The sequence below is a fragment of the Aquarana catesbeiana genome, linkage group LG09, assembly GCF_042186555.1.
Source record: "Aquarana catesbeiana isolate 2022-GZ linkage group LG09, ASM4218655v1, whole genome shotgun sequence".
In the NCBI taxonomy this organism is placed as follows: Eukaryota; Metazoa; Chordata; class Amphibia; order Anura; family Ranidae; genus Aquarana; species Aquarana catesbeiana.
This window is the reverse complement of record NC_133332.1, coordinates 64,453,076-64,525,164: the sequence shown is the minus strand read 5'-3', so window position 1 is coordinate 64,525,164 and position 72,089 is coordinate 64,453,076. Positions and strand designations below refer to the sequence as shown.

General features: G+C 43.4%; 2 protein-coding genes across 4 annotated transcripts in view; both read right to left on the bottom strand.

Moving 5' to 3' along the window:
* CCDC97 (coiled-coil domain containing 97) overlaps positions 1-6,354 on the bottom strand; it is a 15,324-nt gene extending 8,970 nt beyond the window's left edge. The window contains exons 1-2 of the mRNA XM_073598668.1: positions 6,204-6,354; positions 366-863 (exon numbers count right to left, since the gene is read on the bottom strand). Coding sequence (XP_073454769.1) covers positions 366-863; positions 6,204-6,291 — 586 coding nt within the window. The 5' untranslated portion in view covers positions 6,292-6,354. The remainder of the gene's footprint in view (positions 1-365; positions 864-6,203) is intronic.
* A 25,945-nt stretch (positions 6,355-32,299) lies between these two features.
* HNRNPUL1 (heterogeneous nuclear ribonucleoprotein U like 1) lies at positions 32,300-60,600 on the bottom strand. Of its 3 annotated transcripts, none has more exons than XM_073598666.1 (15): positions 60,396-60,600; positions 50,084-50,218; positions 45,961-46,105; positions 44,610-44,689; positions 43,170-43,309; positions 42,954-43,053; positions 41,163-41,275; positions 38,831-39,097; positions 38,616-38,738; positions 38,192-38,320; positions 37,923-38,091; positions 35,900-36,217; positions 34,782-34,969; positions 34,150-34,695; positions 32,300-33,138 (listed from the first exon to the last, which is right to left on the bottom strand). In XM_073598666.1, exons 1-15 carry the CDS (start codon positions 60,463-60,465, stop codon positions 32,977-32,979), a joined length of 2,685 nt encoding a protein of 894 aa, XP_073454767.1. In that variant the 5' UTR covers positions 60,466-60,600; the 3' UTR covers positions 32,300-32,976. The 3 variants fall into 3 exon arrangements, with proteins under 3 accessions (XP_073454767.1, XP_073454768.1, XP_073454766.1); XM_073598667.1 differs by having other exon boundaries at positions 34,150-34,698; positions 44,610-44,686; XM_073598665.1 differs by having other exon boundaries at positions 34,150-34,698; positions 60,396-60,599.
* Between the last annotated feature and the right edge of the window lie 11,489 nt (positions 60,601-72,089).

The window sequence follows — 72,089 nt, the reverse complement described above, 5'->3', positions numbered from 1 at the left end:
AAGGGAGGACAGCTTAAAAAAAAAAAAAAAAAAGAAGTAGTCAGGTGCTTGCACCAGAATTATTATTACAATAATGGACAATATCATAGATACAGGGTTTCAGACACTACTACTACTCTGCACACCTAAACACTACTGTTGTCAGAGTGTCCCCCCTGCTATCTATGCCCACATACACTGCTGCCATCCCTGTCTCTATATCCCCATAATGTGTTCCAACTGAAGCCATAATAAATTTTCACCCCATATCACCACATCAACCAACCTCCTGCCACCCTGTGCAGCCACATCACACTCACTTACAGCAGTACTAATGAATGCTGGCCCCATAATGAGATGGGCCCAAAGCTGTACATAAGCTTTACCTGAAATAAGCTGTTGCAGAGCAGCGTATCTTTTGTTGCGGACTCTCGTGTGATTGACTTTTTTCTGAGAAGCTTTGCAGATCTCCTTGAAGTAAAAATCGGCAGTGTAGTCCCCGGACAGGTGGCTGAAGCACAGCAGATGTTCCTCTTTAAGAACTTTTCGGAACCGCTCCAGAAAGATGAGAGGCTTGGAATTGTACAAGTCAAGCAGTATGGACATCTTCTGGTCATGGCTGAACTCTGGCTCCCCTATTTGCTGACTTCGGATGGGTACGTGGCTCTTGATGATTGCAACGAACATATCCAGGAGAGGTTTGCTCACATCTGATGGATCTTGGATTTCTGGGTCTTCACGACTTCCCAATCGCTGTGCCTCTTTTAGGGCTTTTTCAAGCAAATTATTGCTTTCACCATTGGCCTCGGTTTCCTCCCCACAACAAGGCTTAGCAGTTCCATTGTTTTCATCTGAAACCTCCTGCATGTATTCCTGGCTGTTATCTAAACAGAAAAAAAAATGGAGGGTGGGGGAAAAGCCTATAAACAATGATACCTGTATATTAAAAGTGGTTGTAAACCTCAGACATGAAATATGAGCAAAGTATATCCCTCTATAGTGTGTACTTGTCTCAGTCCTGAGCACTAAGTGTCTTTTCTGTCTTCTGCTGTGTCCCTCTGCTATCAGCATAAATCACTTCTGACAAGTTTTCCTGACACCAAGAGATAAAAGGTGACTGGGGAGGAGCTTCAGTAGATTGACAGCCTCAGCTCTGTTCCTGTGTTCTATGTGAAGGAAGATATGGTCATTCCCTTAGGCCTCTTTCACACGGACGATCCGTATGTCCGTTTTTCATCCTTCCATTTTCGGATGAAAAACGGACATACATTCATCCCTATGGAGCGTCGGATGTCAGCGGTGACATGTCCGCTGACATCCGACCCCGCTCCGATCCGAAAAGTGTAGCGGAGGAAAAACCTACTTTTCCATCCGTTTTCGGATCGGATCGGGTGACGACGGACACTACGGTCCGTCATCATCCGATCCCCCCATAGGGGAGAGCGGCGCTCTGACAGGTCCGTCGCTGCACAGCGTGCAGCGATGCACCTGTCATCTTCCTGCTCAGCGGGGATCGGCGGAGCGATCCCCGCTGAGCCAGCGGATGTTCACGGGGCGGATCATCACTGATCCGCCCCGTGAGAAAGAGGCCTTACTGATGTAACTGCCGATCCCCGCCCCCTGCTTTATTAGAGCTGAGAGATCCTGTGTAAATTATGCACTTTGAATGGATGTAGGGAAAAGACTGCTATAGATAAACAGGCACATGACTATGAAAAAGGATTTGTTTCATCTCTGTGTATCACCTGAGGCCAGTCACTTCACTGGTATGTGTGAGGGTTTACAACCACTTCATTAAGGATCGTTCATACTACAATCTATGACATGCAGGGTGAAGTTTTGATGGCACCAGCATGCAGAGGTGCTGTGTGCATTCACATTGTTGTCTATTGGGACGCCGTAGCCGCACTGACACAGCCACTGCTCCCAATCTTACATCTGTGTGTGTGGGGGTGCATGTCCCTGAATGTACCCTGGGTGAGTTTGGGGACATGTACCTGCACCGACATAGAGGTCATATTAAGAGCAGCAGCTGTATCCATGCAGCTGTGGTCTCCCAATAGACAACAATGGGACTGCCTGCACAGGGATGCACGCAACATTGCACAATGTAAGCAGGCACTCAGATAACTATGACTGACATCTGAGGACATGTTCAGCCACTGGCTTTAACCTGCGATTTCCCCATGTATCTGACCAAGTTGTAACGTGTTTTTGTGGATTTTACGTTTTTTTTTTTTTTATACGGAGGACAAGGCGCCCTGTCCTTTTTATCTTTGATATCCAACAAAAGACTGAGCTTACTATGCTTTGTAAGTCTGATGGCCTGCTGTGGTCAATGTTATGAGCTCTCTACTAGTTGTTAGTGCTGAGACACTGGCATTGTTTACATTTTGGCCCTGGCAATGGCGGCGGTGCATATGGTTCATCTACGCCAGCAGTCTTCAAACTGTGGCCCTTTGCTTGCCTTTATCTGGCCCTTGGGGTACTATTCCACCAGCTGACATCAATGATGGGGCACCATTTTCCCTGCCGATACTATCAATGGGGCACTATTCTCCCCTACCATCGATGTATGAGCACTGATGCGGGAGGCATTTTCTACTCCCATTGGCCACAGTCCGGCCCCCCCCTAAAGCTGGAAGGACAGTAAACTGGCCCTTTGGTCAGAAAGTTTGGAGACCCCTGATCTACACTGTACACATGTAAACGCTTGCAGCATACATTACAGTCCAAATCACACCATGCACTGAACACAGCAGCTTGTACGTCCATGTGCATGAGCCCTTACTTGCTCATTTTTTCTGACTGACAGTTGGTATGAGAACTAGGAACAAGGAACACACACAGTTGCACATTTCAAGTGGAAAAGAGCTTTGGCATCCTCCCAACTTATCTCTAGCCAAGCATAAGCTTTTTTTTTTTTTTTTTTTAAACTCCAATTAGCTGCAGGCCAGGTCATTGTTGCCCCACCACACGAGAATGCCCAAGCTCATTTCCAATTCCTAGATTTCTGATTTAAGGTTGGAGTGGTACTAAGGCCTAAGCATTTTTTACCTTAAAGTTGATTAAAACAAAACTATTTAAAAGCGGAGTTCCTCCCACATCATTTTTTTTTTTTTTCAGCATCCCCTCTCCGCTTGGCTACATAATGTACATTAAATCATGTCTGTAATTCAATCCGGTTTCGAGTACATCTTTTTAGAATTTACCTACCTTAAACTTTGTCTTCCTGAGCGCTTCCATCTTCATTGTGGGCATGTGAAGCCCACTAGGACTCTCTCCCGGGATAAGGTGCTGCTGGCTACCCAGCATGCACCTCCTGATCATGCGCATTGTACGCAGGGCGTAGCGCAGACAGTGTGCCTGGTTGCCATCACAACAGGGGGCGAGGTTTGTATTGCTCCGTTGTTATGCCAACGAATCCTGCAGCGATGCCCACTGACTCCTGGGGACAATGACACACCTCTCCCAGGAGCACAGGCACCGCAGGATATGACATACAGCGCTACGACCCGGAAATGGCAGATTACAAGGGACTCAAGTGGTTCTAAAGTATAAACATTTTTTACTTTAAAAAAGGAGAAGTCCAGCCAAAGCTTGTTTGGCTGTACTTCAACAATGGATCACAGGAGTGCAATTAGTTTTGGACTCCTGTGACCCGTTTTTAGCAGAGAGCAGGCTGAAGCCACCCTCATCCCGAGCACAGAGTCTGGATCTGCCAGGTGCCTGGACTGACACCCGGCTCAGCCTCTCAGCGAGCCACTGATAGCCTAAGATGTCCGGTCCAACCCCCTCCACAGCTCAGTGCTCCAGTGAGCGAAGAGGGAGAGGAGCAGAGAGCTGTGACTAACAGTCTACAGCTCTCTGCTCATGGAGCTCTGAAAACTGAGTGATCAGCAGGGTTTGATCGCTTGGTTCTCAGTGTAGAGGCCCGGGGAACCGATGTTGCATCTACCTAGGCAACTACGATTAGGGGGGAAAAAAATAATTAAAATCCTTTACTTCTCTTTGAATGCATTCCTTGCATTAAGGTAAAAAACGTTTAGGCATTGATTTTGGCCCCTCACTCACCTGAGCCCTCATTCGATCCATTGCTGTGCAAGTCTGCAGCTCTTCTCTCCTTGGCTTTGCTGGGGAACCAGAAGCCATCGGCTACTAGTGCTGTCAATCAAAGCCAGTGATGAGGGAGTAGGGGCAGGGCTGAGTCCCGCTGTTTGCGTCAATGGACAGGGCTTGGGAGCAAGCACGCCTCGGGTACCTTTATGGGGGCACTGGACAGAGAGGAGGAGCCAGGAGTGTCGGCGGGGGACCCAAGAAGAGGAGGTTCGTGGCCGCTCTGTGTAATTTCATTGTACAAAGCAGGTAAGCAGCGATGCACCAAAAATTGTCGGGCAAACAGGGTTTTCAGCGTTGTGCCGAAGGAAAAATAAAATGCCGATAATGGCTGGTGAAAACGCCTGTGATTTTACCTTGCTTATGCTGTGTTTTTTCATAGGTATGTGACTCAAAAAATGCAACTTGGGTGCATTTTTAATGTGTTCTTGCTGTGTTTTCAATGCATTTCAATGGGGGGGGGGGGGGTTTAGCCGACCAAATATGCACCAAAAATGCAGCAAGTAGGATTTTTAACACTGCTTCAAAAAGGTGCCGATAATGGCCAACAATTAAATTCATAGTATTAAAAAATTGAATAGAATACATTCATTTATAAAAAAATATACATCATTTTTTAAAAACCGTCAGTTTCGGTTTCGGCCAAGTGCATCATGAATTTTCAGTACCGAAATGTTCACTACAGGGAAGTATAGAGATGTTTGTATTACCTTTAAAAATAAAAAAATACTTTACAATCACTTTAACTTCAAAGTGTGAGAGAAACTGAAAGCTGAAAATTGGTCTGGGCAGGAAGGGTGTATAAGTGGCCGGTATTGAAATGGTTAAACTGCACTAAAAGGTGAAGATCAGCTTTAAAGTAGATGTATTAGCAAATTTAAATAAATACACTAAGAAATTGAAGCCAAACTCCATCTCACACTTTATAATCTGTTACAGCAAACAGCCCCCCCCCCCTTTTTTGGGATAAAGGTTTTATGTAAATAAAAGCTGATCATTGCAAGCACCCCTGCTAGTGGTAAATGGTTGGTCTCATCCCTGTAATTGCAGGAGAGCTTTTCTGGCCTGATCACCAGGTGAAAATAGAAGAAAGCAAGCCTAAAAAAAAAGAAAACCAATGCAGCCGTCACATCTAAGAATTGGTAAGCTGAAATATAATGAATGTTTGCTTTTAAGTTGAATAAAATAAAAAAATGTCCCAATGTGTCCCCGCACACTTACCTGCTGTCCTTGTCACCTACGCCACTCTCTGAACTTTCTAATTGGAGAAGAGCTGTCTAGGTGGAGGGAGCGGGGGAGGAGGGAGCGGGGGGGGGGGGAGGAGGGAGCGGGGGGGGGCGTGGCTTGCAGGGTGCTGTGCATTTATTGGACACATGCGCCCCTGGTTGGGATGTCTCCTTGGTAGATGCCTGGCTAAAAGGAAACACCCACAAAACAGGAGGGGGAGCAGTTTGGGGACCGGTGTTCTGCTGAGAAAGTTCCCCCCGGCGGATAAGGACTCCCCTGTACTGTGCAGGCGCAGCACGAACTACTAGGAGCCGCCGAAGATAGCCGAATCTGAACACCTGTGAGTCAGCTGTACACGGCGCCTGTAACAGGGCCCCTCGCGGTCTCGCTTTGCTCGCCACGCTACGGGCACGGCATACTTTTATTCGAACTCTATGTCCACTTGGATGGTGGGGCTTGAACCTGGACGCAGGCGCCGTGTAGAGCTGATGATCAGCTGTTCAACATTGGAGACGATGTTCGTATTGCGCATGCGCAGTACAGGGGGGTCCTCATCCGCCGGGGGAACTTTCTTGGCAAGACACCGGCCCAGAGAGAAAAAAAGACATTTTAAAGGAAGCGGACTTTACATATTATGTATATCTGGGCTTCCGAAATGTAAAAAAACAATTACTTTCACTTGATATAATGTTCACATGAGAAGCTCACGAAGTTAATAATCAGTAATAATGGATGTTTTCACCACTCATTGTCTGTGGGTATCACATGTCTCTGTACAGGAGGACAGGCTGCCATGTAAACAATTATAAATAAAGCTGCTCCTATCAGAAGACACGTGTGCCCCCCTCTCCTCTATTACCAGATAGGTGGTGGCAGCTCACCTTGGTCATCTTTGTTGCCCTCCTGCTCTTCCACATCTCCCTCCGAGCTCCCAGTCATTACCTGGGAATCGCCACAGGCCACCGCCATCTTACTCCTCCAACTCTATTTCCTTTCTGACGCCGGAAGTCTGCAGGCCGCCATCTTGCTACACCTCCTAGTGATACACCGGAAGGAACTGGACGCCACCTTGTTACACCCGTGCAGCATCAGCGGTGCGGCCGCCATATTGGTACTCCCTGGAGTACCAGACGCTGCGTGTGATGTGCTGTTCTCAGCGTGTGGGAATGATGTTAGTAAAGCCCACAGCTTAGTAGGGTCAGAATGAAATAATTTTACTGTCGGTTCTATGTGAAAGTGTGGCTTGTGTTTCCAGTGTTGTGTTTTTACACAACTCTGCTCATTAACCACTTCAGCCCCGGAAGGTTTTACTTCATGACCAGGCCATCGTTTTTTGTGATACAGCACTGCGTCGCTTTAACTTACAATTGCGCGGTCGTGCAACGTTGTACCCAAATAGAATTGATGTCATTTTTTTCCCACAAATAGAGCTTTCTTTTAGTGGTATTTGATCACCTCTGCGGTTTTTATTTTTTGCGCTATAAACAAAAAAAGGCTGGCAATTTTGAGAAAAAAAAAAAATTCTACTTCCTGCTATAAAACATTCCCAATAAAAAATGTAAAAATTCAAATTTCTTCATCAGTTTAGACCAATATGTATTCTGCTACATATTTTTGGTAAAAAAAAAAATCCCAATAAACGTATATTGATTGGTTTGCGCAAAAGTAATCTACAAACTATGGGATATTTTTATGGCATTTTTATTTTAACCTCCCTGGCGGTATTCTCGAGTGTGGCTCGGGGTTAAAAATCAGGACCATTAGCGGTAACCCCGAGCCACACTCGGGATTACATCTCAGGATCCTGGTGTGGCATTACTTACCTTGTCCCCGGGATCCTGCGATGTCCCCCGCAGTGTCCGCGGGCTGTGTCCTCTGCCCGAAGCCTCTCCGTTCCAGGCTCCGTTCCCTGCGAGCGGCGCGACGCACGGGGGCAGAGCCTGGCGGCAAATTCAAAAAAATGTCAAAATCATAACACATACAGTACTGGAATCTTACAGATTACAGTACTGTATGAAATGATTTCACATCCCTTTTGTCCCCAGTGCTCTGGCCCATGCCCTGCATGCAGTTTTACATGATATACACTGTTCTTTCTGCCTGTAAACTGGAGATTGTCCATAGCAACCAAAAAGTGTCCCTTTACGTCAAAAGTGGCTTTAGACCAGCTAGAAAACAGCGATAGTAAATTAGAACACTTGCAGAATTGAGCGATAGTGAATCGTGGGGAAATTTATTTTTTTACTATTTATTTTTATTTTTTTTAATTATTTATTTTTATTTATTATATTATAATTTATGTTTTTGTGTTTCAAACTTTATCATACCCGGGATATCTACTAGACTCTTGTTTGGACAGATATAAGTGTGTTATTGTTAAGAATTACAGACCTACAATATAAAACGCCAAATTTCCATGCAAAATAATTGTACCGCTTTCAGCACCTAAAATCCGAAATAATCATACCGCCAGGGAGGTTAACTACTAATGGTGGCGATCAGCGGGACTGCAACATTGCGGTGGACAAATTGGACACTAAGTGACACTTTTTGGGGACCAGTGACATCAATATAGTGATCAGTGCTATAAAAATGCATGGTCACTGTACTAATGACACTGGCAGGGAAGGGGTTAACAGGGGCGATCAACGGGTTAAGTGCGCTCCTAGGGAGTGATTTCTAACTGTGTGGGGGATGGACTGACTGGATTAGCAGAAACACAAGATCTCTCTCTTCTTCTCTGACAGAATGGCATCTACCTTGTTTACATAGGCAGACCGCCGTCCTGCGTCTCCTGTGAACGATCCGCGGGCCCCCCGGCGGCACGCAGGCGCGCCCCAGACCCCGAGGAGGAAACATTGTACAGGTACGTTGTTTCGCTCAGCCAGGTCGCCCTGCCGCAGTAAGTGAGCTGTCCGGGGGCGGTTAACCACTTCAGCTCGGAAGGTTTTACCCCCTTCATGACCAGGCCATTTTCTGCTATTATATAGCACTGCGCTACTTTAACTGGTAATTGCGCGGTCACACAAATAGAGCTTTGTCTTAGTGGTATCTTATCACCACTGGGTTTTTATTTTTTTATTATATAAACTGAATAAGACTGAATTTTATTTTTAAAAAAAGTTATTTTCTACTTTCTGCTATTAAACATATCCAATAAAATCAAATATCTTCATAAATTTAGGTCAAAATGTATTCTACTACATGTCTTTGGTAAAAAAAAAATCCCAATAAGTGTATAATAATTGGATTGTGTGTAAATTCTAGTGTCTGCAAACTATGGTGTATACAGTGGGTATAGAAAAGATTCACCCCCCTTTAACCACTTGCCTAGCGGGTACTTTTACCCCCTTCCTGCCCAGGCCAATTTTCAGGGCTGTCACACTTTGAATGACAATTGCGTGGTCATGCAACACTGTACCCAAACTCAATTTTTATCATTTTTTTCACACAAAATAGTTTTCTTTTGGTGGTATTTAACCACTTAAGGACCAGAAAGATTTCCCCCCTTAAAGACCAGGCCGATTTTTGCGATACGGCACTGCGTCGCTTTAACTGACAATTGCGCGGTCGTGCGAAGGTGCACTCAAATAAAATTGACGTCCTTTTTTTCCCACAAATAGAGCTTTCTTTTGGTGGTATTTGATCACCTCTACGGTTTTTATTTTTTTGCGTTATAAACAAAAAATAAAAAGCGACAATTTTGAAAAAAACACAATATCTTTTACTTTTGCTATAAACATCCCAAATTAAAAAAAATATATTTTCTCAGTTTAGGCCAAAATGTATTCTTCTACATATTTTTGGTTTAAAAAAAAAAAATCGCAATAAGCGTATATAGATTGGTTTGCGCAAAAGTCCTTTGGACTCGGCGATCACAGAGCACACCACCTGCCCCAGGGGGCGCGCAAGAAGCACGATCACAGGAGAACGTCAAAAGATGGCCTCCTGGTAAAGTAAGCCCACACTGTAACAGTCGTTTGGCTATAGCATACCTCCCAACCTTTTGAGATGGAAATGAGAGACACCTATTAGCAAAAGTAGGTAGACACAGGACACACCCCCTGCCACGCCCCTTAAAGAGAATTCTACAAGTAAAAAAAAAAAAATGATTAGTTAAACCCACAAGTGTTTTTTTTTACCCATACTATTCCTTTAGATTGACTTTTGGAATTTCCAAATGCAACAATAAAAAATTGGATGAAAGGTTTAGCACCGACAAACACTTTTTCATAAGTAGTTTATATACATAGCATTTTATATACAACTATACAGATTAGACCAAAATGAGGGACAAATGAGGAGGAAAGAGGGACAGAGGGACTTTGTTCCAAATCCGGGACAGTCCCTCAAAATCAGGGCCAGTTGGGAGGTATGTAGCGCGGGTGGCAACAGGGTATTTGGATTGTGTGAAAGTTATAGCGTCTACAAACTATGGTATATATTTGAAAATTGACTTGTATGGCGCATGTGATATAGGTGATCTGGGATGGCCTATTATTGTCCAATAACAAGCCTCCTCAGATCACGTATGGCACATGCATCAGGTTATATACATAGTTACATAGTAGGCGAGGTTGAAAAAGACACAAGTCCATCAAGTCCAACCTATGTGTGAATATATGACAGTATTACATTGTATATCCCTGTATGTTGCGTTCATTTAGGTGCTTATCTAATAGTTTCTTAAAGCTATCAATGCTCCCTGCTGAGACCACCGCCTGTGGAAGGGAATTCCACATCCTTGCCGCTCTTACAGTAAAGAACCCTCTACGTAGTTTAAGGTTAAACCTCTTTTCTTCTAATTTTAATGAGTGGCCATGAGTCCTGTTAAACTCTCTTCTGTGAAAAAGTTTTATTTCTATTGTGGGGTCACCAGTATGGTATTTGTATATTGAAATCATATCCCCTCTCAAGCGTCTCTTCTCCAGAGAGAATAAGTTCAGTGCTCGCAACCTTTCCTCATAACTAAGATCCTCCAGACCCTTTATTAGCTTTGTTGCCCTTCTTTGTACTCGCTCCATTTCCAGTACATCCTTCCTGAGGACTGGTGCCCAGAACTGGACAGCATAATCTAGGTGCGGCCGGACCAGAGTCTTGTAGAGTGGGAGAATTATCATTTTATCTCTGGAGTTGATCCCCTGTTTAATGCATGCCAATATTGTGTTTGCTTTGTTAGCAGCAGCTTGGCATTGCATGCCATTGCTGAGCCTATCATCTACTAGGACCCCCAGGTCCTTTTCCATCCTAGATTCCCCCAGAGGTTCTCCCCCCCAGTGTATAGATTGCATTCATATTTTTGCCACCCAAATGCATTATTTTACATTTTTCTACATTGAACCTCATTTGCCATGTAGTTGCCCACCCCATTAATTTGTTCAGATCTTTTTGCAAGGTTTCCACATCCTGCGGAGAAGTTATTGCCCTGCTTAGCTTAGTATCGTCTGCAAATACAGAGATTGAACTGTTTATCCCATCCTCCAGGTCGTTTATGAACAAATTAAATAGGATTGGTCCCAGCACAGAACCCTGGGGAACCCCACTACCCACCCCTGACCATTCTGAGTACTCCCCATTTATCACCACCCTCTGAACTCACCCTTGTAGCCAGTTTTCAATCCATGTACTCACCCTATGGTCCATGCCAATGGACCTTATTTTGTACAGTAAACGTTTATGGGGAACTGTGTCAAATGCTTTAGCAAAATCCAGATACACCACGTCTACGGGCCTTCCTTTATCTAGATGGCAACTCACCTCCTCATAGAAGGTTAGTAGGTTTGGCAAGAACGATTCTTCATGAATCCATGCTGATTACTGCTAATGATACCGTTCTCATTACTAAAATCTCGTATATAGTCCCTTATCATCCCCTCCAAGAGTTTACATACTACTGATGTTAGGCTAACTGGTCTGTAATTCCCAGGGGTGTATTTTGGGCCCTTTTTAAATATTGGTGCTACATTGGCTTTTTTCCAATCAGCTGGTACCATTCCAGTCAGTAGACTATCTGTAATTAGGAACAACGGTCTGGCAATCACTTGACTGAGTTCCCTAAGTACCCTCGGATGCAAGCCATCTGGTCCCGGTGATTTATAAATGTTAAGTTTCTCAAGTCTAATTTTAATTCTGTCCTCTGTTAACCATGGAGGTGCTTCCTGTGATGTATCATGAGGATAAACACTGCAGTTTTGGTTACTGAAGCCCCCCGATTCACTCGTGAAGACAGAGGAGAAGAATAAATTCAATACCTTCGCCATCTCCCCATCCTTTGTAACCAGATGTCCTTCCTTATTCTTTATGGGGCCAATATGGTCAGTCCTCCCTTTTTTACTGTTTACATACTTAAAGAATTTCTTGGGATTTTTTTTGCTCTCCTCCGCTATGTGTCTTTTATGTTCTATCTTAGCCGTCCTAATTGCACCCTTACATTTCTTGTTGCATTCTTTATAAAGTCTGAATTCTGAGGATGATCCCTCAACCTTGTATTTTTTGAAGGCCTTCTCCTTTACTTTTATATGCATTTTTACATTGGAATTAAGCCATCCAGGACTTTTGTTCGCCCTTTTAAATGTATTACCCAATGGGATACATTGGCTAATGCCCTTATTTAATATACTCTTAAAACCCATCTCTCCTCCGTGTTCTTTGTTCCTAATATTTTATCCCAATTTATGCCTTTTAGCAAGGTTTGTAGTTTAGGGAAGTTGGCTCTTTTGAAATTCAGTGTCTTTGTATTCCCTTTATGTTTCCTATTTGTTTTGATTTATACTGAAACTAATTGACCTGTGATCGCTGTTACCTAAATTGCCCCGTATTTCCACATCCGTGATCAGGTCTGTATTGTTGGTAATCAGTAGATCCAGTAATGTTTTATTTCTAGTTGGTGCGTCTACCATCTGACCCATAACATTGTCCTGCAAGACATTAAGGAACTGGCGAGCCTTAAATGAATGCGCGGTTCCCTCTGCCCAGTCTATGTCTGGATAATTAAAATCCCCCATTATGATAACGCTTCCCATCCTTGCTGCTAATCCAAATTGTGATAGGAGATCTGTCTCCACTTCCTCCCTCAGGTTAGGGGACCTATAGCATACTCCCAGTATTATTTTCCCCTTAGCTTCATCCCTTTGGAGCTCTACCCATAAGGATTCCACCTCCTCCCTAGCTCCCTCAGTGATGTCATCTCTCACATTCACTTGTACATTATTCTTGATATATAGGCATACCCCTCCCCCTTTTTTACCCTCTCTATCCTTGTGGTAAAGGGTATACCCTTGAATGTTTGCCAGCCAATCATGAGAGCTGTTGAACCAGGTCTCTGAAATTCCCACAAAATCCAAATCCTCCTCGTACAACAGTATCTCTAGTTCACCCATCTTGTCCGCCATGCTCCTGGCATTGGTGAACATGTCACATAGTTTAGACCGGTCGCATATTGTCCTCGTATTGGGTGTTTCAAGATTGCAACTAGGACTTGCTACTATACTTACCGCTTCATTCCCAGCAGATCTGCACCCTCCTCATTTAGGTGCAGTCCATACCTTCTATAGTACCGGTTATTGACTGAGAAATCGGCCCAGTCCTCCAGGAACCCAAACCCCTCCTTACTACACCAGCTTTTCAGCCACTTGTTTACTACCCTAATCTCCCTCTGCCTTTCTGGTGTGGCTCGAAGTACCGGTAGTATTCCTGAGAATACTACCTTGGAGGTCCTTTTCCTCAATTTAGCTCCCAAGTCCCTAAAATCGTTCTTTAGGACACTCCATCTGCCTCTGTCATTGGTGCCAACGTGCACTATGACAGCTGGGTCTTCCCCAGCCCCTCCCAGTAATCTGTCCACAAGATCCGTGATGTGTGCCGAACCCGAGCGCCCGGTGGACAACATACTGTTCGGCGCTTCAGGTCTTGGTTACAGATTGCCTTCTCTGTCCTTCTAAGAATTGAGTCCCCTGCCACCAGAATCTGTCTTTCCTTTCCCTTCGCTGCCCCCCCACTCTCACTGGAGGAGTTCTTCCCCCGGCACCAATGTCACTCAATGGAGCATACTTACTGGGATGCTCCAGTCCTGGATCGGCCTCCCTGGCACTTCCCCCTCTACCCTTCCTGACTGTCACCCATCTACTCTTTGCTAGTGCCTGCACCTCTTTGTCTCCACCCGCATTTGTGCTGGCCCCTGCTGTGTACGTTCCTGGCTCTCCTTTATTATGGAGGGACTTCTCAGTACTGACAGTTGCTTCCCCAGATTCAGAACCTGGGCTTCTAGGGAAACAATGTGCTTACATTTTGCAGAGCAGTATTCGCCCTCGATCGGATGATCAAGGAACGCATACATGCAGCAAGATGTACAAAGAGTCGCCTCTCCACACCCGCTGGGCATCGTACCTATTAAATTTAGTGAGGATTGGGGATTATACCCTGTCCAAATATTACCTAACAGCTAGCTTCCCGGCACTAATACTTAAGACAATACACAGGTACACAACAAGACAATACACAGGTACTCGCAGACCTACGTGCACTCGCAGACCAGTTGCAGACCTACGTGCACTCGCAGACCAGTTGCAGACCTACGTGCACTCGCAGACCTACATGCACTCGCAGGCCTCTCGCAGACCTACGTGCACTCGCAGGCCTACGTGCACTCGCAGGCCACTCACAGACCTACGTGCACTCGCAGACCTACGTGCACTCGCAGGCCACTCGCAGACCTACGTGCACTCGCAGGCCACTCGCAGACCTACGTGCACTCGCAGGCCACTCGCAGACCTACGTGCACTCGCAGGCCACTCGCAGACCTACGTGCGCTCGCAGACCTACGTGCACTTGCAATACACAAGTATACAGTATACAATACACAAGTACTAACGATCCACACACACTACTCAGACAACACTCAGGTACTCACACTACACGGGTACTATGACCCCTGTTATAACCTCCTGTTTTAAACTCTGGTTTTAACTCACCACTTAGACTGGTTCCACTAACTCTGGTTTTAACTCACCACTTAGACTGGTTCCACTAACTCTGGTTTTAACTCATCACTTAGACTGGTTCCACTTACACAGAGTTCCAACAGCCTCACGAATGAGCAGGCTCAGTATGTGTCCTACACCAGGTTATATAGGCCTCAAGCACCTGTGAGCAATTAACCACTCCCCTTAATTGGTAGTCTGAAGGAACCAAAGAAAAAAAAAAACTATTTAAAAAGTGACAGAAAAAGGTGATAGAAAAGCTAAAAGGAAAAGCCCCAAAAATGCAACCCAGCAATCAAAAAGCAAGACTTTTTCCCTCTCCACTCAAGGTCCCCCCTCTGGTTTTAACTCACCACGTAGACTGGTTCCACTTACACAGAGTTCCAACAGCCTCACGAATGAGCATGCGCTGTACAAGATCTGGCTTGTTTTGCTATTTTTTAATAACAGGCCTCCTAGATATCATACCACACATGCGCAAGATCAGGAGCAACATTATCGGTGGGCTAACTCCCAGCCAATGAGAATCTTCCTCTGCCTCTGATGTCATCTCTCCTCGAGCCGGTCTTTTTCGTTCCGGCGCCGAGGAGAGAAGACATCAAGTAAGTGCACCAACACTACACTTCCAGTAGAACACGCCAGGCACACTTTTCACCCCCCAGTCACCCCCCGATCACCTCCCTGTACCCCCTGTCACACTGACACCAATAGCAGTTTTTTTTTTTTTTGCATTGGTGTCAGTTTGTGACAGTTATAAGTGTTAGGGCAGTTAGGGTTAGCCCCCTTTAGGTCTGGCGTACCCCCCTTTAGGTCTAGGGTACCCCCCTAACCCCCCCTAATAAAGGTTAACCCCTTGATCACCCCCCGTCGCCAGTGTCACTAAGCGATCGTTTTTCTGATCGCTGTATTAGTGTCACTGGTGATGCTAGTTAGGGAGGTGAGTATATAGGTTTGCCGTCAGTGTTTTATAGCGACAGGGACCCCCATATACTACCTACTAAAGGTTTTAACCCCCTGATTGCCCCCTAGTTAACCCTTTCACCAGCGATCACCGTATAAGTGTTATGGGTGACGCTGGTTAGTTTGTTTTTTATAGTTTATTATAGTTTTAGGGCACCCGCCGTTTATTACCTTATAAAGGTTTAACCCCCTAATTGCCCGGCGGTGATATAAGTTACGTTTTTAGGGTCAGATAAGGTCTGCGTCGCCCAAGGCAGCGTAGGGTTAGCGCCAGTACCACTAACACCCACGCACGCAGCATACACCTCCCTTAGTGTTATAGTATCTGAACGGATCAATATCTGATCCGATCAGATCTATACTAGCATCCCCAGCAGTTTAGGATTCCCATAAACACAGTGTTTATCGGGATCAGCCCAGATACCTGCTAGCACCTTCGGCCCAGCCCTGCCCAGCCCACCCAAGTGCAGTATCGATCGATCACTGACACTTACAAAACACTAAGCACACATAACTGCAGCGTTCGCAGAGTCAGGCCTGATCCCTGCGATCGCTAACAGTTTTTTGGTAGCGTTTTGAATCAGTCGCTAACAGTCAGGAGCTTTTTTGCCTGTGAGTCTCACTAGTGTACCCCTAAATTTAGAGCCCAAAATGGCAAATCGAAGGTACACTAGTGAAGAGGCCTACACGTTCCTGAGCATGACAGATAGTGAAGAGGAAGTCACTCATCTGTCAGATTCAGGCTCAGAATACGATCCTGTAGAGGACAGCAGCTCCATGACAGATAGGTCTGACGACGGAGTTGTGGTCCCTCCTAAGGTCAGGCGTACCAGTCCCCAATCTTCTTCTTCTGTCCTTGAAGTGCAAGAACCACAGGTCCCTCGTATGGAGCAGAGCAGTACTAGCGCCACTATTCCTTCTGGTGAACTGGCAAGGACCAGCGGCCTAGTACACCCTGGTCGTACATCCAGCACTGCAGTATCACATGGTGACGTGGCGAGTCCCATAAGTGCAGTTCAAGCTGGCGAGGTGGCAAGCACTAGTAGTGTCCCGCTGCCACCAAGAAGACGAACACAGGCCCGTCGTGCCCATAGTGCCCTTCCTGCTGCATTCGCCAATCCCAATTGGGAACCCACCACTTCTGCAGCACCCGTACTTCCCCCATTCACTGGCCAACCTGGAATTCAGGTGGAAACATTTGATTTTACGCCACTGGATTTTTATTCGCTGTTTTTCACCGAAGATCCCTATAGATCTATTGTGGACCAAAGCAATTTATACGCTGGTCAACACACTGCCACTATTCCCCAGTCCTCCCTTGCCAGAATTTAAGATCTTTCTGGGCCTTTCCCTCAATATGGGCATAACTAAAAAGAGTGAGTTGCGGTCATATTGGTCCACTGACCCAATTCACCATATGCCCTTGTTCTCTGCCTCCATGACCAGGGCACGATACGAGCAGATTTTGCGGTTAATGCACTTCAATGACAATGAACTCTGTCGTCCTCGTGGAGACCCTGGATACGATCGGCTCTACAAAATTCTGCCCCTCGTAAACCACTTCAACCAGCGTTTTGCAGACTTGTTTACTCCCCATCAAGTTGTCTACGTTGATGAGTCCCTGATTTTCTGGCCGCTTGTCATTCAAACAGTACCTTCCCAGCAAGCGTGCCAGATACGGGGTCAAGATGTATAAGCTCTGTGACAGGGCCACAGGCTATACATATAGTTTTATGGTTTACGAGGGCAAAGATAGTCACGTAGAGCCGACAAACTGCCCTGACTACATAGGAAGCGCTGGCAAGATAGTGTGGGACTTGGTGTCACCCTTATTCGGAAAGGGGTACCACTTGTACGTGGACAATTATTACACGAGCGTGCCACTTTTTAGCCACCTTTTTGATCAACAGATTGGAGCATGTGGCACCATGCGACCTAATCGCTGGGGCTTTCCCCAGCGGCTTGTAGATTCCCGTCTTAGGCTGGGGGAGAGAGCCTGCTTGCAGTATAATAACTTGCTCGCTATGAAGTGGAGGGACAATAAGAATGTTTTCGTTCGACGGTCCAAATTACTACGGCGACTAGTGTTGTGGAGAAACCCCTCTGTGTCCACGAATATAACCAAAATATGGGAGGGGTGGACCTCAACGACCAGTTGTTGGCGCCGTACCTAGCTGCCCGTAAGACCAGACGCTGGTACAAAAAAGTGTCTGTTTATTTATTTCAATTGGCTTTGCTGAACGCTCATGTGCTATACAGAGCTTCAGGACGGACTGGATCCTTCCTTAAATTCCAGGAAGAGATTGTCAGAGCCCTTCTGTTTCCAGACGGTGCTCCACCTCACCTTCCCCAACCAAATGCAGTAAGCCGGCTGCATGAGAGGCATTTTCCTTATGTCCTCTCAAGTACCCCTACCCAACGAGCCCCCCAAAGAAGATGTCGTGTCTGTAGCAAGCGGGGATTTAGGCGTGACACCCGGTATTATTGTCCCTCCTGTCCTGACAATCCTGGTCTATGCATTGGTGAATGTTTTGAACGCTACCATACACTAGTTGAGTTTTAGCGTAGGGTACAGCATTGCACAGACTAGGACACACTTTCACAGGGTCTCCCAAGATGCCATCTCATTTTGAGAGACGCAAACCTGGTACCAGTTACAAAAGTTAAAGTTACTAAAAAAAATAAAAACACAAAAAAAATATAAAATAAAAAAAACAAAAATAGTTGTCGTTTTATTGTTTTCTCTCTCTCTCTATTCTCTCTCTATTGTTCTGCTCTTTTTTACTGTATTCTATTCTGCAATGTTTTATTGTTATTATGTTTTACCATGTTTGCTTTTCAGATATGCAATTTTTTTATACTTTACTGTTTACTGTGTTTTGTTGGTAACCATTTTTTTGTTTTCAGGTACGCCATTCAGCTGCAGAGCGGATTTATTTATCTTGACAGCAACAGCGTTTGCTCCCACGATACATAAAGCCGTGACTCCAACGCTGTCGGAGGTGATTTCACCACCACAGTTACATACTTCAGCATATATGCCGAAGCATGGGGGCAGCAGTGGGTGGAGGAGCGATTTGCTCCTGCCTTTTGTGGGAGGATGCCCCCATGTTTCGGCATATATATATTTTAGGCACAGGTTGCGTTAAATGTTTTATTTTTTACTATGTTTTTTTTTGTATTTGCTTTGCTTTGCAGGTATGGTAAGTCTTACTGTTATACTGTAATGTTACCATCATTTGCTTAGCAGGTACGCCATTCAGTTGCAGCGTGGATTTATTTATCTTGACAGCAACAGCGTTTGCTCCCACGATACATAAAGCCGTGACTCCAGAGCTGTCGGAGGTGATTTCACTACCACAGTTACATACTTCAGCATATATGCCGAAGCGTGGGGGCAGCAGAGGGCGGAGGAGCGATTTGCTCCTAACTTTTGCGGGAGGATGTCCCCATGCTTCGGCATATATATACGGTGCATGTATGCCCATCATTAGAAGTGGGTGGATGAAGGGAGGTATTCTAATGGTGGGCATACCCACCGATCAATCTCTTTTTTTCGTTCAGCCCACAGGCTGCATGAAAAAAAAGTTTACAATATATGCCCAACAAGGACCAGCAACGTACTGGTATGTTGCTGGACTTTTAGTGGTTATACTAGAATGATGCCTGCAGGTTTAGGTATCATCTTGGTATAATTCTTTTCAGCCAGCAGTCAGCTTTCATGTAAAAGCAATCCTAGTGGCTAATTAGCCTCTAGACTGCTTTTACAAGCAGTGGGAGGGAATCCCCCCCCCCCACTGTCTTCCATGTTTTTCTCTGGCTCTCCTGTCCCAACAGGGAACCTGAGAATGCAGCCGGTGATTCAGCCAGCTGACCATAGAGGTGATCAGAGACCAGAGTGGCTCCAAACATCTCTATGGCCTAAGAAACCGGAAGCTACGAGCATTTCATGACTTAGATTTCGCCGGATGTAAACAGCGCCATTGGGAAATTGGGAAAGGATTTTATCACACCGATCTTGGTGTGGTCAGATGCTTTGAGGGCAGAGGAGAGATCTAGGGTCTAATAGACCCCAGTTTTCTCAAAAAAGAGTACCTGTTACTACCTATTGCTATCATAGGGGATATTTACATTCCCTGAGATAACACTAAAAATGATTAAAAAAAAAATAAAAATGAAAGGAACAATTTAAAAATAAGATAAAAAAGCAAAAAAATAATAAAGAAAAAAAAAAAAAAGCACCCCTGTCCCCCCCTGCTCTCGGTCAAAGGCGACCGCAAGCGTCGGTCTGGCGTCAAATGTAAACAGCAATTGCACCATGCATGTGAGGTATCACCATGAAGGTCAGATTGAGGGCAGTAATTTTAGCAGTAGACCTCCTCTGTAAATCTAAAGTGGTAACCTGTAAAGGCTTTTAAAAATGTATTTAGTTTGTCGTCACTGCACGTTTGTGCGCAATTTTAAAGCATGTCATGTTTGGTATCCATGTACTCGGCCTAAGATCATCTTTTTTATTTCATCAAACATTTGGGCAATATAGTGTGCTTTAGTGCATTAAAATTTTAAAAAGTGTGTTTTTTCCCAAAAAAATGCGTTTAAAAAATCGCTGAGCAAATACTGTGTGAAAAAAAAAATTAAATACCCACCATTTTAATCTGTAGGGCATTTGCTTTAAAAAAAATATAATGTTTGGGTGTTCAAAGTAATTTTCTTGCAAAAAAAAAATATTTTTTCATGTAAACAAAAAGTGTCAGAAAGGGCTTTGTCTTCAAGTGGTTAGAAGAGTGGGTGATGTGTGACATAAGCTTCTAAATGTTGTGCATAAAATGCCAGGACAGTTCAAACCCCCCCCAAAATGACCCCATTTTGGAAAGTAGAAACCCCAAGCTATTTGCTGAGAGGCATGTAGAGTCCATGGAATATTTTATATTGTGACACAAGTTGCGGGGAAAAAGACAATTTTTTTGCACAAAGGTGTCACTAAATTATATATTGCTCAAACATGCCATGGGAATATGTGAAATTACACCCCAAAATACATTCTGTTGCTTCTCCTGAGTACAGGGATACCACATGTGTGAGACTTTTTGGGAGCCTAGCCACGTATGGGACCCTGAAACCAAGCACCGCCTTCAGGCTTTCTAAGGGTGTAAGTTTTTGATTTCACTCTTCACTGCCTATCACAGTTTCGGAGGCCATGGAATGCCCAGGTGGCACAACCCCCCCCCCAAATGACCCTATTTTGGAAAGTAGACACCCCAAGCTATTTGCTGAGAGGTATAGTGAGTATTTTGCAGACCTCGCTTTTTGTCACAAAGTTTTGAACATATTTTCTTGTCTTTCTTCATTTTCAAAAATAAATGAGAGCTGCAAAATACTCACCATGCCTCTCAGCAAATAGTTTGGGGTGTCTACTTTCCAAAATGGGGTCATTTGGGGGGGGTTTTGTGCTATCTTGGCATTTTATGGCCTTTGAAACTGTGATAGGTAGTGAGGAGTGAATCAAAAATTTACGCCCTTAGAAATCCTGAAGGCGGTGATTGGTTTTTGGGGCCCCGTACGCGGTTAGGCTCCCAAAAAGTCCCACACATGTGGTATCCCCGTACTCAGGAGAAGCAGCAGAATGTATTTTGGGGTGTAATTCCACATATGCCCATGACATGTTTGAGCAATATATCATTTAGTGACAACTTTGTGCAAAAAAAAAAAAAATTGTCACTTTCCCGCAACTTGTGTCAAAATATAAAATATTCCATGGACTCAACATGCCTCTCAGCAAATAGCTTGGGGTGTCTACTTTCCAAAATGGAGTCATTTGGGGGGGTTTTGTGCCATCTTGGCATTTTATGGCCTTCAAAACTGTGATAGGTAGTGAGGAATGAAATCAAAAATTTACGCCCTTAGAAATCCTGAAGGCGGTGCTTGGTTTTCGGGGCCCCGTACGCGGCTAGGCTCCCAAAAAGTCCCACACATGTGGTATCCCCATACTCAGGAGAAGCAGCTAAATGTATTTTGGGGTGCAAGTCCACATATGCCCATGGCCTGTGTGAGCAATATATCATTTAGTGACAACTTTGTGCAATAAAAAAAAAAAAAAATAGGTCACTTTCCCGCAACTTGTGTCAAAATATAAAATATTCCATGGACTCAACATGCCTCTCAGCAAATAGCTTGGGGTGTCTACTTTCCAAAAAGGGGTCATTTGGGGGGGGGGGGGTTGTGCCATCTTGGCATTTTATGGCCTTCAAAACTGTGATAGGTAGTGAGGAGTGAAATCAAAAATGTACACCCTTAGAAATCCTGAAGGCCGTGCTTGGTTTTCATTAAGTGCCTCTCATTAGTGTCCACTTGTGTCATGGGTGGATACCTCAAAGTTCTCCCATATAGAAGAGTGTTTGCTCCCAATCCATGGATAGTGTAGGACCCAGTAATCATGAGGTACTTTGTCGCAGTAAGTGGGCTTAGCACCATATAGCGATATGGTTTGACCAAATCCCCATATTTTTTGCTAATATTTTTTAGATTGTCTAGGTGTTTTAAACTAGCCCTGCTGGAGGTAAATGTCTTTTTTGCATGTGTGCGCTGTAATATTTTGCTCTGCTAGGCTCCCAAAAAGTCCCACACATGTGGTATCCCCATACTCAGGAGAAGCAGCTAAATGTATTTTGGGGTGCAATTCCACATATGCCCATGGCCTGTGTGAGCAATATATAATTTAGTAACAACTTTTTGTAAATTTTTTTTTTTGTCATTATTCAATCACTTGGGACAAAAAAAATTAATGTTCAATGGGCTCAACATGCCTCTCAGCAATTTCCTTGGGGTGTCTACTTTCCAAAATGGGGTCATTTGGGGGGTTTTGTACTGCCCTGCCATTTTAGCACCTTAAGAAATAACATAGGCAGTCATAAACTAACAGCTGTGTAAATTCCAGAAAATGTACCCTAGTTTGTAGACACAATAACTTTTGCGCAAACCAATAAATATACGCTTATTGACATTTTTTTTTACCAAAGACATGTGGCCGAATACATTTTGGCCTAAATGTATGACTAAAATTGAGTTTATTGGATTTTTTTATAACAAAAAGTAGAAAATATAATTTTTTTTCAAAATTTTCTGTCTTTTTCCATTTATAGCGCAAAAAATAAAAACGGCAGAGGTGATCAAATACCATCAAAAGAAAGCTCTATTTGTGGGAAGAAAAGGACGCAAATTTAGTTTGGGTACAGCATTGCATGACCGCGCAATTAGCAGTTAAAGCGACGCAGTGCCAAATTGTAAAAAGTGCTCTGGTCAGGAAGGGAGTAAATCCTTCCGGGGCTGAAGTGGTTAAAAACCAGACCAATTTTCAGCTTTCGGTGCTCTCACACTTTGAATGACAATTACTCAGTCATGCAACACTGTACCCAAATTACATTTTTGTCCTTTTTTTCACATAAATAGAGCTTTCTTTTGGTGGTATTTAATCACCGCTGGGTTCTTTATTTTTTGCGCTATAAAAGAAAAAAGACCGAAAATTCTGTAAAAAAATGCATTTTAATTTGTTTGTGTTATAAAATGTTGCAAATTAGTAATTTTTCTTCATATATTTTGGCCAAAATTTATACAGCTACATATCTTTGGTAAAAAATAACCCAAATCGGTGTATATTATTTGGTCTTTGTGAAAGTTATAGAGTCCACAAGCTATGGTGCCAATCTCTGAAAATTGATCACACCTGAAGTACTAATGGCTCTCATTTCTTAAGAAGCCAGAAAAGTACAAATACCCCCCAAATGACCCCTTTTTGGAAAGAAGACATTCCAAGGTATTTAGAAAGATGCATGATGAGTTTTTTGAAGTTGTCATTTTTTCCCACAATTCTTTGCAAAATCAAGATTTTTTTTTTCTTTTTTTTTTTTTTTTCACAAAATTGTCATATTAGCAGGTTATTTCTCACACACAGCATATGTATACCACAAATTACACCCCAAAACACATTCTGCTATTACTCCCGAGTACGGTGATACCACGTGTGAGACTTTTACACAGCGTGGCCACATACAGAGGCCCAACATGCATGGAGCACCATCAGGCATTCTGGGAGCACGCAGGCCAATTCTGACATTTCTCTCCTACATGTAAAAATCATAATTTATTTGCTAGAAAATTACATAGAACCCCAAAATATTATATATGTTTTTTTAGCAAAGACCCTAGAGAATACAATGGCGGTTGTTGCAACTTTTTATCTCGCACGGTATTTGCGCAGCAATTTTTCGAACGCGTTTTAAAAAAAAAACAAAAACGTTTTGTGCTTTAAAAAAAAAAAAAAAAACAGTAAAGTTAGCCCAATGTTTTTGCATAATGTGAAAGATGAAGTTATGCCGAGTAAATAGATACCTAACATGTCACCCTTAAAAATTGCACACGCTCGTGGAATGGCGCCAAACTTCGCTACCTAAAAATCCCCATAGGAGACGCTTTAACATTTTTTACTGGCTACATGTTTTGAGTTATAGAGGAGGCCTAGGGCCAAAATTATTGCTCTTGCTCTACTGATCGCAGCGATACCTCACATGTGTGGTTTGAACACCATTTTCATATGTGGGCGGGACTTAAGTATGCGCTCGCTTCTGCATGCGAGCACACGGGGAAATTTTTTTTTTTTTTTTTTTTATTGTTCATTTTATTTTATTTATTTTAGTTTGACGCTTTTTTCCAAAAAATAAATTTTTTGATCACTTTTATTCCTATTAAAAGGAATGTAAACATCCCTTGTAATAGGAATATGGCATGACAGGTCCTCTTTACAGTGAGATATGGGGTCAATAAGACCCCACATCTCACCTCTAGGCTGGGAAGCCTGAAATAATAAAAAAAAAAAAACGATCCTGGCTTTGATCGTAGCAGTGAGTCCGTAGAGGCACCTGAGGGCAGCGGTAGGGGGGGACGTCCCCTCTCGCCTCCCGTAAGAACGATCAAGCAGCGGAACAGCCGCTATGATCGTTCTCATGGTGTAGGGAATCGCCGGCTGAAAAAAGCTGATATCTGAATGATGCCTGTAGCTGCACCCATCATTCAGATATCCCCGCTCAAAGTCAAGGACATCGTATGACGGGCGGCGGGTGGGAAGTAGTTAAAACATTTTTTTTTTTTTAATACAAAGTTGTCCATTTATACAATATTTCTAACACATAGCATGTACATACCAAAAATGACACCCCAAAATAGATTCTCCTACTCCTCCTGAGTACAGCGATACCACATGTGTGAGACTTCCACAGCCTGGCAGAGGCCGAGTACAGCCGAGTATGGCCGAGCATGGCTGGGTATGGCTGAGCATGGCAAAGTATAGCTGGGTATCACCGAGTATTGCAGAGTATGGCTGGGTATGGCAGAGTATGGCTGGGTATGGCGGGGTATTGCAGGGCATTGCAGAGTTTTGCAGAGTATTGCGGGGTATTGCAGAGTACTGCGGGGTATTGCAGAGTATTGCGGGGCATTGCGGGGTATTGCGGGGCATTGCAGTGTATTGCAGGGCAGTGCGACTGGCCAGAATCGCGTGACGTCACTTCTGTGCATGCGCGCAGGAGCCGTCAGTCACCACCTGACCCACTTTAGAAACGGCACAGTCTGCCCTTTCTAAAGTGTGCATGTCCCCTAGACATCGGCGCATGGCTTTATTGTAAATATCTCCGAAACTGTGGAGGTTTAGGAGATATTTCCAGCACCTACAGGTAAGCCTTAATATAGGTGTACACGGTGGACAACCACATTAACACTGACCAGCTGCATATATAGTCAGGTCCATAAATATTGGGACATCAACACAATTCTAATCTTTTTGGCTCTATACACCACCACAATGGATTTGAAATGAAACTAACAAGATGTGCTTTAACTGCAGACTTTCATCTTTCATGTGAGGGTATTTACCAAATCAGGTTAACGATGTAGGAATTACAAAAGTTTGTATATGTGCCTCCCACTTTTTAAAGGGACCTAAAGTAATGGGACAGATTAACAATCATCCATCAAACTTTCACTTTTTAATACTTGGTTGCAAATCCTTTGCAGTCAATTGCAGCCTGAAGTCTGGAACGCATAGACATCACCAGACGCTGGGTTTCATCCCTGGTGTTGGTCTGCTAAGGCCTCTACTGCAACTGTCTTCAGTTCCTGCTTGTTCTTGGGGCATTTTCCCTTCAGTTTTGTCTTCAGCAAGTGAAATGCATGCTCAATCAGATTCAGGTCAGGTGATTGACTTGGCCATTGCATAACATTCCACTTCTTTCCCTTAAAAAACTCATTGGTTGCTTTCACAGTATGCTTCGGGTCATTGTCGATCTGCACTGTGAAGCGTCGTCCAATGAGTTCTGAAGTATTTTGCTGAATATGCGCAGATAATATTGCCCGAAACACTTCAGAATTCATCCTGCTGCTTTTGTCAGCAGTCACATCATCAATAAATACAAGAGAACCAGTTCCATTGGCAGCCGTACATGCCATACGCCATGACACTACCACCACCATGCTTCACTGATGAGGTGGTATGCTTTGGATCATGATCAGTTCCTTTCCTTCTCCATACTCTTCTCTTCCCATCACTCTGGTACAAGTTGATCTTGGTCTCATCTGTCCATAGGATGTTGTTCCAGAACTGCGAAGGCTTTTTTAGATGTTGTTTGGCAAACTCAAATCTGGCCTTCCTGTTTTTGAGGCTCACCAATGGTTTACATCTTGTGGTGAACCCTCTGTATTCACTCTGGTGAAGTCTTCTCTTGATTGTTGACTTTGACACACATACACCTACCTCCTGGAGAGTGTCCTTGTTCTGGCCAACTGTTGTGAAGGGTGTTTTCTTCACCAGGGAAAGAATTCTTCAGTCATCTACCACAGTTGTTTTCCGTGGTCTTCTGGGTCTTTTGGTGTTGCTGAACTCACCGATGCGTTCCTTCTTTTTAAGGATGTTCCAAACAGTTGATTTGGCCACACCTAATGTTTTTGCTATCTCTGTGATGGGTTTGTTTTGTTTTTTCAGCCTAATGATGGCTTGCTTCACTGATAGTGACAGCTCTTTGGATCTCATATTGAGAGTTGACAGCAACAGATTCCAAATGCAAATAACACACTTGAAATGAACTATGGACCTTTTATCTGCTCCTTGTAAATGGGATAATGAGGGAATAACACACACCTGGCCATGGAACAGCTGAGCAGCCAATTGTCCCATTACTTTTGGTCCCTTAAAAAGTGGGAGGCACATATACAAACTGTTGTAATTCCTACACTGTTCACCTGAGTTAGATGTAAATACCCTCAAACCCTCAAATTAAAATTGAAAGTCTGCAGTTAAAGCACATCTTGTTCGTTTCATTTCAAATCCATTGTGGTGGTGTATAGAACCAAAAAGATTAGAATTGTGTCGATGTTCCAATATTTATGGACCTGACTGTATATTTGGCCCTGTTTAAACAACTTTCCGTGCTGAGAGTGCGCTCCCTGTAGGGTAGCCGGCAGGGATCGGTAAGCTCCCGATGCATACTTTTGATTGGGTGCTTTCTGATCCTGGGGCCGCTGTGACCGCAAATTACAGCGATCACATGCAGTCTGCAAATCTGACTGTAAGCAGATGTTAGCTGTTTTGAGAGAATAAAAGAGTGAGGGGGGAAAGTTTGAAGCTATTGCGTATACCCTTTTGGGACCACCGATAGAACTCAGGTTTGGGATGTCTGTCTTAGAGGGATGTAATCTGCAACAGACGTGCCCCCCCTCCCCCTCCCACCATATGGGTTAAGGAGCCCTCTCATCATGCAGAGGTCTTTGGGGTAGACTTGGTGGACTGAGTTCCCAGTCCTGCCTAATCCGAAAGTAAGGGCTATATTTTGGCTTTGAAACTGAAATCTAAAAAAAAAAAAAAAAAAACGATGAGTTGCCCTTCATTTACTGGAGATAGAAGCCTCAGAGGGTTTTGAAATCTTCAGTTGTGAAAGGACATTTCTTCCTATGACCGCTTGTCAAATACATCACCAAAAAGACGTCCTCCCTCAAAAGGCATACGACGATTCATCTTTTACAGGCAGCTTCAGCTGCCCATGTTTTTAGGCATAAGATACTGCGCACATGGACAGAAATGAGAGCCATTCTGGAAATTTGTGTCACTAGGTTCTGGGGCATCAACACAGAAAAGTAGGGCAGAAGGCAAGGTTTGTAAGTCTTCCACCAGAACTAGGTCCTGAAATACAGGATCCAATTAGCTGCAGTTTGACAAACAGAAATTGCAGCAATAGCCGGTTACAGGGCTGGACTTGTGGAGGTAAAGAGTATAAAAGAGCACCTAACATTTTCTGTTTTCAGAATCTTTAAATGAAGGAACATTTTGATATAGGGACAGTAAGATGTTTATTTAAGACTGATTTGGCAGGGTCTTCTACTGGAACAATCCACTTTGTGAATACGTTTTTCACTGGATAGAGCTTGAAAATGATTTTTGGAAAAAAAATTGCCTGTTCCATTTGCTCATGAATGGGAACCATCTTAGATTTTGCAGATCTCTTAGTACCTAGCAGAGCATGGCATGATGAAGGAGAATCAAAGTGAAACTATGCAGAGATCTTTGCATATAGCAGAAATGAGCAAGTCTACATTGGCAAGTATTTTGTTTGAAGCCATAGTAGAAAGAAGCCCAATAACCTTTTTTGTATTCAAGTGCTAATATGCCCATTGCAAAAAGTGCAGCATATGTGACGTTTAATACACTGACCTTTTCTTCCTCTTCCAGCTTCCGCTGGCATTGCTCTCCAAGCAGCTAGAAAGGTACCAGGCAAAGTGCACTTGGTAGCACTCAGTATATAACAGGAGCCAGCACTACAGAGGAAGTATCGGCTTATGCGGCTTCTGCTCAGTACCCAGCTGCCTGCTTCCTCTGCTGCCAGCTCCATGCACTCTGATGCTCCAGGATGGTGGGTTTGGGAACCCATGAATCACTATCTAGGATTGCTATCCCAGGGCATGGCCTACCTTGGTTTGAAGTCCCAAGCCACGGGTTGAGCACCCCTGGTGTAAGGCATGCCCCCCCAGAAATGTAATTTCATGCTTGTATGATTGGCTTGATTTTCACAGAAGTCTGCAATAAGATACAAGACAAGTTTTGGGCATCCCCTGCAACAAAAATGTCATGGTGTCTAGAAGTATCCAGACCCCGCAACTTTCCTCAGACTCCTGCAAGTGCAGCAGCTCATTGAGAATTATAAAATTACTCCCATTCATTTTGCACATGGGTGCAAACAACTTTCTTCAGATAAATAAAAGGTAGGAATTTGCAACAAATGTGTTTAATAAAATCGGTTCAATGTACATAAATCACCCAGAGAGGAATGTTTTTTTCCTCAACAAAAGTGGATTGAAAAGATTATGGGAGCTATGACAGGCACTCATCAAGCGTGCCTTTCTATGCCCATCCAGCTTCTGCATTCATAGAAGCTGAATTAGAACTTCTATAAATTAAAACAGGATTTATGAGTGGAGGGGTGGACCCCTTTCAATAATCTGCCCATCCCATACTCATAGAAATTGTTGTATGGCTTCTATGAATAGAGATGCTGGGTGGAAATTGGAGTACAGTCAGGCACTCTTGATGAGTGCCTGTCACAGCTCACTCACTTCAATAAACTCCTGAGACATGGTTAGATTACAGCAGTAGGGGGCAAAGAAGGAAGATTTCACCTAAACCACGAGACCGCAGCACAAGGGATGCATCACACTGATGGCAAGTAATGTCCCCTATGTGGGTTTTTTTTTATATACTATGTTTAGGTTTTAAAAAGGTGGTGATGGTAAATAGTAGGCTGGGCTTAACAGTCTGCAGGTGCTTTATCCTACACAGTAATAGAGCACAGCAAAGGTTGGTGAACTATATGCAATGTTTTACCTTTTCTGGCACATAAAACAGTCTCTAGTTACATTCAACTAGATCACATCTTTAGACACATGATTTGAATGGCAGAGGGGTTGTTGTAGCACCCATCAGCCCGGCACAAGTGAAGATGAAGTTGATGGCCATGATTAACATACTTTCATGGTTTATGGCGTTTGGCTAATGTCGTCTGCATTTGGTAACACAGAAAGCTCTGCACATCTCATAGCCTCCATCATCCCGCTGCTAACAGTTCAAAGAAGCAGAATAGAAATGTGGTTACATCAATGAATATGCATGTGCCAAGTAACCAGACTGGTGAGAAATCTGAAAGCCCACAACCAGGATTACTGAGCAGCCTGATCTAACCACGGGACTATTGGCATAAACAGATTCAGAATTAGAGAAAAGGAAGAGGAGAGTCACCAAGCCACCGACAGTGTAGCACAGTTTATTAAAAAAGAACATCAATACACAATAAAAATGTATTGATGTTCTTTTTATTAAACTGTGCTTCCCCCTTCGGCGGCTTGGCGCCTCTCTTTCCCTTCTTCTGTTACAGTGCTCGGGGTTCATAACACTCCTGAAAAGGCAGCCTTGGCTCGTCTGTGTTGTTAGCCAGTGACTGATAAAACTAATGGGTTATAACTACCGGGATTATACTCTCATGTACACTGGCATAATAGTTTAGACATTTCCAGTTACAGTATATCCATTTTTTCCTATATACATGCAAATGGTTTCTGTCTAACCAGCTCCCCCACACACAATCCAGTTTGGTTGCATGCAATTATTCTCCGGTTATAGAAACGGTAACTCCGAGTGTTTGCGGTTTGTTTTTTGGAATTCTAGTTTGTCTGCATACTGTCATACTTGCTGGTCTGTAAAAAAAAAAAAAGGCCAATTGGCTTGCTCATCTCTGTATTAACATGTTTATAAACAGAGTACATTTTTACTTCTTGCACATGTTCGGGGGTGCTCTGAACATCTAGTCTTACAGATACAACTAGCCCATTGAGAGCAACCATAAGGCTGCATTCACACCTGAGCGTATTGTTTTCAAGCAGAAAGTCACGTGATTTTTGCCATGATTTATGTAAAAAGCAGAAAACTCTAATCTGCCAAAAAAGAAGCTCCTGTACTTTTTTGAGCGATGGGCATTTTGCTTCAGGCAACAGAACGCTCAGATGTGAACAGGGGCTTTTGAAATTAATGGGATTTGTTGGGCGTTTTTAGAGCTGAGGCTTACAGCAGAAAAACGCCCAAAAATGCCTAGGTGTGGACAGAGCCTAATGCTTATGCAGCCCGCAATGAAATGGAGTTTGACAACCCTGCCTTACGATATCCAAAAACATTTGGCTATAGATACACTTAAACTTGTCAAGTCAGGTTCATGGTACCATGTACTAAAATAAAAACCATGCAGTGGCTGCCATTATTGAGCTCTTCTGAAAATGCTGGTGGCCCTACTGATCCTCTTACATCAACAGCTAGAGACCCATGGGGGCCCAACCTGCAGCTTTTTGGTACTTGTGTACCCCTGCAGTCTATTAGTGGGAGCACTGATTTGTAAAGGGGTAATAGAATCATGATATCTACTAAACCTCCTGTAACATCGCCGCAGTCTCTCGATGTCTTCTGCAACATGTCCATCATTTTCTTCAGTAAGTCTTCAGTAATCTCTAGCATTATATACAGTACTGTATACTGAACTGCAGCTCTTGGAAATTTCAAAGACCACGGTTGACGCCCTTCAGACCTCGCAAGTTCATAACCACTGTTTTGTGTCACAGACCGGAAAAGAGTGCTCAAATCAAGACTTTGAATCCACATATCTGCTCTGGGTCAGTGATTTAGGGACTAAATCTAGGGGCTAGCATAAAAACCAGCCAATTAGCATTTTTTCATTTTTGGGTAAAGTAGGGAAAAGCTAAAACCCCATGTAAGCCAAGATGACAATATCTGTGGAAAGGGTATTCCAAATCTCCCCCGACATACTCGCCTTACCTGCATTTGCTCATAGCTCCTCGCTTCTCTAGAGCTGGAGAAAATACCCAGCACATTTTAGGTATGAAGAAGTAGGTCGCCTGCTCCCTTGTGATGGTGCCAGGGCTTAGGAACCAAATCAGTAGCACTGTCACATGGTTGATGTAATGACATTTCCGCCAACTAAGAAAAAGCGCAGGTAAAGCAAGAATACAGGGATCAGAGGATTCCCTGTCCCAAAACACCGTCACCTTGCCCCACATAAAAGGTGACAGTGGGGGAGACTTACTAAAACTGGTGCAGTGGCATAGTAACCAGCTTCTAACTGTAGCTTGTTCAATTGAGCTTTGACAATAAAATATGGAAGCCGATTTAGTTAATATGCAGAGCTGCACCAGGTTCTGTGTGTACCAGTTTTAGTAAATCTTCCCCAGTGTTATAAGCTTACTTTGAACTAAGGGTGCGGCCGATATTTATTGGTATCGGTCACAAAACTTACCAATATTGTTTCAAGGGGTTGTACTAGAGTGATGCCAGGCAGCAGGAGGGGACATGTCTCCGCCCCCCTCCACCTGGGTCTCCCGTCCCACCTGGAGGCCCAAGCAACCAGCCGGCTGAAGACCCGAACAAAGCCAGATCGTCTTTGTTCGGATCTAGTAACCCGGAAGCGATGTCATGACATCGTCCGCCTTTAGGGTTAAAGGCGCCAGTTTTAAAAAATAGAAAGTATTCAAAAACGCAGATCTTGACGTTTTGAATACTTTCAAGTACAGAGGAGGGGTTTGGGGTCTTATAGACAAAAGATCCCTCCATAAATAGTACCTGTCACTGCCTATTACTGTCACAAGGGATGCTTACATTCCTTGTGACAGCAATAAAAAAAATAAAAAAATAAAAACGACAGCGTAAAAAAATAAAAAAGTTTAAATCTACAGAACATCGGCACCTGATATTAGCCATAAAATCAATATCGGTCCTGAAAAAACGATATTGATCGACCCCCAATTTGAACACCTCCTTAAGCAATTGTACAATGCAAAGCAAACTGCTGGAGTGCTTAACATAATTGACAAGAAATAGTTTGCCAAGAGTGAAGAAACACACAGGAGGACCATCTTTTTTTTTTTTAAACTTCATTATTCACTCCTTTTCAAATAAAAAAAAAAAAAAAAATACAAATGCCTTTAACACAATAATGTGCAATGAAACTCAGACAGGGAACATTGTGGCCTATTTAGCCTCTGGGTTACGCAAATAAATCTTAAATGTCTTTTTTTTAAACAGCTGAAAATCCAATAAAACATTAATATTCTACAATAAAAAAACAAAGTCACTTGTCTTCAATGGAGGGAATTAAAGAAAAGAAAGTTAGAGCCTATGATACAGATATCGCATTAGAGATCCATGCAGACCAGAACAGATTATCATACACTGAAATCATAAAGAACAGACTGAAAAGGGTAAAATAAAATAAAACTGAAGTATGTGCAGTCAGTTATGTGGCTGGCTGCATCGTTAACATGGCATGGAATGCAAGCATCAGAAAGGGATTTTTTTTTCTCCAGAGAAACAACTTTCAAATGGACAGTTACTAGCTAAAAGGGATTCTATTCACTGAATGTATTCCTGTTCAGACACAGTAAAATCATTAACATAGTACTTTGTCTTGGTGCTAACAAACCATTATTCCATATCAGACTCGGCACAAGTGTCTGTATTTGTTTGGATAACAAAGATTGTGAGATAATCCAACATGGTTTAAGATCTTTCAGTCCTGGCGCAAGACAAAAACAGAGTGTCAAATTCCTGGGGACTGGACGCTAGAGAATCTCATTGGGTTCCTCCATATCGACCAGACTGGTCATAGCCACCACTGCTGCCACTTCCGTAATTATATTGGCTCCACTGGCCTTGGCCTGGTGTTTGACTTTGACTAGGATTCTGGGCCTGTCCTTGGCTTGAATACTGGTTCCACGGCTGGCCTCCTCCATACTAGAAGACAAATATAAGGCAAAATTTTTTATTTTTTTACATGACAAGATGCCAGCTGTATAATGAAATTAAAAGTTGTTTTATTCAATAAAGGTAACTTTTAGGGCTACATTTATAATTGAGAACAGATATCACTATATGCTCTCGGCTATTAATTGCAAATTTTGTCTGCATCATAAACTGCGTTTTTTATGGCCTGTTTATAAAATGAAGGTACAGGGTGTACTGCCTATTGGTCCTAGGTTGTTCTTTCAGCTTAGGACTGAAGAATAGTCATAACATGACTTGATAGATCACATGATTAACCTTTTTTTTTCCCTTCTTCCATTTAGCACACGTGTAAAAGATCCTAAGCTCCTTGCTGTGAATATTTAAATGTGAAATATTTATTTTTTTTTAGCAACAGTTTTGCGCACCTTACCTTGGTAAAGTTAGACAGCTGCTTTATGAAGTACCTCCTTAGTTTACTTTATCGTATTCTATGCCTCTTCAAAAGGGTTTTACCTAAAACTTGTATGCAAGAGCCTCCTCCCCTCTACCCCCCAAAATGCATCCTTGACTTGGTGCGTAATTCATTAAACTTTCTATGTAACTTATATCAGTTATTCTCTAATGATCAATATTGGCTCCCACTCCCTCGTGATAAAGCATTACAGCACAGTACTTCGGCCAACAGCAACATACGCCACCTGCACACAACCACTACAAACAATTATTTATGTTTTTTCTTTTAGACTATTTTGATATAAATTGTACACCAATACCTGAACATTACAGCACAAAAGGGAGTGGAATATTTACAGATACTTTCATTACTACCCTGTTCAACTTCTACATGGTACTTGTGCAAGTGCCCTCAAGCTCTCATGTGCAGCCTGCATGTATAGGTACTGTGCTTAGAATTTTATGCATAAGTATGACTATTATGAATGTGCTTAAAAGCAAGTACAGAAAAAACAAAACAAACACAAGAACATTTAATATGACATTAAATTGATGAGCTATACTTACGGACTGTTGATACGGCTGACTGTAGCTTCCCTGATTATAGGAGGAATGAGAGGATGTGGAGCTTGGTGGAGCAGTCTGGCTGTACCCTTGGTTTAAACTTTGTGAACCACCGTAGCTTTGGCTGCTGCTGTTATAACTCTGACTGCCATAGCCACTCCCGCTGCTTTGGGTGTAGCCACCTCCACTACCCTGGCTGTAGCCACCGCTGCTACCCTGGCCATAGCCACCTCCACTTCCAGAGCCTTGACCGTAGCTTCCTCCACTTCCCTGGCTGTAGCTACCACTGCCCTGATTGTAGCTGCTGCTGCTTCCACTTCCCTGGCCATAGCCACCTCCGCTGCTTTGATCATAGCTTCCACCACCATATCCTCCACTGCTTCCACCTCCTTGCATGTAGCCACCGGTGCCACTGCCCTGGCTAGATCCACCACCGCTTGGTGCACCCTGGCTGTATCCACCACCACTTCCTCCACCCTGGCCATAACTGCCACCTTGGCTGTATCCGCTTCCACCACTGTGGCCATAGCCGCCTTGTCCATAGCTTGACTGCTGAAAAATAAGAGGAAGCAATGAGAACTGGTACACTATAAAAGTTGTGGCAAAATGTACACATCAGTCAAGCAAGCACATACTTGGCCATAGCTGCTTGGTGCATTCTGGGACAGACTTGAGTGCCCGCCACCACCATAACTGCTACCCTGGTTGCCTCCTGGACTGTAGTTCTGCTGGCTGTTATGGCCAAAGCCTCCTCTATGTTCAGAGCCATTATCCTGAGAGCCTCCTGACCATCGACTTTGAGAGTTTTCCCCTCGGCCAAAGCCTGCAAATGCAAAAGGGTAAAATTAAAAAGTCATAAAAGGCATGCTAAGCAATTTTTTTTTTTTTTTTTGCCTTCAAGAGCCAGAGGGACCTTGCTTCAAGGTTTGTTTTTTTTGTTTTTTTTTTTGCTATCCTCTGGATCAACTGCGAGTATAGGATTGTGTATATGAAGGTCTTTCGCTCCCCCCCCCCCCCCCCTCCTCTATTGGCTAAACTAGATGGACTTGTGACTTTTTTTAAAGCTAAAATATAAATTTATATGATATATATATATTTATTACACACACACACACACACACATACATATATAGTGGAGCTGTCTATATTCTGATGTAGTAACTTAATCCAGAATGGATGCAAATACACTCTGCTCATTACGCAATGCAATATAGCCACCCTGTGTAACCTATAAAGATACATCCATTGCTAGCTAGGGGATACAGGAAACACACAGGCCAAGGACTAGCAGCAAGATTGCTTGCTTCATATACCAAACATCAATTGTTAGGATCTGCATTGTTATGAGTCACAGCAGTTACTCCTCCCTGGCTGCTTTTTCAGGTGGCTCAGATAGCAGTTCTAATCAGAGATGGTCTGAAAACTTAAAAGCATAATGCTCTGTGAATACTGTGTCATAAATGTACCTAAAATAAAAATACACAGTGCCTGAAACTTCATTAAGTTACAACTATCTCTCATCACATTTCCACTTTCTCAGGTCATACCTACAAGGTTATGCATCACCCCCACTATCGAACATACAGTCATATGTAAAAGCACGTCACATTAGAGTGGCAGGTACAATCTGCACCAGAAGAGCAGACATATGGACAATTCTATTACTAAACAAATATTTTTTTAACAGTGTTCCAGGTCATACTACTCACACATAATGTAAAATACAGGAAGATGGTAGGGAAATTGTACTCACCACGACCTCGTTCTCCTCCACCACCTCTGTACCCAGGTCCACCGCTTCCTCCACCTCTACCAGAAAATCCTCCCCTGGTCCCTCCAGGAGGACCGCGGTTGTCAAAGCGCTGAAATTCTTCTCGACCTCCTTCTCCTCTGCCTCCTCCGCCACCAGGTGGTCCTCCGCCACGGCCCCTGAACTTCTTTTCTGGAGGTGGACCGGCCTTCTTACCCTCTATGTTGTACTCACGGACTAATTGTTCAGCCTCCTCCTTCTGCATCTCAATGTAGATCACCTCATCCAGAAAATCTCCAGCTTCTGGCAAGCTAAAATTAGCTGATAAAAGATCAAAAAGTTGAAGTTAACCTAAAATATCCCCTAGTTACTAAGGTACCCTGAAAAAACTGAGCAAGAAACTGGCCAATGAGAGATAAGCTCTTTGCGTTCTAGGAAGTATAAGAGTTTGGAGGATTACTATCATATACTTTCAACACTAGATTTTTTTTTCCTCAACTAGATAAATGACATGGCAAACCAGATAAAAAAAATAAAATATCCATTTTTTTCTCTCTGTTTAATTGTGGAATGCTCAGAAAACAAAATCTATGATTTGCTCATAAAAAAAGGTATCAGCGCAACAGATTCACTTTCCAGAATGGATGAAAGAGGTCAAAGATACAATTATGAAGGAGGAACTCTGGTATAGAAAAAGAGGCAGTTTGAAGAAATATAAGAATATATGGAAGTTATGGCTGGATTATGAATGGTCTGAATAGGTAAAAGAGTACTAGGTAGAATGGGAGGTGTGAGTATGGGATGGGGGGAGGGTGGAGGGAAGGGTGTGGTGGGGGGTGGAGAGGTATGGAGGGGAGATAAAGGGTAAAATGATTGGGGATGCTGCTTTTTTGTACGTTGGCTTTATATTTCAAATAATAAGGTAAATAAAAAAAAATTCAAGCATGGTAATGGGAGTGTCATGGTCTGGGGCTGCACGAGTGCTGCCGGCACTGGGGAGCTACAGTTCATTGAGGGAACCATGAATGCCAACATGTACTGTGACATACTGAAGCAGAGAATGATCCCCTCCCTTCAGAGACTGGGCCGCAGGACAGTATCCCAACATGATAATGACCCCAAACACACCTCCAAGACGACCACTGCCTTACTAAAGAAGCTGAGGGTAAAGGCGATGGACTGGACAAGCATGTCTCCAGACCTAAGTGTAAAAGGACTCCAGTGGCAACCTGTGAAGCTCTGGTGAACTCCATGCCCAAGAGGGTTAAGGCAGCACTGGAAAATATTGGTGGCCACACAAAATATTGACACTTTGGGCCCAATTTGGCCATTTTCACTTAGGGGTGTACTCACTTTTGTGAGATACTATGTGTTAATGATTTTTTAAAAAAAGCTTCTATGTATTTATAGGGAGCAGCCATTCATGCTCATTACATGTAGGCTTGGCTCCGTGCTTAAAGTGTAAGGTCACCTTTACAGAAAAATCTGTAATGTGAACTTACATAGGACCCCCTCTAAATCCCCCCCCCCCCCCCCCCACCAGTCCCGCGGTGATCTCCCGTTCTGAGCCCTGCTATAGCAGTCATGGGTCTGGGGCCCCTCGGCTTTCACTCTTCTTCCCCGCTGACAGGACGGGCTATACAGGTTCTGATCGGTTGGCACTGCCCATGTGACGGCACCGACCAATTCAAATGCTCCTAAACGTACCTCCTGGCGGATGACATTTTGGAGATTAAGCGGTGGGGATTTCTAAACCCCGGACCCATGAAACGGCTATAGCAGGGCTCAGAATGGCAAGTCGCTATGCTCCAGGACAGTGGGACTGGGAGGGGGGTCTTGTGTAAGTTCACCTAACAGATTCTGTAAAAGGTGAACGTCCTGCCACCTAGTGGATATCTTGAGAGCTGCAGACACCAAGTGTGTTTGGACTATCATGCACTTATGAACTTTGTTTACCCAGCTTTTGGAGTGATATAAAGATCAGTAGAAATTAATAATTTTTAAAATTTCATAATTAAGAAATTACCTTTCATTTCTAACACGGCCGAGTCAGGCACATCTTTGCCTTCCTCATCTGTTCGCTTAACAATACGATCTAGTAGGTCAGCATCTGTGGGGCAGATTATTACAGCCTTGCGCTGAAAACCTTCAAACGGTCGCATCTTCCTGCGCTGGGCTGTACCATAGACATTAGTCTAACGAGAGAATGGAAAAAAAAAAAAAAAATGGAGAGTATGAAGGGCTGTTCAAGGAATTAGTGAAATTTGGCACTGCCCTTTCCAGTCTCAGTCTTACCTGATCTAGAATGTAGTTCCGTTTCCTACGGGAAGCTATCTGGATAAGTTGATTTAAACACTTTGTGGCTTGCTGAATAAGGACATCCCAGCGACCGGCATAGTTACGCTGTCTTCTGAGACCCATTACCTGGGGAAAAGTTCAGTCAAAATTATGAAAAAGTTGTGTGAAAGCCTCTTTTCAGCTCTGGCAGAAACCAATCAATTTTTATTAGCTTTCTTCTATACTATTATACTTCAGTTTGCTGAAGTTCTGGAACTACACCATTAAACCTCTGAAGACAAGCAACAAAGGATTTAAAAAAAAAAAAAAAATGCATTTTCTGCTAGTAAAATATAAAAACAAACCATAGCCACATTTGCTTGGGAGGAAAAAAAAGCCAGCAGTTATAAAGCTGTTACATAACTTAAAATTACCCTCTTACCCTCATCTTTTCCATAATGGCATTGGTGCCAAGAATATTGTATTTCTTTTCAGGGTGTTCTGCTGCATGCTTCATTGCCCAGGTTGTCTTTCCAGCTCCAGGCAGCCCCACCATCATCACAATCTATAAAGATAAATCCAACATCATGTAGACGCTGCAATACCAAACTAGAGATATGGTATGAAACTCATCTGCAATCTCTGCGGAAAGCTCACCTCACACTCTCCTTTGTTCTTGGGGGCTGGTGTCCCTCGTATTAGTTCAAAGGGGGGCACATGCTGGATGAAAGTAAAGCCTGGTGGAATACTGCAGAAAGGATCGACTCTCTGCCCAAAGTTAAACTCCACACAGCAGTTCTTCACTAGTATGTGGGGGAATAAGCCTTGACTGCCTATAGTATTTCTGGCCAGACGGAAAGCCGTGCCTAAATGCCGTCCATTTTTAGAGAAGGATATCTCTATGTCACCACGTGTTTCAAAGTCCTGCAGTGATAGAGAAGAAACAAAGGAAATCAGGATTTTTAAAACAAGAGCTTTGATAATGTGCCATCAACCGTACCGCACTGTAATTAGTGCATCACGGACATTACATTTATGAACATGTAACTTCCTTATCTATAAGAGCATTAAAGTTAATCTGCACTCTCCTACACTAAAAACAGACACAAACGTGTCAATTATTTTGTAACCAGTACCCCTATTTGCTGTAATATGGAATTTTCAACTTCACTATTTAAACCTGCGCCAGTCTGAGGGCAACCTCAATTATTACACCTACATAATGCATGGTCAAATGCCATCCTTCTAATGGAAATCACTACTTGCATATTGGGTTCTTGGAGCACTTTATAAGCTTACAGAGCATATATGTGCAAGCAGATGCAATTTAAACACCCTGGAGACACAGCTTGCATTTACCTTATGCAATGTGAATCAGCATGGCAGCACACATCACTGTACAAATTCCTATGCATCTGTGCTGCAGTGTTGACCTTTGCTACATGGGCACTACAACCATCACCAGAGGATATCTACATAAGAGTACAGCACATCTACAATGTCAGTCTGCACAGGAAATTAAAGAGGAAGTATACTCAGCCCCTCAAATCACCTTCTTAATAAATCCAGTCCGATAAAGCTTTCCATAACATTCTGCATTATTCTTTACCCCCTAAGGATGTTTCTTACTTTTTTCCCCAGCTGATTTAATTCCTACTTCGTGGTTGCAGCCAGCGCTATCTTAGCTACTGTTTTCTGAATCTGAAGAGAACTTTACTTCCGCCCTGTTTTTCTGTTTGCCCCTGCTGTAACCTCGCACATGCTCAGTAATGTTGCAGCCAAGCCTCGTTTTCATTCCCCGTTAGTATAGCAATAATATCCCACATATTGAAGCAAAGAGAGGAGAGCAAGCTTTGCAACACATTTATCTATCGTTTAATATGTTTTTGATACAATCTATATGATGAAGCGGATCTCCTTGCTCCTGTGTGCCATGCAAAGTGCTGATGTTTACACCCCCTGTGACATTGCAAGTCACATGGGGTGTTTCAGGAACTAGCATTGAATAGCACTGTAGTCTTATGGAATCCCGCAGCAGTGCTGCAGAGAGGAGATGCATATAAATGAATGGACTGACAGCACAATAAGCGTGCCGTGAATCAGGCGAAATATGCGCATACGCCGGTGACGTCACGAAAGTAAAAAAAAAAAAAAAAAAAAAAGGCAGATTACAAGCAAGGGTTAAAACTGATTCATACACAGCAATTTGTACAGTGCCTATTACCTATTTAAATGGGGAAAAGTTATCTGGGAGAGTTTACAACCACTTTAAGATGTCAAAAAAAGAAAGCAAAAAAGGGGAACACAGCAGACTGGCGAATCCATAGCCTACATTGCACATACCCTAGTGGGCAGTCCAGTACAGACATAGCTTAAAGAAGTAGCTTTTCCACCATGCCTAACTGGATCAGACAGTGTGCCTGACAGTTAATATCTAGGTTTAGGCTCTAGGACCAGGTTCAAATACCCCGATGCTAGGTCTTCAGCTAGGAGGACTCATCAATCTATATATTAATACAGAAAAAAATGCCAAGATATTTTTCTTCATAGGACTGTGAGCTGAACCTGAACTCTTCTCTATCTTTATGTCCAGAAGCAAAACAAGGATGCATGCAATTCCCATCTGCCCATTGCAGTGTCCATCCTCCTAATGGCAGAGTGTATAAGCCACCAATCTGCTGCGTCTCCCAATAAACACTAAGAGCATTTTTTTTTTTTTTTTGCAGCATAGGTAAAATTTACAGACTTCTGCAGATTGTTCCTCCAGCTGCAGGTCCATATTGAGGTACAGACCTTTGGTTATAGAGCTGGAGGAAGTAAACCGTAGACTACAAAAGTGCAATGACAACACCCTGTGAATGAATGGTGCCGCAGTGCGGGTGGAGCCACGCACAGCAGCTGAAAATTTTAAAAGAACAAAAAACGCTGTGCTTTGTTTTTTACCCACATGCAAAAGCCATATAAGATCTATAGGAATGTAAACACGTACAATAAAACAGCCAATGACATCATTCTCTCCAAAGGTTTCCCCATAGTTCTCAAACTTGCTGTTCAAAGATTTCTTTGCTGTTCCCCCGTAACCATAGGAAAATGGTTCCTCTCCTGTCATATAAAAAAAAAAAAAGAAAAGAAAGTTATGAAACAAATAGAAAAATGTATATATTTAAAAATCACCAATGTAAACTGTTATACGACAGCCAATATCACAATCTAATGTTTTTCAAAATCATAGGGGTGGGTGGTAGGGAACAAGAAGCAACAACAAATGAGGTTTAATGTAGAAAAATGTAAAATAATGCATTTGGGTGGCAAAAATATGAATGCAATCTATACATTGGGGGGGGGGGGGGGACCTCTGGGGGAATCTAGGATAGAAAAGGACCTGGGGGTCCTAGTAGATGACAGGCTCAGCAATGGCATGCAATGCCAAGCTGCTGCTAACAAAGCAAACAGAATATTGCCATGCATTAAAAAAGGGATCGACTCCAGGGATAAAACGATTATTCTCCCGCTCTACAAGACTATGGTCTGGCTGCACCTAGAGTATACTGTCCAGTTCTGGGCACCAGTCCTCAGGAGGGATGTACAGGAAATGGAGCGAGTACAAAGAAGGGCAACAAAGCTAATAAAGGTTCTGGAGGATATTAGTTATGAGGAAAGGTTGCAAGCACTGAACTTATTCTCTCTGGAGAAGAGATGCTTGAGAGGGGATATGATTTCAATTTATAAATACCGTACTGGTGATCTCACAATAGGGATAAAACTTTTTTGCGGAAGGGAGTTTAACAAGACACGTGGCCACTCATTAAAATTAGAAGAAAAGAGGTTTAACCTTAAACTGCGTAGAGGGTTCTTTACTGTAAGAGCAACAAGGATGTGGAATTCCATTCCACAGGCGGTGGCCTCAGCGGGGAGCATCAATAGTTTCAAAAAACTATTAGATAAGCACCTGAACGACCTCAACATACAGGGATATACAATGTAATTCTTACATAATCACACACATAGGTTGGACTTGTGTCTTTTTTCAACCTCATCTACTATGTAACATTTAAACACAATTTATAGAGTTGTCAGTGGTTGAAATATTTATATCTAAGCCGGTTATTGTATTTACTCTCACTTGTCTGAGTGGTGGGGTAGAGTATCAAATTGAGGGCGAGGCCTCTTTAGTGCCTGCCCAGATCAGAATGCCTGAGTGAACAGAGAAACATACAAAACTAAATTAAGAAACTAGCAGCCATAAATTTTGTGAGATGGATGGATCAAGTCCTAGGCATTCTACAGTGGGTGATGAAAGTTAGAATTTATTATGCAGACAGACTTTCCAGCGTGGATCTTGTGAACTCTTGTTCTGCTGGACTGTCAACCAATTTGATAAATACAGCCAGAGGTTCCAGGGCCTGCAGATGTTTTAGCACCGCCAATTGTGATAACACATCTCTCTGATCTAAGAAAGTATTAACTTTTTTTTTTTTTTCCTGTTAGCCAGGGGGGGTGGGGGGAACATTGCCAACGCTAGTTACCTTGTTGCTGATCAACACTTCTTTTAAGTCACTAACCCAAAATTATACAGTCAGTCCATTAGCATGCACAGAATGAGAATTCAGCAATGTAGTGACCTTGTTTTTATTTGGAAGGTTTCTTTTAAAGTGGGACTATGCTCAAATATTAACACAAAGGTATTTTATAGCCAATATATACATGTCATGTACACACAATAAATATCAACTGGCACTCAAAATGTGTCTGCTGTGAAGTACAGAGAATAACGTCATACCTAACTGAGTACTGCAGGAATCCAGAGACCACCCAACACGTACTACATGGGGATCTGGCTCATTGGATGGAAGGTCCCCGACTGCAATTTCTTCCTTAACCTTTGTGGGACAGAAACGCAATGTGAAACCCAGCAGGTTTTTATGCATTCATTAAGGGAAAAAATCAATGTGGTAAATAACCTCATAGCATCCATTCAGAGCTCACAAAGCCTTACCTTCATCTCAAAGCACACCCGACCCCTGCTGACCCCATGTGTCGCCCGAGCTCCAGACCACAGGTAAGCAAACCCTTGCATGGTAAGTGGGAAACCTGTTATGCGGTCTTTGCTGAGTTTGAAGTGCAGATCACTGTTATCTGAAATAGGAATATGCTTTTTATTACTATCAACACGGAACTAAAATGTAACCCCTTCCTGTAAGGATAATCAGTACATTAATGACGAACGTGAGTCTAGCAAGGCGGCTAAAAATGTCTTCTTTGAATGATCATTATGGGCACTTTTACACTGATCTGCTGCAAAAATGTTACTGCATTTGCAGTACGGTTTTTTTAAAGGACATGTGACCCAAAACCGCATCGCAAGCACGTTTTTTGCCGTTGTTTTACAGCGTTCTCCATTGCTCTTAATAGGAAGGTGAGTTTTTGGTGCATTTTTTTTTAGTTCCCCAAACATGCTCCAAGCATATAGAAGCATACCCCCTTAGTGTGAACACATTTATTGATTTTAAAAGGAAGCATTTTTCTTGAGCTTTTTTATTTATTTTTTTTTACCCAAAAGCACTTGAAAAATTCCTCAGTGTAAAAGGGCCCTATAGGAAACGGCAGACCATGCGGCATAGGCCCATTCATTAAGAGAACAGACACTAACACACAAAACAGAAGGGCCCTGCTCTGCCCCTGCATAGAGTTAAAAGCATATCCCAAGAGGTAAAAAAAAGTTTAAATTTTCTATCTTCTAGCTCATCATGAAGGTCAATGGATTAAGAATATCTTGGAGCGACTTTAGCAGTCTGACACTGGGCCCCCAAGCTACAAGATTCACTGCTAGAGTTACCCCCTTTGGCCGGCTACAAAGTGTTCACAGTGTAGTAGTTCCGATTCTCTTTGCTTCAACAATTTTCCTGGTTGTTCTGGTGATCACTATCAATTGACAACCATCAACAGCTGTGAGTCAAAGTATTCAGCTCCCGCCACTTCCATGCCTTGAGTAGCAGCCTGGTCACATCCAGTGTACAGCACATTTTAGGCTCTGTTCACATCTCCGCGTTCCAAATTGTGGGCAGAATCGCAGCACGCCCATGTGTTCCCGATGTGCTGCGTGTCGATTTCAATAGCACCCCAAACGTGACGTGATTTTCCAGCAATTTGTCTGGTGCAATTGCGGTAAAAACTCACTAAAAGAAGTTTCTTTTGGGCGACGAGCATCCCATGATTCTATTTTCGCGATTTTACCGCAATTGACACCCCCATACGCCTAGATGTGAACGGAGCCTTGGACACATTCCTGAGAACGCTCCCATGATACCACCGCTCAGGTGTTGTTAAAGACAGATATCCACTAGGTTAGATCAATGTATTGCTCACTAAATCACATCTCACAAGGACATGAAATTTCTACAAGTGGGCTGTAAGAGATGAACACATTTTAACTCACAATTATCCAAGACAACAACGCTCTCATCAAAGGGTTCATCTTCATCATCCCCTCCACGACCTTGTGGGGACCGAGCTCTGCTGCAAAAAAAAAAAAAAAAAAAAAAACCCCATCAAAGTTTTATTTCTAACCAAGAGTACTGATAAAAATTTACCAATTCATAGGACCAATGCTGCTGGAATTTACACCACCAATACCATTATCCCAAGAAATGTGAAAGGTCACACATATACATACAAAAAAATTTATATTTTCTTATATTTATAAATACAAAATCAAGAGAAGCGGAGCTCAATAATAGAACAAATGCTCTAAGGCCCCTTTCAGCCTGTCCGTTTTTCAGGCGGATCCAATCGGGCCACCCACTGCCTTCTATGGGGAGGCAGGTGTCAGCGGATATGTGTCTGCAGACTTGCCTGCCATCCGATAAGATCCGCTCAAAACAGACGTATGGTGATACGTTTGCCATTCATCCACAGACAGCCCATTTTCATCCAATCCCCCCATAAAGACTATGACAGGTCCCTCTCAGCACAGTGAGCGGTGACAGACCTGTCAGACGCCTGCTCTGCGGAGCGATCCCCGATGAGCTAGTGGAGTCCGTCAGAACAGAGCTACCCTGCGTGAAAGGGGTCCAAGTGCAGACTTTGCAAATCAAACTGTAGCAATATTGTTTCCAGATGGCACTCCCCATGTAGCTCTGCATCCTTCCACAGATTTACTTTAGCCACTGGCCTGAGGAGAATTGGGGGTGATGGTAATAAGCGCTTGCAAGGGCAAGTGATCCTGCTCTATGCAGTAGAGTTTTTGCAAGTTCAAAGATATTACTTCAGCATGTGAATTTATTGAGTAATGCCGACCTAATGGTTATTAAAAACCTACGAGTAAAACACCAACTTATTTGGTCTTAAGGAGGCAGTTCAGAGCTGCAAAATGTGTAGACCCATGTGTTGCCATGTACTGTACATCTAACTTAATAAAAGGAATGTATAGATTGCTATAATTCTCATAAAAATCAATAGTATACAATGAATAATGTTTCTTTAAATGATATAGATGAACACAGAGTGTTTTTATTTATTAAAACGTAAGTTTTTTATGAATTGTGTTTTATATGAATGCTGCAATTAATTGTGGGTGCCAGCACAGCAATAGTATTTGGTCCAGGGTCCTAGCCTCAAGACGGATACACACACACACTAATAAAAATAATATGAAAACAAACCGTGCTTTCCTTAAAATCTTTACACATTTCTTAACAAAGTTTTTACAACAAGCTGGAGTCAGAAGTTTCAAACCAAACCAATCTGTAACTTCCTATCTAGAATGAGCAATCCCCAGTTGTACACACCTTCTGTCATCGCGGTGTTCATAGAATCCCTTTCCCTTTTCTTCAAATGGTCTTTTGCGGTTCAACAAGGACTGTGGAGGACCAGATGCATTTGGGCTCCGGTAACCAGGGTCAGGTTCCTCCTGTTTAAACTCTGTCTTTAGGCCTGAAAAATGGGGGAAAAAAAAAAGTTATATATAATATTAAATTATTTTATCCATTAATTTGTTTATAGGGAGAGCTTTAGTGTAATGAAACCAGACAAACTCATGTTAGAACTTGTCACAGTAGGAAATGTCTGAAAAACATCTCTTCTAAAAAATCTGAGACTCATCAATTCCCTAACAGAAAAACTTAACCAAATCTAGTTACAGACCTGAGCAATCAAACTGAGCTTATGATACAACAGCATAATCAAAGACATAACTAAAGTTATATTGAAATTACTAAAATGCTTAACCACATGTTGAGAAATAAAAACCGGCTTTACACGTGTTCATGGCTCCGAATAGTTTACAAGCCCATAGGAACGCTAACATTCCTGACCATCCAATGAGGTCTGCGTGCGTGATGACGTCAGTCATAGGCCCCACCCTTTGCGTTTAGTCATCACACAAGACAACCTCATCCGATGAAATGCATAGGGTGGGGGCTAGGACAGTGATGTCCTCACGCACATCATTGGATGATTTGGGACTGCTAGCTTACAAGCCCGTAGGAATGCCATTCGGAGCCACGAACACTCGACAAGCCGGTTTTGATTTATCAACTCATGAGTGCGCATTTTAATCTTCTATTATGTCTTATCTTTGAGCGATGTTGGTGACACGTTACATATTGGCTCTGAAGAAAGATGCAGATTGGTTTGAGGGAGACCTAAATCCCCTAAAGTGCTTTATGACCATCTGTAACAGAGGTCAATAAGTTCTGGTAAGGAGCTCTATTGCACTTATGGTTGAGGTGCACTGTGAATCACTTTTCAGAGTGTCTATAAGGACTTTTTACAAGGTGTCTTTTCACTTTATCTCACCCATTATTTTACATTTGTGGGCCTTCGATATTACTGTGGACTGGATTAACCCTTTTTACACATAGTACTATTTAGATGCATCTTTTGTATAGATTTTTTTGCACTTTACTGTCACATATGTTATTCATTGATTTGTAGCGCTGCACTTTTTTCTTTAATTGTTAAATTCTAGGATCTGAATTTTCAGTGCTGGCAGCTTTTCCTTTTTTTTTTTTTTTAAACCTGAAGGCAGCGTTTTCCCCTTTTATCATCCTTCAATGTGCCTGTGTTATTGGAATTAGAAGACAGCAAGGATAAGCCACGCTCAATGCTTTGAGAAAATTGCATACACATGTAGCCAATATTTCTGGATCTACTGATTGTTTTGATGTGTGACTTCTACTGAAGGTATTCTCGGTTTGTCCATTTAACCACATGCTTAAAACTGCCCAAGATCATAACGGGTTTGATTAGAGGAGCTCCCTCGGCTCAGCTAAAGCCAAATAGGAGGTGGAAGATGTTGGAAGTCTGTTTTGCGACCTCCGACAGATACCCTTACAAGCTGAAGCATTTCTCAGTACAAAGAATGCACGCCTTATGCAAGTATATATCCCTAGCTGACGTGACGAATGGCCAACCTCCTTCCATTTTGTACAAGGCTACATAAACACTGAGACCAGCACAAAAAAACACCACAGGTCCAAGGAGAAGCCTGGAGTATATTTATGTAATATTTTATGGAATCAGTAGCTAAAACATGCAGCCTTATGGCTTAACACTGAACATCTGTCAGTAGATGCAATGTCCTAGACTAGTATTTTCTGCCCATCTGTTCATCTTAAGGTCTTGCACTGACTAGCTCTGCCTCCAGGGTGTTCTGCCTGTGTAGAGTGTCAGAAATCTTCCAACTGAACCTTTGCACAATGGCCTGGAGGAACAAGTGTTATGTAGAAGGTTATCTGAGACTAAAACTGTCCAATCTCACCAATACATTCTCTGCCAATCACTGCTGCTGTCTCAAGGACTTTTAGGGCTCGTACACACCAGAATCAGTCATGTGTTTTTAAACGCAGCACAAACCCATATGTAAGAAAAAAGTCTAGTTTACATCATTCCTGTGCTTTCATGTACTAAAAAGTACAGTATGCTGCATTTTTTTTTATGCACATACTGAAACACGTTAGGGAGATTTGCCCTCTTTATTTGTCTTAGTGACTGTTATCACAAAAAAGTGAAAGAAAATTTCCAATTTTGGGTGGTCGCCAGGACAGGAATAAAGGGGGAAACTTCCAATGGGAGCATTAGTTCTGGTGGCCCTGGTGACTCCCAGATTTGTTGACGAATGCCCCAAGAAAGCAAAGAACACCAGGAAGCTCTGTTAAGCAAATAGCATCTGGCTTTCAAGTTGCTGACTTTGGCCTGTCCATCCCCCTCATCAATACTGATCTATTACTGTGAGTGCTGGCCTCACTAATCAATTGTGGTTGCGGGTCAGAGGCAATTACCATTAAAGCCGTTTGTTTTTTGCTTACCAGAGCACTTTAGTATTTGGGGCTCCCTACAAAGAAACCTGTCTATGTAATGACCCCCAAACTTAATTCATTATCAATCACTTCTGTGGGTTACTGCTTCTCAAATTAAACAAAAAAGTTCACATTTTGGAACATGTTACCCGTATTTAGGATGTAACATGTTTCAGCCCATGCCTCCTCTCCCCTAAACAAACTGTGAGGACACTGACACATTTTTATTTCATTTCACAAGCCCTGCAGGTTTGCAAAAATTTTCACCACAAATAAATGATGGCTAGGGTTTTACTTTACTTTATAAAAAGGTCCTTGGCCTTTGCCTCCAACAGATAATTAAATAGGGTTTTAAACCCTCAAGGTTTTTCAACTGAATGCATTCAGTTGAAAAACCTTTTGTAGTGCAGCAGCCCCCATTTTACTTACCTAAACCCGATCATTTCAGCGACGGGGATGGGAAGAGCAGCTCCAGCCGCTGTCTCGAGTCTTCATTGGATTAATAGCAGGAGCATTGGCGCCCACTGTCAATCAAAGCCAGCGACGCGGGACACGGGGGGCAGGGCCAAGTCCTGCTGTCTATGTCAATGGACGCAGCAGCAGGACTCGGGAGCATGCCCCCCATGGAATGCAGGTCTCCGTGGGGGCACTCAAGAAGGAGGAGCCAGGAGCGCCACTGAGGGACCACAGAAGGGGAGGATTGGGGCCCCTCTGTGCAAAACCCTTACACAGAGGAGGCAAGAATGACATATTTGTTTTTTTTTTTTTTTTAAACAAACTTTTACAACCCCTTTAAAGCGGAACTAAACTCAAAACATCTTCTTTTTGGCCCTCCCCCTTATGCCAACAAAATCTGGTATCTGGCCTAGGCTGGGCCCTGCTGCCTCCTGGGACTGCTAAGTCACAGTTATCCCCAGGAGGCAGTAGGTTACTAAGGCGTAACTTTGCAGCACATGTCCGTCAGATTATCATGGATGTGCACAAATGCGAGGATATTCACTACATGTGAGCAGATGTGCTGCCAGTCTCTTTCAGCTCCCAATGCCTGGAAGAGACCAGTAGCACATCTGTGCACATGCAGGTATTTTAAATAATTGCTGCGTAGAGGAGTTCATTCAGAAGCAGTTTCGTTCCAGGTAAAATGTGTGCCTAATCACTGTTTGTGTGTGTACTGTGTGCTGCGCTGGTTTTTATTCTCTGCTTTGCAGGGAAAGAAAATCCAGCACATCCTTGCTGACAGGACAGAGGTCTCTATTGTTTACATATGCAGAGCTCTGTCCTGTCTGTCTCCTCACTGATCAGCGGATGTCGGCAGCCATCCATTGGTCTGTACACGCTGATTGGCTTATGCTGTGTCTAATCACAGCACAGCCAGCGTGCCCCCTACCCAGAAGTGTCGGATCCCGTACCAGGTAGGTCATCAAGCACAGGAGAGCCACTTTGCCACTTTATGTGGCCAAAAACGGTTTTGCCCAGTGAATACTAGAGAAAATGCTTATATTTTTACTGCCTAAGTGACTTCACTTTATAATGAACAAGGCATCCACCAGAGGCAATTTCTACATTGAACAAAATTGTATAAAAAGGTGAATTTGCCAAAAATTACACATACTATGCATAGGAGGTCCTGGATCCAAAGGCCTCCTGTCATAGAACTGGTCTCGCTCCTGCTTAATAGGATCTAGTCTGCTGTGAGGTGGAAACCCTCCTCCTGGAGGGCCATAATTGTCTGGTCCATGTCCGAAATCTGAAAAAGGAAATAATTACTTTTAATTCCATTTTACATCACACAAATGCTTCTCTTATACCACAAACCTCCCTCTCAAAAGACAGCTTCCCTCCATTATATATGTGACTTTGTTCTTCTCACCAACATTTCCAGAATGAACTTCCAGCTGTACATAGATTTCACAGAGTACTATACACAATGTGCAAGGATAACAAAAACATTTTTAAACAAACAATACAGTAATCCACTGGCAGAAAGTGCATGTTGGCATGTGTGGAACATGCTCAAAAGGAGAAGGCTGGTTTCCCCTTGCGGTTAAATATACAGTAGGGTGGTACTCAAAGCAGAACGAAAGGCAAATATGATCCCTGTAATTTTTTTTTTTTTGCCAACTGTGTCCTATTTGGGAGATTTCCGTTTACTTTCCGTCCCATAACAAAAAAAAAAAAAAGGAAATCCCTTTAAAGTGAGGGAATCCCTGGAAAAAAGGTTCGGGGTGGCTGCAGTCCCAGTTTTAAAAGGGTCCGGTTCAGGTGTAAATTCAGGCATAAATTCAGACCCGATTCACACCTGTAGAGGTGAACAGGAACGCACCAGACCCCATGCTGGGAACCCCGGCTGCACATATGTGAACCCAGGCTAATACTTTTTTGGTGACAAACCAAAATCTGGGATTGTCTTTCACACTTGGTGAGAACGGTAAACAGAACAAATAGTGTGGGCAAATCTCCTTAAAGTGGAAGTCCACCCTAACACTTAAATTCTCACCCTGCAATCATTAATGTGATCAGTAAGTTCAGCCTTATGCCACAAAATGAAAAAAAAAAAAAAATCTGTTTTTCTACGTTTATTTTGTAGTATCCAGTGCTGTCACATGACTTCAATTCTACTTCCTTCTAGACTAAAATCAGCCAGTGGGTGTGGTTCCTTAAAGCTAGTGACATAACTTCCTGGGAGGGACACTGTTCCTGTGTAGCCAGTCTGTGTATACAGGATGGGAGGAGCTGATCATAGGTTCCTGCCCAGTGTTCTCTCATCAATAAAGATGCATTGTGCATCCTAATTCATCAGAAAAATAAAAAGCCCAGTACATACAGGACAGGGTGCAGTGCACATATACAGAATAACTGTGCACAGGAGAAGGGAGCTGGACATGGGGGAAGAGACTATCAGTGTAGCAGAAAGTGCTCTGGGGTCTCAGCTCACAGTCTACAATAATCATAGTACAGGCAACCACACTAATGCCCCGTACACACAATCCGAAAATCGGACGACAGATTGTCCGACTTTTTTCGCTTACTAGTTGCAAGTAGAAATTGAATAGGTTACTAGAGTCCCGAAAATTCTCGTACGACAGGAAAAGAAAAATCGTAAGTGATGTCATGTGTTGTAGTGTATTTTCGGACAACTGTACTAACTAAACGAAAATCGTACGATTTGGTATCACACGAGGAAAATTTTTGTGCTTGTCCGATCGAATAATAGAATTGGATGAACTGTCGTGATTGGCTCTCGAAAGACCTGTACTAACGATCAGATTATCGTACGACTGCGTCAAAATTTTTATTTTTCATCCGATTTTCGGATTGTGTGTATAGGCATTAAGGCTCAGTTACCACTAGTGCGTCTTGTCATGCGACTTTGGGCACAAAATGACATGACAAGTCACAGCCCATTTATTTCAATGGCACCCGTTCCCATCTATGCGACTTTGAAAAGGTACATGCAATGCTTTGATGGCACTGATCCAGAGAGTGTAAAGTTGGATCAAAGCTGCACTCAAAGTTGCATCAAAGTCACACTCTAGCCTTAGGCTTTTCACTAGTGCGACTCCAAAGCTGTGCGATTTAGAGTGCAACTTTAATCCAACTTTACACTCTTGTTCAAAGTCGCATCAAAGTAGTGCAGGCCCTTGTGCAGATGGGAACTTTGCCATTGAAATCAATGGGCTATGACTTGTCATGCGACTTTATGTGCCCAAAGTCGCATGACAAGTTGCACTAGTAGAAACGGAGCCTTAAACTCATTACTCACATGTAGCTCCCTCAGCTGGGCATGTGCCACACCATGCACACAGTGCCATGCAGAAACAACCACATGGTTCTACACTGTAGAAAATCTGCAGCATGTTGCATTGTAATGCAACATAACATACTTCCAAAGCCCTGAAAAACAGGAAGAAGCTGATTGTCCGGCTTTGATTGATTAGACTTTCTGAGCTTAGCAATCAGCTATACAGAAAATTAATAATGTCAAAGATAAAGATATTTTAATAGAAAAAAAAATCATTTTTGACTGGACTTCAACTTTAAGGCTTCCTTCAAACCGTGGAGGTGTGAGACAAACTCATGCAGTTTCCACACATCACATTTAGGGCAGCCGATTAATTTCAATGGGCTGCCCTACATGTGAGAAACACACAAAAAAAACGTGTATACACAAATCTATTGCATTGCAGGACTAGGCGGTTTTTCATGCACAATACAAAGATGGGGGTAAAAATGAATGGCATCATTGTGCACCTGTAAAAGAGGAGCATGTTTTGTGCACCTTTCTGTAGCGTAACAAGTGTAAACGAAGTCTAACAGGGGCACAGACAGCAATAAAAAAAACAAAAAAAAAAAACAACATGACAGGTGTTCTAATCCCTCTCCATCATATTAAAAGGAAAAAAAAAAAACGAAATAAAAACGCAGCCCCCCAATGCACACATTTAGTGGCGGTTAATGCACCTACCTCACAGCACATCACAAAGTACATATTAGGTTGTAGAGCGATTTGTTGCTGAAAATGCTGCCAATGGTGCTTTTCATGCATTGAGGTTCACCGCCAGCTCATTCACAATAAATGGGATGCATTTATTAACCACTTGCCGACCGCCACACGCCGATATAGTTCAGCAGAATGGCACAAGTGGGCAAATGGGCGTACCTGTATGCTCCCCCCCCCCGTGCCTGCGGCAGTTGGATTCGCTAGAGGACTAATCAGTCCTCAGGTCCTGGTCAATGATTTATAGCCTGGACACAGACAGGAGGAAGTGATGTCATTTCTCCTTATGGAGTCTTTTCGATTCCAGTGAGAAGAGAGAGGACGTCTTACCGTGAGTTGCACAACACTACACTAACAGCAATACACACACAAGTAGACTTGTCATCGATCCCTGCGAATGCTAACAGTTTTTTTGGTAGCGTTTTAATCATTCGCTGACAGTCAGGAGCTCTTTTTGCTGTGAGTCTCACTAATGTACCAGTAAACCAAAATGTCAAATCGAAGGTACACTATTGAAGAGGCCTATGTGTTTCTGAGCATGACAGATAGTGAAGAGGAAGTCACTCGTCTGTCAGATTTAGGCTCAGAATACGATCCTGTAGACAGCAGCGGCAACCTGACAGATAGCTCTGATGACGGAGTTGTGGAGCAGCAAGCCAGTACTAATGCCGATCATCCTTCTGTGAACTGTCAAGCACCAGCGGCCTAGTACATCCTGGTCATAGTCAATGCAGCACTGCAGTAACACTTGGTGACGTGGCGAGTCCCATAAGTGCAGTTCAAGCTGGTGAGGTGACTAGCACTAGTGTCCCGCAGCCACCAAGAAGACAAACACAGGCCATGGGGCCCATAGTGCCCTTCCTGCTGCATTTGCCAATCCGAATTGGGAACCCACCACTTCTACAGCGCCCGTACTTCCCCCATTCAGTGGCCAACCCGTAATGCAGGTGGAAACAGTTGATTTTACGTCACTTGATTTTTATTCACTGTTTTTCACGGAAGATCTCTATAGATCTATTGTGGACCAAAGCAATTTGTATGCTGGTCAATTCATCGTCTCTAATCCCCATTTGACCCTTGCCAGAGAATGGAAACCTATTACAGGTTCCAAATTTAAGACCTTTCTGGGCCTATCTCCCCCCCTTATGGGCATAACTAAAAAGGAGTGAGTTGCGGTCATATTGGTCCACTGAAAAAAAGTCCCAAAAAGTCTCACACATGTGGTTTCCCCATACTCAGGAGGAGTAGCAGAATGTATTTTCAGGTGTAATTTCACATATGCCCATGGCATATTAGAGCAAAAGATTATTTAGTGACAACTTTGTGCAAAAATAAAACATTTGTAATTTTCCCACAACTTGTGGCAAAATATAAAAATATTTAATGGACTCAACATGCCTCTCATCAAATAGCTTGGGGTGTCTACTTTCCAAAATGGGGTCAATTGGGGGGGGGGTGTTGTGCTATCTTGGCATTTTATGGCCTGCAAAATTGTATAGGTAGTGAGTGAAATCAGACATTTTACTCCTAGCAGTGTGTCATCAGGAGGCAGCTGCCTGAACTCAGAATACACAGCCACCTCCTGATGATGAAAAAAAATAGATAGAAAAAAATGGCAGCCCAGGACCCGTAAAGTAGATTTTAGCAGAACGCTGAATCAGCTGGGTAAATGAGTATCTGAATCGAAGGACAAATCAGGTAACTATAAAAAAAAAAAAAAAAAAATTATGTATAAAAAAAATGGGGAGGAGGGTAAAGCACCCAATACGAAAGAGAAACCATGTGACAAACTGATCATTAATTATAATCGTAGGTGAAAACAATCTAGCCATATACATATACAATCTGACAGTACTGTCGCCTTTAAATTTAAACAATAACTATGTAGTACAACTGCTTGCCTGATTGGATAAGACATTATCGATTCCTTAAAGCGGAGTTCCACCCAAAAGTAGAACTTCCACTTTAAGGCCTCCTCCCCGACTCCAGTTTGAAACTGAGCATTTGGGGAGGAGGGGGAGAACAGGTACCTACTCCCACTTCAGTTCCAGTCGCCTTAGGCAATTGGAGGCGGAAGTTCTCCCTCCCAAAGTCTTCTGAGCCACGACAGGTCCTAGTAAGATTCGGGACCAGTCACACTGAGCATGCGCAGTGGGCACCCTGTTACAGCCGGGTGCCCATAGTAAAGATGCCAATGCCAGCGCCAGCGAGGGAGGGAGGACACCGGGAAAACACAGCACGGGTGAGTGCACCGCTGGATCGTGGGACAGGTCAGTGGGTGTTTATTAAAAGACAGCAGCTACACTTTTTGTAGCTGCTGACTTTTAACAAAAACATGATTGGAACCTTGCTTTAAAGCGGAGTTCCACCCAAAAGTGGACCCTCCGCTTTAAGCACTCCTCGCCCCCTGACGTGCCACTTTTGGCATGTCATTTTGGGGGGGGAGGGGGTACTTAGTTTAGAGTGGGACTTCCTATCTCACTTCCTCCTTCCTGCTTTTGGCCGCATAGGCGACTCCTCCTGTCCCCCTAGGCGGCCCCTCCCTCTCTGCAATCTTCTGGGACACGTGACAGGTCCCAGAAGATTGCCTGGCCACTAGCAGAGCACAGCGCGACTCGCACATGTGCAGTGCGCATCCGGCTGTGAAGCAAAAGCTGTCACGGCTGGGTGCCCACAGTGGCTATCACGGGGCCAGCGGAGAGGAGCGAGGCTCCAGTTGGCCGCATCGCTGGACAGGTGAGTGTCTGATTATTAAAAGTCAGCAACTACACTTTTTGTAGCTGCTGACTTAACAAAAAAACGTGTGGAACTCCGCTTTAGGAAGCTCATTAAACTACACAGTTTTGGTAAATTTTAAATAAAAAGTACAGAAATCGTACAGTTAGATTGGAACGCTCATATACCTCCTCTGTGTCGCTACAAAGGTTCACCAGTTATACTTTCTATAAAATCAGTAACCAAATCAAACCTGCATACATGTCATGTCTATGACCAGCTTAAGGCCGGGTTCACACAATATGCTGAGCGGCTGACTGCACAGGGTGCAGTGCTTCCCTGTTCTCTGTTTCAGGGGCAAATCAGGTCTGAATTTGTGCCTGAATTCGGACCTGAAACAGAACCAAAAGACGCACAGGACCCTTCTGCAGTGCGCTCCGCGGCCCCCCCAGAGGTATGTGAACCCACTCCATTGAGGGCCAATCTCCTGTCATGCGAATTGGATGTGAGGAAACTGGCATCCAATTCACATAAGTGTGAACCCAGCCTTAGAGCCAATCACAGTGAGCAACCCCCCCCCCCCCCCAAAACCTGATTTACATCAAGGCAGACCATGCAGTCCACAACCAAGGCCTCATTCACACTGGCAATGATGTACTTATGTTTATAAGACTTTTCTAGAAGCATATATGTGCAATGGAATGATTCTAAATGGTATATTTCACCCTAAGGGATGCATTTATAAAGATTCACTTGATGATTGGCACACACATTCACCCCACTGTCATAAACTCAGACCGTATTTTACTTAAAGCGGACTTCAGCCTCCTGAGGACGATCCCACCTCTCCTCTGCAGGTATAGGGCATTTCATTTTTATTTAAAGTCCGCCCCTCTTCCCCATGCATGTCAATTGCCTTAGGCAAATGACGCGCACACTGCTGCTGTGCCTCCCTGGATATATAAGCCACATACACCAGTAGGCATAGCCTTTCATTCAAGAACAGGAGGAGGTGGCCGACCTATCAGCATGTCATCAAGAGGCCCGCTAAACCGGGAAGAGATGGCAGGCCTCTCGATGACATCAGAGAGATCATGGCGGCGTGGGAAGGAGCTGTGGCCAGGCATGAGATGGTCTCAGCGGGACAACACTGGATGGGTAACTGAAATGGTCAGATAGCACCATCAGGTAAGTGGGGTCAAAAGTAAAGAAATAAAAATGGGGAGGTCGACCAGAGTTCCTCTTTAAAGCAGTATTAAACCCAAAAAGTATTGGGACGCCTGTCTTTACACGCACATGAACTTTAATGACATCCCAATCTTAGTCCGTAGGGTTCAATATGGAGTTGGCCCACCCTTTGCAGCTTCAACTCTTCTGGGGAGGCTGTCCACAAAGGTTTAGGAGTGTGTATATGGGAATGCTTGACCATTCTTCCAGAAGAGCATTTGTGAGATCAGGAACTGATGTGGATGAGAAGGCCTGACTCGCAGTCTCCACTTTAATTCATCCCAAAGGTGTTCCATGGGGTTAAGGTCAGGACTCTGTACAGGCCAGTCAAGTTCCTCCACCCCAAACTCACTCATTTATGTCTTAAGGAGTTCCCTTCACTGGAACTAAGGGGGCCAAGCCCAACCCCTGAAAAAAAAAAACCCACACCATAATCCCTCCTCCACAAAATTATTTGGACCAGTGAACAAAGCAAGGTCCATAAAGACATGGATGAGCGAGTTTGGGGCGGAGGAACTTTACTGGCCTGCACAGAATCCTGACCTCAACCCAACAGAGAACACCTTTGGGACAAATTAGAGCAGAGACTGTGAGCCAGGCCTTCTTGTCCAACATCCCAATTGTGTTTCTGCAAGAATGGTCAAACATTCCCATAGACACACTCCTAAACCTCGTGGACAGCCTTCCCAGAAGAGTTGAAGCTGCAAAGGGTGGGCCAACTCAATATTGAACTCTACGGACTAAGACTGGGATGCCATTACAGTTCATGTTTGTGTAAGGCTACTTTCACACCAGGTCGGGTGCCTTAGTGGTAAAGCGCAGTTTTAGTGGCGCGCTTTTAACCCCCATTAGCGGCCGAGGAAATGGTAAAAAAGCACAGAAAAGCATCGCTTCGGCAGCGTTGCCCCCATCACCACCAAAAGATGGTGCTTGCAGGACTTTTTTTTTCCCATCCTGCAAGCGCACCGCCCCAGTGTGAAAGCACTTGGCCTTTCACACTGGGGCAGCAGAAGAGGCAGTGTACAGGTGCTATTTTTAGCACAAAAACGCCTGTGTTCCGGGTTGGAGCCGAGACTTCCGGTCTCATTCCCGGAACACAGAGTCAATCTGATTGGCGTTTAGAGCAAGCAATGTATTCTATCAATGAATACAAAGCTTCCTCTGATTGGCTGAGTCAGAGAGGTGGGCTAATGATGTCACAACCTCAGCCAATCAGAGGAAGCTTTGCATTCATGGACAAAATACATTGCTTGCTCTAAACGCCAATCAGATAGACTCTAGAGCAGTGATGGTGAACCTTGGCACCCCAGATGTTTTGGAACTACATTGCCCATGATGCTCATGCACTCTGCAGCGTGGCTGAGCATCATGGGAAATATAGTTCCAAAACATCTGGGGTGCCAAGGTTCACCATCACTGCTCTAGCGTGTTTCCGCTATGAGACAAAGTCACGGCTCAAACCCAGAAAACAGTGCGGCATGCTGTATGGAGCCTCAGCTACATACAGTTTATACCACACATCCAGCGGCCTCACAGGTTAGTGAGGGACATAGTTTGGGCCAGCTTGGTGTGGAAAGTGTGTGGAAAGATGGAGTTCAGCTTTAAAGCATAACTTCTCCTTTTGGGTGGAGCTCCGCATTCAATAATACTCCATATTCCCATCGCACATGTTCCTGGATGAAGCGCTAAAAGATCTGGGTGCTGCAGCAACCACCAGCTGGAAACTGGTTCAGAAAGTCACAATGAGGATATCTGCCAGCACACCACGGATCGACAAGTAGCTTCCAAACATATATGTATATATTTTTTTTTACAAAGAATGATCACCTCACAGAGGGGGTAGTGCAATGTTGCGGAGTCACCCAGGACTAAGGATGAGCTCTGGTGTGTTCACACACTCCACGTGCAGAGCCCGCCAGGAAATCGGCACTGCACAGCGCTAATCACAAGCAGTGAGACATTTCCCTATGTGCGGCTGCAGAGATCGGGAAATGTCTGACTGCCTGTGATTAGCGCAGCGCATTGCCGCATTCCAGGCGGGCTCTGCACGTGCAGCATACGAACACGCCGGAGCTCATCCTTACTCACGTGTCACAAGCCTGATGAAGGGGTCCTGCGTGACTCCGAAACGTTGCACTGCCTGCTCTGTGATCATCCTTTATAAAAAAAATAAATAAATGTTTGGACGCTACTTGTCGATCCGGGTGTGCCGGTGTTCTGCCGAGAAAGTTCCGCTCGGCGGATTAGTTCCCCCCTCTACTGCGCATGCGCAGTAGAGTCCGGCGGAAATAGCCGAAGCGGAACAGCTGAAAATCAGCTGTACACGGCGCCTGTAAGAGGGCCCCTCGCGGGCTCGCTTCGCTCTCCACGCTTCGGGCACGGCCTCGCTGCGCTCGGCACTTTTAGATTCCCCCTCTAGGTCCACTTGGATAGTGGGGAAGGAACCTGGACCCAGAGCGCAGGCGCCGTGTACAGCTGATTGAAGCGTTTGAGCTTCGGCTATCTCCGGCGGCCGAGAGTAGTACGTACTGCGCAGGCGCTGCGCCTGCGCAGTACAGGGGGGGAACCTATCCGCCGAAGGAACTTATTCGGCAAGACACCGGCAAATGTCCTCATTGTGAGTTCCGCATTCAGTCCCCCCGGTGTTGCCATTCTTGCACATGCCCAGATGTATCCATGGGCTCGGCCTGGCCTATAAGATTCTAAAAGGCACATCTACACATAGACAGGGAAGGTTTCGGACCTCCCTAGTAGTAGTCTTTGTGCATGCAAACCCCACACATGTGTGCAGATGGCCGGGGAACCCGGGGTGAAGGGTGCTGATGTAGTGCAGGGCTCTCTCGTGATGCAGATCTACACATGGGGGGGGGGGGGGATCCTTGCCTAGGCCACATCATCATTATTATTATACAGGATTTATATCGCACCAACAGTTTGCGCTTTACAACATGAGGGCAAACAGTACAATTACAATACAGGAAGAATCAGAGGGCCCCGCTCGTTAGAGCTTACAATCTAGGAGTCTACAGTAGTGCACAAATAAAGCAATTACAAAAAAAAATAAAATAAATAAAACTTAGAATGAGGGGAGGGGGCGGACCAACATGCCCTGTAAGGTGAAGGCCCCCTTTAAACACAGTAACCCATAGCAACCATCAGCTAGACCAGTAAATGCAGACGTGGCCTGGTTGCTATGGGTAACGCACACAATAAGCACTCTATGTGGAATATTCTGGAAATATGCGGCTTGTTTTATCTTATGCGTGACAGAAATCCCCCCACAATAAACATTCATCCACTCCAGGGCCCCTCGGACTCCTTACTGGATGATAGGGAGTCCTACTAATCCACAGCAAGGCCTAGTCACCGCATCTGAGCCCTCGGGTGTCCCCTCATTGTCTATGGGGGCCCAGTCAGTGTGACCAGCCCTGCCATTGTTCCTCTGCCCCCTCAGCCTTAGCTTTGCGTCCCCCTCCTCACTTACATCGGTCATCCCTGCGGAAATCCCTAGGAGGTCCCGGTGGGTATCCGCCTCGATGGTAATGATCCCCCATCCTCTCTTCGCAGCTCACGACTCGCAGCGCGGGTATCACAAGCGGGCGGACAAAATGGCGGCGCTGGACTAGCCCCCTCAGCGACGACCTGTGCAAAGGAAGGCCTCTGGTGACAGCATACGGCACGACCGCGCTTCCGACCAATAGGGTTCCGCTCTCTTAGTCAGCGCCGTTCCGCATTGGCTATCAGTCTATGGGCGGAGACCGGACTCGCCAATGGAACAGGCGGACACCCGTCTCCCTTGGCAACAGTGGGCGTGAATGGGTTAAAAGGGCGGCCATGTTAGTGCACCCGAGGGCCTGCGTGTCTTAGTGGAGGCGCGCATTGGAGAGGTTTAGGGCGCCATCTTGCTCCTCGCATTGTATTACGCCTCATGAGTCTCTTGAGACGTTGTTGTTATATGTAAATAAAAGAATTCGAAGTTGGAGTGTGCAAAAAGCTTCTAATATTAACATGCCATGGCTTTATATGAGGTTGTTCACCTTCTTGGTGGAGTTTATTGCATTCTCTTTCAAGCTCAGCATGGAAACCATGACAGGATGGCGCTTAGATCCCTTTCACAATGGGGCCGCGGCCCCATTAGTGCTAAAGCGCTGCTCGTTTTAGTGGTGCTTTAGCGCTGTTTAGGCAGCGCTTTTCAGCCGCTAGTGGGGCGCTTTTAACCCCAAAAAAGGGGTTAAAAAAACGCTCATGTTGGGGCATTCCGAAACGCTTTTCGGGCATTCGTAAGCGCTTCCCATTCATTCCAATGGCCAGGGCATTGTGGGGGTGCTGTATACAGCGCTCCCAAACTGCCCCAAAGATGCTGCTTGCAGGAATTTTCCTAAGGTTAAGCTAGCACACCGCCCCAGTGTGAAAATTCACGCTAAAATGAATGGGAGGCAGTTTTCAGGCACTTTACAGGTGCTATTTCTAGAGCTAAAACACCCCTTTCACACTCACAGCGCGTTTGCAGTAAAGCGCTGCTAGTTTTAGTGCCGCCTTACCAACGTTTTAGCGAAGCTTTTCGGCCACTAGCGGGGCGCTTTTAACCCCCCACTAGCGGCCGAACAAAGGGTTAAAAGTGCCCATGTTGCAGTGCTGCTGAAGCGTTTTTCAGGCGCTTCAACGGCACTGCCCATTCATTTCAATGGGCAGGACATTTTGGAAGTGGAGCATACACCACTCCCAAACCACCCCAAAGATCCTGCTTGTAGGAATTCTTTTCCCGTCTTGCAAGCGCACCGCCCCAGTGTGAAAGCACTCAGGCTTTCACACTGGGGAGGCATGAGAGGCGTTTTTCAGGTGCTATTTTTATCGCAAAAATGCCTGAAAAACGCCTTCAGTGTGAAAGGGTCTTATGGTTCATGCACACCAATCACATAGGCAAGGCATTGTACCTTATGTCCTATTGCTTCAATTTGCACCATCATGCTGAAAAAAAGTAGGACGTGTTGCGTTTCTGCGCAGTTTGTTCCAGTACACATTGCAGCACAAGGCCGCATGAAGCATTACATAAAGTTCAACGCTGCATAAAATTTTTCTTTTTTTTTTTTAACCACTTGCTATCCAAGGCAATTCAGACACTTCTCTCCTACATGTAAAAATCATTTTTTTTTTTTTGCTAGAAAATTACTCAGAACCCTGAAACATTATATATATTTTTTTAGCAGAGACCCTAGGAATACAATGGTGGTTGTTGCAATTTTTTATGTCACACAGTATTTGCGCAGCAATTTTTCAAATGTGATTTGGGAAAAAACACTTTAACCTCCCTGGTGGTTTTCCCGAGTGGGTAAAATTTCAGTATCATTAGCGGTAACCCTGAGCATTGCAGGATCCTGGTGCGGTATACTTACCTTGTCCCCAGGATCCTGCGATGTACCCCCCCGCTGTGTCCGTGGGCTCTGTCCTCTGTCCAAAGCACCTGTATGCCGGGCTCCGTTCCCTATGGGCGTTGTGCACGGCGTGGAGCACGACGGCAAATTCAAAAAATTGAAAAATCAAAATACAGTACATACAGTACAGTGTAATCTTGCAGATGACATTACTATATGAAATTATTTCACATCCCTTTTGTCCCTAGTGCTTTGTCGAATGCCCCGGCATGCAGTTTTATATGATATATACTGTTCTTTCTGCCTGGAAACTGGAGATTGTCCATAGCAACCAAAAAGTGTCCCTCTACATCAAAAGTGGTTTTAGACCAGCTAGAATACAGCGATAGTAAATTAGAACACTTGCAGAATTGAGCGATAGTGAATCGTGGGGAAATTTATTTTATTATTATTATTATATTATTCTTTTTTATAATTATTTATATTTATTTATTATATTATAATTTATGATTTTATGTTTCAAACTGTATCATACCTGGGATATCTACTAGACTCTTGTTTGGACAGATTTAAGTGTGTTATTGCTAAGAATTACAGGCCTACAATATAAAACGCCAAATTTCTATGCAAAATAATTGTACCGCTTTGAGAAGCAAAAATCTGACATAATCATGCCGCCAGGGAGGCTACTGAATTAAAAAAAAAAAAAAAACACAATATTTACCCCAATTGTTTTGTATAATGTGAAAGATGATGTTACGCCGAGTAAATAGATACCTAACATGTCACACTTTAAAATTGTGAATACCCATTGTAAACACCCATAGAATGGCGCCAAACTTCGGTATTTAACCACTTCCATACCGCGCGAATTCCAGCGCTCCATTCCGAAAAAGACCGAGCTGAGTATACTGTGTACTCGGCTCGGCTCCGCTCGCAGTCCCGCCCAGCTCCTTTGATGGACATAACACTCCGTCCAATGGCAGGACTGGGCGGGACTGCGAGCGGAGCCGAGATGAGTACACAGTATACTCAGCTCAGTCTTTTTCGGAAGCGCTCGCTTCTCAACCTCAGCAGGGAGGCGGGGCGGCGTGACGAGCCGAGTACACAGGCTCTGTCTATCGGCGGCAGATTTAAATGGCGCAAACGGTGCAAGGCTGCACTGGGCAAGGCTGCATTGGTCAAGGCTGCACTGGGCAAGGCTGCCTTGGGCAAGGCTGCACTGGGCAAGGCTGCATTGGGCAAGGCTGCACTGGGCAAGGCTGCACTGGGCAAGACTGCACTGGACAAGGCTGCATTGGGCAAGGCTGCACTGGGCAAGGCTGCATATGACTAAGGGCAAGGCTGCTTATGACAATGGGCAAGGCTGAAAATGGCACTGGGCAAGCTGCAAATGGACACTGATCATTCTGCAATGATGGACAAGGCTACAGATGAACACTGATGAGGCTGCATTGATGGGCATTTAAATGTAAGTTTTTTTTCCTTAAACTTCCCTCCTAAAAGTTTTTTTCCTTAAAATGCCCTCCTAAACTTGGGGTGCGTGTTATACGCCGGCGCGTGTTATACGCCGATAAATACGGTATATATATATATATATATATATATATATATATATATATATATATATATATATATATATAGTATCTCACAAAAGTGAGTACACCCCTCACATTTTTCTAAATATTTTATTATATCTTTTCTTTTTTTAAATCAGATTTTTTTTATTTATTTATAAAACACAGGAAGATAAAAACCTCTTCCTTAACCACTTGAGCCCCGGACCATTATGCTGCCTAAGGACCAGAGGTCTTTTTCCAATTTGGCACTGCGTCGCTTTAACTTTTAATTGCGCGATCATGCAATGCTGTACCCAAACGAAATTTGCGTCCTTTTCTTCCCACAAATAGAGCTTTCTTTTGATGGTATTTGATCACCTCTGCAGTTTTTATTTTTTGCGCTACAAACGGAAAAAGACCGAAAATTTTGAAAAAAAATGATATTTTCTACTTTTTGTTATAAAAAAAATCCAATAAACTCAATTTTAGTCATACATTTAGGCCAAAATGTATTCGGCCACATGTCTTTGGTAAAAAAAATGTCAATAAGCGTATATTTATTGGTTTGCGCAAAAGTTATAGCGTCTACAAACTAGGGTACATTTTCTGGAATTTACACAGCTTTTAGTTTATGACTGCCTATGTCATTTCTTGAGGTGCTAAAATGGCAGGGCAGTACAAAACCCCCACAAATGACCCCATTTTGGAAAGTAGACACCCCAAGGAAATTGCTGATAGGCATGTTGAACCCATTGAATATTTATTTTTTTTGTCCCAAGTGATTGAATAATGACAAAAAAAAAAAAAAAAAAAAATATTTACAAAAAGTTGTCACTAAATGATATATTGCTCACACAGGCCATGGGCCTATGTGGAATTGCACCCCAAAATACATTCAGCTGCTTCTCCTGAGTACGGGGATACCACATGTGTGGGACTTTTTGGGAGCCTAGGCGCGTACGGGACCCCGAAAACCAATCACCGCCTTCAGGATTTCTAAGGGTGTAAATTTTTGATTTCACTCTTCACTGCCTATCACAGTTTCGGAGGCCATAAAATGCCCAGGTGGCACAAACCCCCCCCAAATGACCCCATTTTGGAAAGTAGACACCCCAAGCTATTTGCTGAGAGGCATATTGAGTCCATGGAATATTTTATATTTTGACACAAGTTGTGGGAATGTGACACTTTTTTTTTTTTTTTGCACAAAGTTGTCACTAAATGATATATTGCTCACACAGGCCATGGGCATATGTGGAATTGCACCCCAAAATACATTTAGCTGCTTCTCCTGAGTATGGGGATACCACATGTGTGGGACTTTTTGGGAGCCTAGCCGCGTACGGGGCCCCGAAAACCAATCACCGCCTTCAGGATTTCTAAGGGCGTGAATTTTTGATTTTACTCTTCACTGCCTATCACCGTTTCGGAGGCCATGGAATGCCCAGGTGGCACAAAACCCCCCCAAATGACCCCATTTTGGAAAGTAGACACCCCAAGCTATTTGCTGAGAGGCATGGTGAGTATTTTGCAGCTCTCATTTGTTTTTGAAAATGAAGAAAGACAAGAAAAAACATTTTTTTTTTTTCTTTTTTCAAATTTCAAAACTTTGTGACAAAAAGTGACGTCTGCAAAATACTCACTATACCTCTCTATCTTGCAACGGGGGCAAAAAGGGTCATCTCTTCTATGCCATTTATGTAATTTATATGGGGTACGGTAAGTTCGGTGTATAATGAATAATTGTGTAAGTTTTTGGGAGGAGGAAAGAGACACCTTGGGTACATTCTCCATTATAGCAGACCATTCCTCATCTGTGATGTGACCTATATCTTCCCCCCAACTTGTCCTGCATTTTAATGACATAGTCTTGGATACCTGCATTATTAGGGATTCATATATAGATGATATCTGTCCTTTCCTAGACATTGAAGTTACTAGTTGTGTGAGCACCGTGGGTCTAGTTAATTCCCATTTGGATAGTGTAGCTTGTGCTGAGATGGCGTGCCTAAGTTGTAAGTATTGAAAAAACACAACATTTGGTATGCCATATTCTTCCCTTAGGGATTGGAAGTCCCGTAGAAGTCCGCCCTGGTATAGCTGCTGAATATACACCACCCTGCTCCTAGACCACGCAGAGAAGCCCTTTAATTTACACAGTTCGGAAAAGTTGCTATTGTTCCATATATGAGACCATTCAGAATACCCTTCATAGTGAAAATGTTGCTTGGCCTTATTCCATATTTTATCTATAAGCACCATAGTTCGGTATTCAGGTATTTTGCGGAACTCTCCTGCTTCCAAGCACTCCACAAGGCCCCCACTCGAGAGTAAAGTGCGTATTATATTGCCCGTAGGGTCAGATGACTCGGAGCTCTGCCAACCCGTTAGGTGTTGTAATTGGGCTGCTATGAAATAATAGTATGGGTTCGGGACTGCCAGCCCGCCCGAGTCCTTTGCCTCCTGTAATGTTTCCAATTTAATACGCGGCACCTGTTTCCTCCAGATCAAGGAGCTAAATATGGTGTTACATTTTTTGAAAATGTGGATAGGAATCCAGATAGGGGCGTTGTGGTGCGCATATAAAAGTTGTGGACCCCAGACCATTTTTATCAAATTACATCAGCCTACTACCGAAAGGGGACGTTTAATCCAACTAGCTGCTTTTTCCTGGAATTTTTTGATCAGAGGATTTATATTTAGTTTAACATATAGTTATAGCTTGGGATGGATAACTATGCCTAAATATCGGAAAGTATCTACCACCTTTTTTCACGTGACCAGGTACTCCTTACAATACAAACCATATTAAAATATGTTAAATATGTTAATTTTATGTACCTTCACACGCGGTTTGGCCATAAGAGTCATTTATTTCATTTATTATGCATACGAGCTTAGCTCTTGATTTTTCCAAGTATATTTTCATTCACTTTATTTGAGCTATTTTTAATTATGACAATAATAACAACAATTCACAAAAAAACTCTTTTCATTATTAATTCACATATTAATTTATACCTGCATTGCAACATTCATATTCACTTTGTTGCTTTTTTACTCAAACCTGATTTTAGTCGTTTATCATAAATTAAACCTTGGAATTTTTATTTTGAATCCATACTTTATGATTTCGTATCACAAACAACACTTATGCACTTTCTTACAGCAATTAATTTTGGCACCCCTACATTTACCTTCACTGCTTACACATATACACTTTATATCCATAGTGACTTTCTAAATCTAAATGTTCACTAATCATTCACCAGCACTCACATTTCTCACAGCTGAATCTCAGCTGTTTCATATGTTTGTGTTGATTACTTGGTCACGTGATCAATAATGGATAGTATATATGTGGTCTGATTTTCTATTATCATTAGCTATGAGTAAGCACTTGGATAAGTGCGAAACGCGTTAGCCTATAATCTGTACATTTTGTCCATGATGTCCTGTATCTGATGTGTTCCTGATTTTAAAATAAAGAAATTTGGATCATTATTTCCTGGAGTGCGGCTGTCCGGATTTTCTCGTTTGCATATAATATCTACCACCCTTATCTGGTCTGCTGCCGAAGGAAGAGGTGATACAAGGAGATCTAGTGGTAACAGTGTGGATTTGTCCCAATTTATCTTGAACCCTGAATAGGATCCAAATTTACAGATTAACTCCATTAGATTTGTTAAAGAGGCAGACGTGTCGCCCAAAAAGATGAGCGCATCATCAGCATACAAGGCTATTTTATTTTCCAAATTTTTCCTTTTAAAACCGCAGATAGCTGGGTTCTCTCTGATAGCAGCAGCCAGAGGCTCTATGGCCAGAGCAAAGAGCAATGGGGATAGTGGGCAGCCCTGTCTTGTTCCCCTGTGTAGGTCAAAGAAGGAAGATAGCGTGTTGTTAATTCTAATGCAAGCTTTCAGTGCCCTGTACAGTAATTTAATCCAGGAAATGAATGTCTCCCCTAAATTGAATTTCTCTAGCACCCTCCAAAGGTAAGCCCATTCTACGCTATCGAATGCCTTAGCGGCGTCTAGTGAAAGGATAGCTCTTTGACCTTGATTATCTGTTGGAATTTGCATATTTAAATATAATCTGCGAAGATTGTGTGCTGTGGATCTGTTAGGTATAAATCCTGATTGATCCGGGTGCACTATTTTTGTCACCACCTTAGACAACCTCATAGCGAGGACTTTAGTGATCAATTTCAAATCATTATTTAAAAGTGATGTTAGGGGCAACTCTTAAATAAGTTGCTTTAAGTTTATATTGCTTTGTCAAATTATTGCTTCTATAAGAATAATGACACGGAGTCAGATTAGTCTGTGTCACAGTCCGGAGCAAGAGAGAACTGCACCCTTTTACTTCTTTCAAAGGCCTTTTATAGGCAGCTCTACAAGCAGTAATCTTATCGGCATTACCAAATGAGGTTAAGGTACAAAGAGTTTCTTATCAGCGAACATGTAATGATTATTCAGCAGTTCCAAATTCCATCTAGATACAGATTGATACGTACACAGGTAAGAAAGGAGCACAAACAATTTAAATAGAACAATTGATACGTACACAATTTAAGTGGAACTCTAAGTCATTATTTCAACCCTATCAATTTTCCCCTTTGACATCATCCTCTCCCTCCCCCTGGGTCCTCATGAATAAGTTCTAGTCAGTTTTTCCCCAGAGTCCTTTTCCTGACCGCGAGTTGTCAGAGGGGTAGAACCCATCCCCCTAGGTATTACCAACATCTTAAAATTCAAGAAGAGGAGTTTTATAGGAGTAGGGTGATGTCAATACACATTTATCGGTATGCCCTGTCTATTATCCTAATTTTCCTATTTATTTTCCTGTATACACATATATTTGTGATTGTAAGTGATATTAATATTAGAATAATAATTACCATTGGACTTAACAACCAGTGAAAGGTATTGGTTGCTGTAGAAGACATTCCACTAAATATATCCCACCAATGTGGTGCAGTATCCTGTTGTATCTGTGAGGAAAGATGTACTAGTCTACCTTTGTCAATAATCATTTGCTACTTTAGGATCATCTATAGCCCATTCGAAAGTTGTTGTTTCCTCTACTTCAAGTACATTAATACCAGGAGTCCATGCATATATTTGTAAAACAACAATCTTCAACAAAAAAATATGTAAGTAGATATTTCATCATGTTGTTTTCTCGGGTTGTTTCTTGCAATGTGATGCGTGTATCCAGGTAGGTTTTCCTTCCAGCTTTACTGAGGTGGCTGTGGTCAAGAGTACTTGGTAAGGACCTTCAAACCTGGGTTCCAATGTCTTTCTGGTGTGTTTCTTTACATATACATAATCCCCTGGTAGCAGCGTATGTGTACCTGTTATTGAATTAGGGTCTGGAAGAGAAGAATACACACTCTTGTGGATCTTAGTTAGACGTTGTTGTAATTGTATCACATATGCAGTCAAACTATCACATTGCAATTACATACTCTGTGGAAAGTATAAACCTAATCTAGGTGCATTCCCAAAAAGTATTTCGTATGGGGATAATCCTGTTTTTCCTGTTGGAGTGTACCTTATAGAGAATAAAGCCAGAGGCAGGCATTCTGGCCAAGGCTTGTTTAACTCTTGCATGGCTTTTTGTATTTTTAACTTTATTGTCCCATTTACTCTCTCCACTGATCCTGAACTCTGTGGGTGGTAAGGGGTGTGAAAACTTTGTTGAACCCCTAACATGGTCATCACATTCTGCATGATTTCTCCTGTAAAGTGTGTCCCCCTATCTGATTCTATGGTTTCAGGAAGACCAAACCTAGGTATTAACTCAGTGATCAGTTTCTTAGCTGTGGCTTTAGCTGTAGCTGATTGTACTGGATAACTTTCGGGCCAACCTGAGAATAAATCGATACACACGAGGACAAATTCAAAGGGGCCGCTCTTAGGCATTTGTATGTAGTCAATTTGCAGTCTCTGGAAGGGGTATTGGGCCCGGACCTGGTGTTTTCGTGGGGTTTTCACTTTCTGTCCTGGGTTATTCAGGAGACAGATTTGGCAGGCTGCACAGTAGTTTCTTGCAGTGCTACTGAATCCAGGGGCGAGCCATCCTTGGTTCACAATCCTATACATGGAATTGGAACTGACGTGTGTGGGTAGGTGAACTGCCGCTGCCATTGCTGGGTACAGAGAGGCAGGTAGGCATATTTTGCCTCCTTCCCTCCATACATTGTCAAGGTCTGGTGCTGCTCCCATCCTGACCCACTTATCTTTCTCGCTCTCCCCTGCTTGCTCCTGTAATTTGCTCAGCTGCTGCCATGTTGGTTCTGGGATACTCACCTCTACCGCTGCTAAGGTCTCAGGGCTTCCTTCCCCTAGAGCTGCCTGTTTTGCAGTCAAATCTGCAAATGCATTTCCTTTTGCCTCAATTGTTTTTGCGCTCGTGTGTGCCGCTATCTTCATGATGGCCACTCGTTTAACCTTTTGAAGATTGTTCAGGACTCTCTTAATCCCTTCTCCATGTTTTACAAGTGTACCTGCTGCTGTCAGATAACCTCTAGCCCTCCATATGTGGCCATAATCGTGCGCTACACCATAAGCGTAGGCGGAGTCAGTGTAAATATTCCCTTCTCGTCCTTTTAAGTATTCTAGGGCTTGTTCTAAAGCTTTTAATTCTGCTTCCTGTGCTGACATGTGGGCTGGTAAGGGCTGTGCTTCAATTACCTGCGTATCAGTCACTACAGCATACCCTGTGTGATATTTACCCTTGTCATCAGCAAACCTGCTGCCATCTATGTACAAAGTGTGCTCAGCGTTTAAAATTGGTGTATCTGTAACGTGTGGGAATCCCATTGTCTCCTGTTCCATGAGCTGAAAACAATCGTGCTGATCTATCTCTTTAAACAGAAGGGTGTCAGTTTCCTCATCTCCTTCTTTATTAGCACTATTATTCCCCCCTGCCAAATCTGGTGACTGAAGAGGCAAAAAGGTGGCCAAATTTAAGGTTGTACAGCGCTGAAAAGTGACATTTGGAGGTAAGAGTAAAGTACACTGTAACCTTAATTGCCTAGCCATTGAAATGTGTTTGGGCTGTACCTGAGACAAGATTGCATGTATGTCATGTGTGGTATGCACTACAACTGGATTGTCTAGAACAATCTCTGATGACTTATCTATGATAATTGACACTGCAGCTACCGCCCGTACACAAGACGGTGAACCTCTGGACACTGGATCTAGTGCTGCTGAAAAGTAAGCGACGGGTCTTTGTTTTACATGTGCCTGTGTCAGAACACCTGTGGCGTGTCCAGTGATCTCAGCAATGTACAGATTAAATATCTTGGTGTAATCTGGTATACCAATAGCCGGGGCAGAAATTAATAGCTTTTTCAAAGTGACAAACGACGGTACAATTTTCAAACAATCGTATAATGGCTGCATCAAAGCGCTAGCATGTGGTATCCATTGTCTACAATATGACACAATACCTAAAAACATACGCAATTGTTTGAAATTCCGTGGGGGTAACATTCCCTTTATCACTTGAACCCTCTCCTCAGTGAGATGTCTCGTACCCTGTGATATACAATGTCCCAAAAAGATAACTTTTTCCTGGCACACCTGCAACTTTTTCTTATTAACCTTACAACCCTTTTCTGCCAAAAATCGCAACAAATTAAGGGTGGTGTGCAAGCTTTCAGTCTTTCACTTATCTGTGGAATTAATCCTTCCATAAACTGTCTATTGAAGGCTCGGATCGTGACTGGCAGAGCCAAATCCAATCCCTCATCTGCCATCATACTTTCCATAGATAAGTAAAATTCTGATACAGTCTGTCCTGGCATTTGTTTCATGGGTGATATTGACCCCCCCTCTTGTTGTTTTGCCTGACAGAAAGCTTCTAATCTAGCAATAAAAGGGGCCCTTGAGTCTATGTGTCTGAAGAGTCCTGTCTCCAAATTGCCATCCCCCTCAGCTCGGTCTGCAGGTCAGTCATAAACTGGTTAAACAGGGTCAGAGTCATTTTATGTCTGCATAAATCCTCCCCATCCTGCCAGGTTGCTTCATGTGTATTCATTAACTGTGTCACAAATCTACAGAAAGCAGCTGGCTTTGCTATAATGCGTGTATCAGTGCGTACGGGAGCTACAGTTTCTGGATGAGGTTTTTGTGCCCCACAATGCTGACAAACCCATCCTCTCCCCTCAAGTACAGGATATATCTTGTGTGGTTTACGTTCTATGTCAGTATATGGGGGTGGGATGGCTGAGCT

Bases quoted from the DNA above. Each gene is read 5' to 3' on its own strand.
- HNRNPUL1 (XM_073598665.1), bottom strand. From the start codon at position 60,465: ATGGGGGATCATTACCATCGAGGCGGATACCCACCGGGACCTCCTAGG. The intron at 43,310-44,609 runs GTGAGTTAAAAT...TTCCTATTTCAG, and splicing joins CGTTGTTGTCTTGGATAATT to ATAACAGTGATCTGCACTTC. The intron at 41,276-42,953 runs GTATGACGTTAT...TTTATATGACAG, and splicing joins TTCCTGCAGTACTCAGTTAG to GAGAGGAACCATTTTCCTAT.